Genomic DNA, 72,089 nt, shown 5'->3' with positions numbered 1-72,089 from the left:
TGAGAATAAAATCAGCAAAATGTTTCTACTTGAACTTCATTTTTCTTTGGATGTTCTCGATAGCACCAACAGAACCCAAAGTGTTTTTTGTCACAAACAAGTATATGCTTGTTTGTATTGAAATCTGATATATTCATCAGTGAAACTTTGGATTAGGGAGAACATGATGGCTGTGTAAGTCAACTTACAAGTAAATCCAAGGTTTCTTACAAATATTGTTTTGGCAGATTAATATTTGTAGGCTTAAACTTAAAAAAGTCATATTCTCAGAACAAGTCAGCTCGACCCACAGAGAAAAATTCAGACACTAGCTGTAACAACAGAATTGAACAACAAAAGATCTCATCCTCACATTAGATTTTAGTCCTATGTCTGCCCTTAACTTGATATGTGACCTGGGGCAGTTCACTTAACCCCAGACTTGAATATTATGTAAAGGCTTTTGAGGTCTGGAATCCCATAACTCCTAGGGAGACGGAGAGGTGGCAACCTTTTACAAACAGAGTGTCAAATTTCTAACCTTTGATCTTCTGGTATTTTCAAGAGATAGCGGAGGTCACTTTGTGTTGACTTCTGTGTGTAGGGGAGAGAGAGGAAATATGGGGATGATAAAAGGATGAATAGTGAATCCCAAACTGTCAGAGAGAAAGTGTAATTGATACATTCAACTAGCTTTATTGAGCATTTTGAAGTGTGGGACACAGTGCCAGATATTGCAGAAGGTGTAAAGAGGATTAAGACATATTTTGTGCCTTAAAAAGCTTATAAGATAGAGGAAAAATAAGAGTTGATAAATAAATAAAAGAACCCAAGGCAAGGCAGGGTATGATTACGGCCACAAGGAAGTTCAGACCAGATGTGATTAAAGTTTACATGGAATGATCATGTCTAGTTTGCAGAGGATGAGCTCAGAAAAGCTTTCATTAAAAGCTGACATTTGAAATGAACCTTAAAGGGTGGAGAGGAGGTATGCCTGATGAAAATAGAGGGAGGAAAGCTCTAGAGGGAGATGGATAAGCAATGGGTTGGAAACGGAAAAAACATGGGCTATAGGAATAAAATTGAATAGCTGCATTTGGCAGAACAGTGGACAATTGTGTTGAAAAGTAGGCAGTGGGCTCATGATTTTATTGTAAACAAAGTTATGGCAGCCCAGATAGGTTATATGATTGGGCATCTTGGTTTATGCAGCATGCTGGCCCTCTGAGACAAACTAGTTTTCATCTTTATGGCAATAGGATGTATTTTAAGGATACAACTGTCATTCCAACAATATCTTCTCTTTTATGCTGACCAGTGTAGTCACACAACCTTAATCTGTGTAATGCAATGCTTTCTCATAGCATTACGGAAAGGTATAACACCTTCATTAACCAACAACATAAAGCACTATCCAACATTCATTTTGTCAGGAGCATTAAAAAATCTTCAAGGCCTCTATGTGGAGAAAACCACTCTCTGTTTAGCGTATCCTCTTGAACATCAAACTTGTCTGGTTCTCAAAGGGAGCATTTCCAAACCAGGTTAAAAAATGTAGTACTTCTTTTATTTTTATCACCCTGGTGGCTATCATCTTCACATCGCTTTTGGGCTTAACTATCCTTTAAATATTTTTCTTGCCTTTCTTGGAGTATTTTTTTAGAGGCATTACTGAATTCCATGCCAGCTGTGCTATCAAAGAACACATAATGGAATGTATGGAATAAGCTGCTGTTATGCAATTTGCCTTGTCCTTGTCAAATGCAGGCATTACTCTCATGAATTATTTAAACTCCTACTGTCCTGGAGTGAGCCCAGTAGAGCTTCAAGTATTCACAAAGAAGTCTCTTGAAGTATTCCTTAAAGAATCATACTCTCAGTGGTAGTGAGTGAAGTGAAGTGGCAGCAGCAGTTGTAGGCTCGAAATAAACTTTGGGCTAAAGTCCTAAACTGAGGCTCTTGGGAGATTTGGACATTTCTATAACCGATGCTCACTGGCATCGAACTTGAAAGCACTTTTTACACAAGGAAAGAGGCTGGTCAACCAGGAAGCAAAGCAAAAGTGTAACAACAATTTTAACAAGAAACATTTGCCAGGTGCTTATGTACCAGGAACAATGTTCATCCTGGGAAATCCCATGATATGGTTATTATTTTTATTTTTCCAGATGAGGAAACTGAAGCACAGAGACATCAAGTTGCCAAATCGAGATTACCCAGCAAGTGGAAGAGCTGAAACAGGCAGCGATTTTTTTCCACGTACGCAGCATTCACCTTGTCAGAGCTGGGCATGGCAAACTGGAGTGAATTTCTAAGGGAGAACTTGTGCTGTTGATGTGGTAGATGCTGTAGGACTCTGCCAAGATCTCCTTGAGGGACTGAGATACTCATTTCTCTAGCTTCTGGGAGTGTTGGCAGCTGGCGACTCTTAGCTGAGTTCTTCTCTGTTGATTGTCCTAAGCAGAGAAGAACCAAATCACCTAAGGCCACATCCTGTTCCGGGGGCATCCAGAATCTAAACACTTGCCTAGGGGCAGATGGGAGTATGAAGGCCAGGCCCCCTTGCCTTAAGGCTGGACAACTCTGCAAGACCATCTCAGCTCCAGAGCCCTATGAGGGATCTTGGAATCCGACTGCCTGTCTACATTTCCTTCCTCCCTCACAGTCATTGAGGCTAAAGGCTCCTCCAGTAATCTTCTGCACACCCATCTTCAGCTCAGAAGACTGAACTAAGACTTCTAGTGTGGTGGAAAGAGCCTGGGCTTCAGAGTCAGAAGATGTGGCTTTCCCTCCTGGCTCCAACATTTCTTCCCCAACTGTAAGAAATTGAGTACAGTGTATTACATTCCTGAGCCTCAGTTTCATTATCCATTCAATGGAAATGATGATATTCCAGAGTGTTTTTAGGATGAAGTAAGATCAATATATAAGATATAGTGAATGAATCAACTGATGGTGGCCTCCACTCAGTACTGTTCAGAGACTGATAAGGAGCATGGAATGCAATCTCAGCAGGAGCTTGGTTCCGAAATGAGAGAAGTCAGCAGGTTCTCTGGTGAGGGTCAGTGGGGTAGTTTAGAAGGCCATCGGTCTAAGCAGCATTCCCAGCCCTCTTCGGTGTGAGAGACATAGCCATGACTGTCAGCCCGAGCAACTTTACTTAATGCCTTGGCTTCATGGACATTTTCTAAGCTCGGTAGGTGCTAACATTTTCATGAATTTATGTGTATATGTATATATTTATAATAGATAAATCTTCCCTTTTGATTTTCCTTTATAAAAGCATATGGGGTAGAGTGGAAGGGGAGAGAGAGTAAGAGAGTTAAGAGAGACAGAGAGAGGAGACAGACAGACAGACAGACAGAGAGAGTGAGAGAGACTCTAATCTAGGAGACCCTTTGACCATGAGCATCAGTAAGAAGTACATTTTACCTTACTACTTGATACATACATGCATACAAAGACACACACAATCAAACTACAAGTCCCAGGAGTGAGTGCATGCTTTAATAAAGTGCAATGAACTGTGTTCTTTTTTCCTAAAGAATTTATTATCTATTGTTATACACATTAATAAAAGATTGTATGGATGGTATGACTTGATTTTGACTTTGGGCAGTCCACTTTGGGACTTAGTTTCTCTAGAATGAAAAGGTTTATACTGAACATTACCTCTTAACATCCTTTTGTTAAAAAAAACTTTTATGTTCAGGGCTACATGTGCAGGTTTGTTACATAGGTAAATGTGTGTGTCAGGGAGTTTGTTGTGCAGATTGTTTTGTCACCTCGGTATTAAGCCTAGTACTCAATAGTTATTTTTCCTAATCCTCTCCTTCATGCCACCATCTACCTCTGCTAGGCCCCAGTGTGTGTTGTTCCTCTTTATGTGTCAATGTGTTCTCATTACTTAGCTCCCACTTATAAGTGAGAACATGCTGTATTTGGTTTTCTGTTCCATGTTAGTTTACTAAGGATAGTGACCTCCAACTCCATCCATGTTTCTGCAAAGGACATGATCTTTTTCTTTTTTATGGCTGTATAGTAGTCCAAGGTGTATATGTACTACATTTTCTCTTCCAGTCTACCATTGATGGACTTTTAGATTGATTTCATGTCTTTGCTATTGTGAATAGTGCTGCAATGAACTATTAATGCTAATAATGAACTAATAATGCTGCAATGCATATGCATTCATGTGTCTTTGTAATAAAATGATTTATATTCCTTTACATATATAGCCAGTAATGGGATTTTTGGGTCAGATGGTATTTCTGTCTTTAGGGCTTTGAGGAATTGCCACGCTGTCTTTCACAATGGTTGAACTAATTTATACCCCCATCAAAAGCATTCCTTTTTCTCCACAACCTTGCCAACATCTGCTATGTTTCGACTTTGTAGTAATAGCCATTCTGGCTGGGCATGGTGGCTCACACTTGTAATCCAGTGCTTTGGGAGGCCAAGGCAGGCAGATTATCTGAGGTCAGGAGTTTGACATCAGCCTGGCCAACATGATGAAACCCTGTCTCTACTAAAAAATACAAAAATTAGCTGGGCATGGTGGTACTTGCGTATAGTGCCAGCTACTCAGGAGGCTGAGGCAGGAGAATCACCTGAGCCTGGAAGATGGAGGTTGCAGTGAGCCGAGATGGTGCCACTGTACTCCAGCCTGAGTGACACAGTGAGACCCTGTCTCAAAATAATAATAATAGCCATTCTGACTGGTGTAAGATGGTATCTCATTGTTATTTTGATTTGCATTTCTGTAATGATCAGTGATACTGAGGTTTTTTTTTTTTTTCATATGATTGTTGGCTGCATGTATGTCCTCTTTTGAGAACTGTCTGTGCATGTCCTTTCCCACTTTTTAATAGGGTTATTGGTTTTATTCTTGAAAATTTGTTTAAGTTCCTTATAGATGCTAGATATTAGATCTTTGTCAGATGCACAGGTTTGAAAATTTTTTCTGCCATTCTGTAGCTTGTTGGTTTATGCTGTTGATAGTTTCTTTTGCTGTGCAGAAGCTCTTTAGTTTAATTAGATCCCATTTGTCAATTTTTGTTTTTGTTGCAGTTGCTTTTGGCATCTTGGTCATGAAATCTTTGCCCATGCCTATGTCCTGAGTACTATTATATAGGTTATCCTCCAGGGTTTTTATAGTTTTGGGTTTTACATTTAAGTCTTTATCTTGAGTTAATTTTTTGAATATGGTATAAGGAAGGTGTTGAGTTTCAATCTGCTGCATATGGCTAACCAGTTATCCCAACACTTCTTTCCTCATTACTTGTTTTACCCAGGTTTGTTGAAGATCAGATAGTTGCAGGTGTGTGGTCTTATTTCTGGGTTCTCTATTCTGTTCATTGTCTATGTGTCTTTTTTTGTACCAGTATCATGCTGTTTTGGTTACTGTAGTCCTGTAGTATAGTTTGAAGTTGGTTAGCGTGATGCCTCTAGCTTTGCTCTTTTTGCTTAGGATTGCCTTGACTATTTGGGCTTTTTTTTTTGGTTTCATGTAGATTTCGAAATAGATTTTTCTAGTGCTGTGAAGAATATCAATGGTAGTTTAATGGGAATGGCATTGAATCTATAAATTGTTTTGGGCAATGTAGCCATTGTAACAATATTGATTCTTTCTAGCCATGAGCATGGAATGTTTTTCCATTTGTTTGTTTCATTTCTAATTTCTTTGAACAGTGGTTTGCAGTTCACCTTGAAGAGGTCTTTCACATCCTTAGTTAGCTGTATTCCTAGGTATTTTATTCTTTTTGTGGCACTTTTGTGATTTGGTTCTTGGCTTGCCTGTTGTTGGTGTATAGGAATGCTAGCAATTTTTGCACATTGATTTTGTATCCTGAGACTTTGCTGAAGTTGTTTATCAGCTTAAGAAGCTTCTGGGCTGAGACAATGGGGTTTTCTAGGTATAGGATCATGTCATCTGCAAACAGGGATAGTTTGATTTTCTCTCTTCCTATTTGGATGCCCTTTATTTCTTTCTCTTGCCTAATTGCTCTGGCCAGGACTTCCAATACTATGTTGAATAGGAGTTGTGGAGAGAGAGCATCTTTGTCTTGCGCTGCTTTTAAAGGGGAATGCTTCCAGCTTTTGCCCATTTAGTATGATGTTGGCTGTGGGTTTTCCACAGATGGCTCTCATTTTTTTGAGGTGTGTTCCCTCAATATCTAGTTTATTGAGAGTTTTTAACAAGAAGAGATATTGAATTTTTATCAAAAGTCTTTTCTGCATCTACTAGATGACTACGTGGTTTTTGTTTTCAGTTATGTTTGTGTGATGAATCACATTTATTGATTCATTGTGTTGAACCAACTTTGCATCCCAAAGATGAAGCCTACTGGATCATGGTGAATAAGTTTTTGATGTGCTGCTGGATTCCGTTTGCCCGTATTTTGTTAAGGATTTTTGCATTGATGTTGCCTGAAGTTTTTGCTTTTTGATCTCGGCCAGGTTTTTGTGTCAGGATGATACTGGCCTCATAGAATGAGGTAGGGTGGGATCCCTCCTTTTCAAATTTTTGGAATAGTTTCAGTAGGAATGGTACCATCTCTTCTTTGTACCTCTGGTAGAATTCAGCTATGAATTCATCTAGTCCTAGGCTTTTTTGGGTTGGTAGGCAATTTATTACTGTCTCAATTTCAGAACTCATTATTGGTCTGCTCAAGGATTCAATTTCTTTCTGGTTCAGTCTTGGGAGGGCGTATGTGTCCAGGAATATATTAATTTCTTCTAGATTTTCTAGTTTATGTGTTTAGAGGTGTTTATAATATTCTCTGATGATTGTTTGTATTCCTGTGGGGTCAGTGGTAATATCTCCTGTATAATTTCTGATTGGGTTTATTTGGATCCTCTCTTTTTTCTTCTTTATTAGTGTATGAAGAAGTCTATTTATTTTGTTAGTTTTTTCAAAAAACCAGCTCCTGGATTTGTTTATTTTTTTGAATGATTTTTCATGTGTCTATCTCCTTCAGTTCGTCTCTGATTTTGGTTATTTTTTGGCTTCTGCTAGCTTTGGGATTTATTTGCTCTTGGTTCTCTAGTTCTTTTAGTTGTGATGTTAGGTTGTCAACTTGAGATCTTTCTAATTTTTGGATGTGGATGTTTAGTGCTATAAATTTCCCTCTTAACATTGCCTTGTCTGTGTCCCAGAGATTCTGGTATGTTGTCTGTTTGTTCTCATTAGTTTCAAAGAACTTCTTGATTTCCGCCCTAATTTCATTATTTACCCAAAAGTCATTCAGGAGCAGGTTATTCAATTTCCATGTAATTGTATGGTTTTGAGTAAATTTCTTAGTCTTGAGTCCTAATTTGATTATGCTGTGGTCTGAGAGACTGTTATGATTTCAGTTCTTTTGCATTTGCTGAGGAAAGTTTTATCACTAATTATATGATCAATTTTAGAGTAAGTGCAATGTGGTGATGCAAAGGGTGTATATTCTGTTGTTTTTGGATGAAGAGATCTGTAGATATCTATCAGGTCCATTTGATATAGGGCTGAGTTCAGGTCCTGAATATCTTTGTTAATTTTCTATGTCAGTGATCTGTCTAATATTGTCAGTGGACTGTTAAAGTCTCCCGCTATTATTGTGTGGGAGTCTAAGTTTCTTTGAAGGTCTCTTAGAACTTGCTTTTTGAATCTGGGTGCTCCTGTGTTGGGTGTACATATATTTAGCATATTTAGATCTTCTTGTTGAATTGAACCCTTTACTCTTATGCAATGCCCTTTTTTGTCTTTTTTGATCTTTGTTGGTTTAAAGTCTCTTTTGTGAGAAACTAGGATTGCACTCTTTGCTTTTTTTCTGTTTTCCATTTGCTTGACAGATTTTCCTCCATCCCTTTATTTTGAACCTATGTGTGTCACTGCATGTGGGATAGGTCTCTTGAAGACAGCAGGCCAGTGGGTCTTGGTTCTTTATCTAGCTTGCTACTCTCTGTCTTTTAACTGGGGCAGTTAGCCCATTTACCTTTAATATGATATGTGTGCATTTTAATATTGATGTTAATTGATATGTGTGCATTTTATCCTGTCATCATAATCTTAGCTGGTTATTTTGCAGACTCTTTATGTGGTTGCTTTATAGTGTCACTGGTCTGTGTACTTCAGTGTGTTTTTATAGTGGTTGGTAACAGCATTTTCCTTCCACATTTAGTGTTTCCTTTGGGAACTCTAGTAAGGCAGATCTTGTAACAAATTCCCTCAGAATTTGCCTTTCTGAAAAGGATATTATTCCTCTGCTTTTGAAGCTTAATTTGGCTGGATATAAAATTCTTGGTTGGAATTTCATTTCTTTAAGAATGCTGAATATTGGGTCCCAATCTCTTTTGGCTTATAAGCTTTCTGCTGAGAGGTCCACTATTTGTCTGATGGATTTCCCTTTGTGGTGACCTGGCCTTTCTCTCTAGCTACATTTTTTCTTTCATTTTGACTTTGGAGAATCTGACGACTATGTGTCTTGGGGATGATTTTCTCGTGGAGTGTCTTACTGGGGTTCTCTGCATTTCCTGAATTTGGATGTTGACCTATCTGGTTAGGTTGGGGCAGTTCTCATGGATACCATAAAATACATTTTTCAAATTAGTTCCATTCTCACCTCTTTGCTACACCAATCAGTCATAAATTTGGTCTCTATGTAATCCTATGTTTCTTGGAGGTTTTGTTCATGTTCCCTCCTTTTGATTCTTTTTTCTCTCTTCTTGTCTGCCTATTTATTTCAGAAAGACAGTCTTCAAGCTCTGAGATTGTTTCCTCCACTTGGTCTATCCTGTTATTAATACTTGTGATTGCATTATAAAATTCTTGTATTGTGTTTTTCAGCTCTATTAGTTCAGTTACAGTCTACTCTATACTGGCTATTTTATCTGTCAGCCTCTGAAATGTTTTATCATAATTTTTAGCTTCCTTGCATTGGGTTACAACATGCTCCTTTGGCTCAGTGAAATTTGTTTTTATCCATATTTTGAATTCTACTTCTGTCATTTCAGCCATCTCAGCCTTAGCCCAGTTCCATACCCTTGCTGGAGAGGTAATGCTGTCATTTGGAGGCAAAAGTCAGCCATCTTGGCCCTAATGGCCCACTGTATTCTTTCCTGTTCAGTCCATTCCACTTCATTCTGTTCCATTCTGTTTTGGAGGAGAGACCAATCTCAATGTGCCCAGAGACTTGTTTTCTTTCCTTTTATCTTAGTAGAGAGCTGGCTCAGCAGATCTGAGTTATGCAATGAAAGAACAGGGCTGAGCTCCACAGTCTCTTCCTCATTTCCTCAAGCAGGCAGCCCCTGAAGCTACATGGTTCCTCAATGTAAGTATGCAGAGTGTCATGTGTGTCATGGGGCATATCCTTGCCTACTGATTCACTTGCTGTGTACATCCAGTCCAGTCAACTCAGCAGGATAATGAGAGCCTAGGAGTAGGATCTCATGCACATTACTCTTTCTCTGCTTGTGCATCTTTCCCCCACAAATCCTATTTTGTATTTACGTTGCATGGTAATGGTGGGAGGTGTATTGATGTCCCCTTTGCATGCCAATTTCATTTTAAGAAGGACTGTCAGCCACATCAAATCAAAAGTGTTATATCCCACAGCTTAAAAAAAAGCCACTCTGATCCAGCTGGTTGTACCCTTACTGGAAGCAGTGTGATAAAAAGACCTGAAGCACTTGTTTGGAGCACAATTACCTGGATGAGAAGAATTGTGCTCTTCCTTTACATTTGTTAATTCTCAAAAGGGAGCTTGGCCAAATGATCTTGTAGCAAAGAAAGCTTAATTTCTGCTCTTGGTCAAGCCAACCCACATACATTTTTATTCACCTGAATGTGGTCCAAGACTGCATTTCAATGAGCTCCTGTCATCTGAGACTCTCAGCTGGAGCAGGGCTGTACATGCATAGCAAAACCACCTGGGAGGTGCTTCTGCCTACACTTGTCTCACCAGGGGTAGGATTCAAAATATCTAGTAATGGGTCTGAAGACAGATGCTTGATGGAATAATGGAGAAAGGCCCTGCTCTGCCAGGCATTCATGGAGTTCAGTTGCTGGGTCATAGAAGACTGGGAAAGGGGCTGCTGTCATGAGGGTGAGAGCTGGGCGCATAAGCTGTTTACCTTCTGTCTCCCTGCCTGGGGAGCTTGTGCCCCACACACATCCTTCACCTCCAGCAAACTGTGAGACACATCAGAATTGGCTAGAGAGGGGTGTTAGGACAAAGCTTGTCAGGTGTTTCTGGCTTGTCCCTCCTGACTCCAATGATGAGGACTCCTGTTGCAGAGCAGTAAAACACTGCCGAAAATGGGAAGAAGCTTTCTTTCACTCTGTAATTGGGTTGTCCTGGCCAAAGAATGTAGATTATAGTGTGGAATGGAGAAAACTGTGGGAATCAGTTGTGGCAGGTGCAAAACGAGAGTTTTGAAAAAAGTTCTTCATGTCCTTCTGCCACTTTGAACCTTATGGTAAGGTACCTTGAAAATGTGTGTCTTGTCCTCAGCACTACTGACATTTGGGGCTGATAATTCTTTGTTGTTGGGGGCAGTCATATGCATCATAGAATATTTAGCAGCAATCCTGGCCTCTACACACTGGTTGCTAATAGTACTCCTCTGCCTTCTGCTGTGACAATGGAAAACGGCTCCAAGCTGGACGTGGTGGCTCATGCCTGTAATCCCAACACATTGGGAGGCTGAGGTAGGAGGATGTCTTGAGGCCAGAGGTTTGAGACCAGCCTGGGCAACATACTGAGACCTCCATGTCTACAAAATTAATTAAAAAAAATAAGCCAGGCATAGTGGGGCATGCCTGTAGTTCTAGCTACACCAGAGGCTGAGGCAGGGTTGCTTGAGCCCAAGAGTTTTAGGCTGCAGTGAACTATGATTGTGCCATTGCACTTTAGCCTGGGACACAGAGCACAATCTTTTTTCTAAACAAACAAGCAATCCCCCGCTTTCCCTGCCAAAAAGCCAAAAAATGGCTCCAGATCTTGTCAAATGCTCCCTGGGGGCAAAATCATCCTTGGTTGAGAATCAATCATTGCTTTATATTATGAATACTTTTCTGTATCCCCATTATTTTATTTTATTTTTGTTGAAGAGTCAAGCACTTCTGTTTTTAATATATAATAACATGGAAGCATTTAATAATGTTCATACTTTTGATTTTTTTTCTTTTTTTTTGAGATGGAGTTTCGCTTTTGTTGCCCAGGCTGAGAGTGCAATGGTGTGATCTTGGCTCACTGAAACCTCTACCTCCCAGGTTCAGGCAATTCTCCTGCCTCAACCTCCCAAGCACCTGGGATTATAAGCGTGTGCCACCATACACGGCTAATTTTGTATTTTTAGTAGAGACGAGGTTTCTCCATGTTGGTCAGGCTGGTCTCAAACTCCCAATCTCAGGAGATCAACCCACCTTGGCCTCCCAAAGTGCTGGGATTACAGGCATGAGCCACTGTGCCTGGCCTGATGTATGTTTTATTAGTTTGCTTTGCATCACTATAAAAAATATCTGGGCCTGGGTAATTTATAAAGAAGTTTAACTGGCTCATGGCTCTGCAGGCTGTACATGAAGTACAGTGCTGGCATCTGCTTCTGGTGAGGGCCTCAGGAGGATTACAATCATGGCAGAAGGCGAAATGGGAGGCAGCACATCACATGGTGAGAGCAGGAGCAAGAGAAAGAGGGAGGAGCCAGGCCCCTTTAAACTACCAGATCTCCCATGAACTAAGAGAGAGAGAACTCGCTTATTTCCATGGGGACACATCAAACCATTCATGGGAGCTCCAGCGTAGTAAATAAAGAGATGCAACTCTTTTTTTTTTTCTTTCATTGCCTTGGTAAGACCACCAGAGAGAAGACTGTTAAAAAGAGTTACTAGGTGATGAAAAGCATGGGGGTTCTACTGGATATTGATTAAAGAGCGATGCTTCAATAGTAAGTCCCATGCTTAACTTCATAATTTATTAATAAATAAGGATCAACAGCAATATATTAAAAAGTCTTAGGTGTTTCCAAAGGTCAGTGTTAGTGATGGAGTCCACACTGAGCCCTTTTCAGAAATGAAATGTGGAAAAGTTTACATGGCCTCATTCAACACACTCTCAATTTGGTGTCAGCTTGCCCCATTCCTTGTCCTGTTCTTGGCTAGGTTTCATTTCCCTCCTTCCAAACAATCTTTGGGAGATGCAAAGTACTTTATCCTAAACAAAACGTGATGGAGGAAAGGGAAGCAACTGGGAAAATAATAGTAATCAAGTGATGCATTCCCAAGCTTTTGGATGCTCTGGTGTTTTGAATGACCATGCCCTGGTGCCCTCCTCTAGTAGGCAATTGAGAGCTGGCTGGGGGGAGGGCGTTTGCTGACCTTAGAAGCACAGAACCTCTCAGAGAGAATGGAATGCCTTTTGTATACAAGGAACAAACAGTAGTTAGCCTCTCAGCACTTAACAGCCACAGTGAGGTGAAGGTTACCAGGGAAAGCTGAGAAAAATATTTTAAGATTTGCTGGGAGACCTCAATTATCAAAGCTGTTTGGATTACACGAAAAATAATTAATTTTTTTCAAGGAGTGAGATTTTTCTTTCTTTCTTTTTTATTGGTACCCATTTCTTGTCGCGCCTTTCTTCTATTAAACATGTACATGCATGTGTGTACACACACACACACACACACACACACACACACACAGAGTAAAAGAGTAAAATTTCTGCTGAATCTGCATTTTCTGTCCTGAAATGTAGGGAGATGCAAGGGGCCAGCCTTTGCCCCAGTTCTGTCTGCTCGAGATGAGCTCTGTCTTATCAGATATTTCTATCTACATATTACTCACTCCTGATATCTGCTACAAAGAAGTAGGAATTTGAAAATATCTTTCAATATATATATATTTTTAAAATAAGACTTTCTGTAGGATTAATATTCTCCCATAACAGAGTATTATATACCTGCCTACCTTAGAAAAACTTGAATTCAAACAAAAGAAAGTAGAAAGGAGAAAGAGAAATGAGAGTGAATGAAAGAGAGGCGGAGAGAGAAGGAGACAGAGAGAGACTGGGGAGGAGCCTATGTAGGTTTCTACCATCTCAAAGTGACTGCCAATAGGCCTCTGATCAATGTTGTATGGTATACATAGTTTTGCAGTTGATGTAACATATTGGAAGCTGTTTGTAGGACTAACCGCATTTATCTTTGCTCCCTTTGTATTCTTAGCAGAGCCTAGTACAAAGTAAGAGCTCTATAAATATTTATTGAATGTTAAATATTTTTACTGTAATTGTATTAACATACAATGAACTTAAAATGAACTAGTGAATAAAAGGAATTGGCCAGCCACAAGTGGGATCACAGAATGCTGTAAGCAATCATTTTGGCTAACTCTTCATTTATTGAGGAGGGGCATCGGGCTTGGAGCTCTTTAGACACTTGCCAAGGTCTAAAGTGGCAGAGCCAGTAGACAGACCCACCTCTTTTGAATCCCAGTATTTTCATAATCAATCATTTGTAACCTAAAATCCTTCTGATTGCAGCTTCTCAGAAATGCCAAATGATGTTTGTTTATTTAAAATCACTTTTATCTTTTAAGCTTCCAAGAATGTTTGAAGATAAAGGCAACATTTGTCTTTGAATTTCCCTTTATCATTGGTTTTAAGGCCTTACAGCACATCCTATTCACTCTTGGGGATTAAAATAATTCAGATGCCCAGGTCATTACCCACATTTCCTGAATCAGAATGTCAAGGACCCAGACACCGATATTTTAAGAAACGCTTCCCAGGTGATTATAATACTCAGTGATGTTGGGAACCACCGCTCTGGAGAGTAAACTTTCTTTGACAGTAGTTCTAAAGTCCACTTCCCATTGAGCTGAATTTGATGTTCTTACTCTTTGTGAAAATGTCACACCATCATAACATTCCATGACTTTCCACCAGGTTGGCACATTGTTAGTATGTATAAATAGAAACTTTTTTTGACTTTTTTGGTAGAGTCAGCAAAGACCAACTTCCAATATTTATTCTCCTCTCTTTCATCATAAACAGCTTTCTGATGCCTCATGTGGCTGCTCCACAAAAAACCACACCTCCAGCCTCTTTTGCACCTAGCTTTGGCCATGTGACTTGGTCTGGCCAATGAGATGTGAAAGAAAGTAATCTGTGTAAATTTGGATTGTACCTTTAAAAGAAAAGAAGCTTGCCCTCCCTTTCTCTCATTCCTACTTGATTCATACCAACGCTCATCCAGACTATTATGTGACAGAGAAATAAACATCTATCTTATTCAAGTCCCTGTAGTTTCGTCCTTTGTTGCAGCTCAACTAGTGCAACAGTCTGATAAAGTCTAAATTATAACCCTGGATTTCCTGGATCTCATTTCCTTTGTTTATTACCCATGACATAACACATAATGAAGTCGTTCAGGGCTGGAATCAAGTCTCGGGCATTTTTTTTCTATTTCTGAAAGCCTGGAAATGCTAGCCACACCTATTTATCCAATAACTATATGTCGACCAATGCCAGTCTGTCTACACACCAAAATAAAAAAAAGGGAATATACAATTTCATTCTAAGACAATGATATGGAATCATAGGAGGACCTTGTGACTGAGATGATCACTCGGTCATAGAAATCCATATTCTCTTCTTCGGGAGCACAAAGTTGAATTACATTTCCCGGCTTCTCTGCATCTAGGTGTGGGTGGCTGCATGAATGAGTTTTTGGTTCATTCTGTTAGATCAATATATCTTTAAATCTCTTTACCTGCATTCACATTGTTTACCACTCTAACTTCTGTTTCTATTTTTTTCCCTACTCAGGTTAACTTCCCTTGGAGTCCACCAAAATTGGTGTTTTTAAAATCAACCTCATGCTTCCTTTAAATTGATTAACGCTTTTTCCCACTGCCTCCTCTCACCCTATCACAATGTTCCAACCACGTCCAACATTCATCTTCAGGTTGCATTTAGAGAGAAACTGTTGATTCAGAAAACTAAGTTCACACTAATGTGCATGCTTTCTACTTCTAATTAATTTTTCATTGTTCTTTTCTGCAGTATTGCTTTTATATACTTCTTATTTCCAGCCTGTCTTGGGCTGTATGCCACATTTCTGGCCTTGGGAAAAGTATGCCTGAAAGAGCATACGAATATCTTTTACAACATTCTGCTTTCTCCGACAGCATAATGCCAGCTGCAATCTTTGTTTCTGTTTGTTCTTCAATTGTCCTTAGCATAGGAGCATTTGTGTATTTCTAAGTGGGGTATTCGCTTCCATTGTCAGATGCCAATTATAGCATATGTTGGTGGAACTAAAACTAAAACATGTAACAAATCAATGAATGCTCATTAATGGAATGGAAAGTACAAAACTTGAAGCATAGGCATCATTTCTAGTGGCTTACTTCTTTGCAAAATAAAAGATTGACTGTGTAAGGAAATACTCATGTTAGTGCCCAGCATACAGTTTTGAATGTCAGATGCTCATAAAAGCGGACTTCAAAACTTATTTTGCCTATATACAGACTAATTTTGTCAGAGTGTGGATTTACTTTGCCTGTTGCTAACAGAAGAAATCTCAACTCTTTAATGTGGCCCACCTCAATCTACCCCCACTGGGGTTTCCAGGCTACTTCTGCTACATTGCCTGGACACCTCTCTGTTCACCTTCGCCTAAGGATACTACTGGTATTATTTAGGTTAACACAAGCTCCTGTCACAAGTAAACCCCAATGCAGAATGATTTAAACACAGTAGAAGTTCATATATTTCTCACTCACTAAACAATCCAAGGTAGGTGCTCCTGGTAGGCAGGAGAGCTCTCCTCCATGAGGTCAAGCCGAGAATCAAACTGATGAGGGCTCTGCTGTCTTCAGTATGCAGCTTCCACAGCTGCCCTGGTCACCTTTGTTCCAGCCCGTTAGAGGGCAAAATGGACAGAAAGCCCATGTGAGGGGTTTCTGGGCCAGCCCTGTTGGTCATCACTTCTACTCATATTCCATTAGCTAGAATTTTTAGAAGCGTGGCCATACTGAATTGCACAGGAGTTTTAGGAAAGATAATCTGGCCAAATGTAGGAGGAAGAGGAAATGGATATTTGTGAACAGCTAGTAGCTTCTGCTACACAGTCTTTTATGACTCTGTCCTTTTGCTCATACAGCTTCTTTAGCCTACTTAGTTTTCAAGATCTAGCTCAAAAGCAATCTCTTTGTCTAAGCCTCCTAGTTGTGATGACTTGTTCCTTCCTCTGTCTTCCATCTTGAACCTCTGTTATCGCCACTTTTGAATTCTACCGTGTGCTCTGTTAGTTTTTTATGCATTGGCCTTACTCACTTAACTGTAAGCTCCTTTAGCAAACCACCATATTGTGGTGGGGGAAAGCAGAGGTGTGGGGTCACACAGGAATGGCTTTAAATCAGCTGTGCTACTTTTTAGCTGTGAGACCTTGATCAAGTCACTTTCTCTGTCTTCTCATTTTCCTCACCTAAAGAACATGAGTAATACTGCATAGTGTGGTAGGAAGGGCTAACTAGGATAATACTTGAAATTTTCTGATGGGATTTCATAATAATAAATTCTCTGTAGATGTTAATGTTGCAGCCCTTTGCCTCTTCTACAGTGATTTTCCCCTTCATTGGCATTTAAAAAATGTAGCTGAACTGAGCTCTAAGTCCTATGACTTCACAGCACTACAGTAGCAGAGGTTCAAGTCAAGAGCGTGAACTACTGGTATATCCAGCATGGGCAACAGAGGCGAGGACAGAAGGAAGCCACTTGGAATAGCGTGAATATGTTGGCTATGCAGGCGTTCACTCAGCTCTGGAGGACTCATCACCTGCTTAACGAATTGTGTTAACTCCAGCCAAGCTTGCAGCTGCCTCAGACGACCTCTGAGAATTGCTATACACCAGGCAACGGCTGCTTCATTACAGATAAGGCCAGAGGCAGCAAGCAGAGCTCAAGCCAGGGCTGCCCCTGGTGACCCACTTAAGCCTCCGCCAAGAGCTACTGGGGCACTGGAGTGAGAAGAGGGGGGTTAGAGGAAACTAGGTACCAAGAGAATGGCAGAAAATGCATCACAGATGATTTTATCCCATATTGATTACTCTGATGCCTATCCCTGTTCAGGTGCTTTGGAAAGTACTATTTTAGCCCCAGGCATTTGCCTGGGTGAGGTGGAGAAAACAAGACCAAAGGATATAGACCTTTGCTGGCTTATTGTTGTTGTCGCATCTTTAATTTTCCCCACGTGGGATATTATCAGTATTATACCGGAGTGGGTATCCATTCCTAGCTGAAGAGCCATGCGAAGCAGCGGTTAAGAGCAGGGCAGTGGAGCTGGGCCACCTGGTTTGACTAGCATCCTCACAACTTTTTCCCCCCAGCTTTTCTGTATAATTGACAAATAAAAATTGTATATATTCAAGGTGTACAAAGTGATGTTTTGATATATGTGTACACTGTATACATATATAATACTTACACTTATATATGAATACATATACATACATTCAGGTATACATCGTGAAATGATGTATATAATCAAGTTAATTAACATCTCCATCACCTCATGTAGTTAGCTTTTTTTATGATGAGAAGCCCTAAGATTTTCTCTTTTAGTAAATTTCAAGTATACAATGCATTATTATTAACTATAGTCACCATACTGTACATTAGATATCCAGAACTTGTTCATTCTGTCTGACTGAATGTTTGTACCCCTTTACAAAATCTCCCATTTCCTCCACTCCCAGCCCCTGGAAACCACCATTATACTCTTGGTTTCTATACGTTTAACATGTATATATTCCACATGAGTGAGATCATGCAGTATTTGTGTTTCTGTGTCTGGCTGATTTTACTTAGCATAATGTTGTCCAGATTTATCCATGTTGTTGCAAATGACAAGATTTCCTTCTTTGTAAAGGCTGAATAATATTCTAGTATGTGTGTGTCTGTGTGTATACATACATATATATACACCACATTTATATAGACACACCACATTTTCTTCATTCATACATTCATTCATTCATTTATTCATCTATAGGCATTTAGGTTGTTTCCATGTCTTAGGTATTGTGAATAACGCTGCAAAGAACGGGGGAGTGCAGAGATTTCTTTGACATACTGTTTCATTTCCTTTGGATATATACCCAAAAGTGGGATTGCTGGATCACATGGGAGTTCTAGCTTTAATTTTTTGAGGATCCTCCATACTGTTTTTCATAATGGCTGTACCAATTTACATTCCCACCAACGGTGTGCAAAGGTTCACTTTTTCCACATCCTCGCCAGCACTTGTTACCTCTTGTGTTTTTGATCATAGCTGTTCTAACAGGTGTGAGGCGATGTCTCATGGTAGTTTGAATTTGCATTTCTGTGATGATGAATAATGTTGAGCACCTTTTCATATACCTGTTAACTGTTTGTATGTCTTTGGAAAACTGTTTATTCAGGTTCTTTGTCCATTGCAAAATCAGAATATTTGTTTTTGTTTTTGCTTTTGCTATTGAGTTGTATGAGTTCCTTATATAGTTTAGATATTAACCCCTTATTGCACATATAGTTTGCAAATATTTTCTCCTATTCCATGGGTTGCAAACTCACAGCTTACATGTTGTATAACTTCACATCACCAAATTGCTCTGTGCTTCAGCTTCTTCATGTACAGAGTGGGCCTAATTAATTATCTGATGGAACTGTTTTAGGATTGCATGGGTTAATATATATAAAAGACTTAGATCAGGGCTAATGGTAATTGAGGTATAAGTGTTTGTTGGGTAATATTTATATGTATACAAACCGAAAAAACATTTCTCTCCTTTCCTCATCATTTTCCACTGCTGAATTCATTACATTTCCTGAAGATGAAGAGCCTCCAAACACTTCAGTGGTTACCACAGTTGGTTTGACTGTTACCTAAAAATTCATGTGGAAATTTAGTGGCCAATTGACAGTATTGAGAAGTGGTGCCTTTATGAGGTGATTAGCTCATAAGGCCCCACCCTTCTGAATGGATGAAGGTCATTATCCTGGGAGTGCGCTAATCACCTCAGGAGTGAGCCCCTGATGAAAAGGACGAGTTCAGCCTGATTTCCTCTCTTTCTGTCTCACATGCTCCCTTCTGCATTCCGCCTTTCTCCCATGGGATTGCCCTCACCTGATGCTGGCACCATGCTCTTGGACTTCTCAGCCCCTAGAAATGTGAGAAATAAATGGATTTTCTTAATAAATTAACGAGTCTGTGGTATTTTGTTATAGTGGCAGAGAAAGGACTAAGACAGGTTCAGACCCGTTTGGTGGATTAGATGTGTTTATGGCTGTGTCAAGGAATCTCAAGAGGGTTTTTGTCAGGACAGGAAAAAAGTTGAGAGATAACTTACCACATGGAAGCCAGAGTCTGGCTTGACTAGAAGATGAATTTCTGAGGTTTAGAGAGGAGTAGATTCCAGGTACAGGATGGTGGCTGTACTCAAACCTATTCTGCCTGGCTATTGTGGCAGGGGGAGAAAACCACCTGTTTGTAAACCAAGAGATACATCAGGGCCCAAGGAGTCCTCCTTTGGTATCCCCTGATGGAACATACTGCAGAGGAAGGGAGGTCCTTCCAGTGTCACAGGGGACTGCTGAGTACTCACAGGGCACTGAGGGCTGAGGGGCTGGTTTCCGTGGTGACCAGCAGAGAGGTGGGTCCAGGCTGGGGAAGATGGAGTATCCTGTTGAGCAGTTGAGACCCTCTTGGCCAGCTCAGTTGCTAGCGGTAGCCAGGATGGAGTCATGCCATAGGTTGGCTTGTCTGGAAGCAGATGCCAAGATGGAGATTGGTCTGCAGGATATTTACTAGGAATCAACACCTTTGGAAGGACAGAGGGGAAGAAGCAGGATTGGGCAGACAGAGATGTTAAATAAACTTCAATACAGGCCCAATAATGCCTCGACCAGTCTCTTTGGGAGCTCTGGATTGCATGTGCCTGCCAGAGTTGTTCCGAGTGAGCTAATATGGTTGGACCTTTAAATCCACCTCCATCAGTCATTGGGTGTGGGCTGTGCCAGGAAAGGAGCATCTCTCTGTAGCTAAGGCAGATTTGGAAGGAGCTAAGCACTGAGATGAGTACTGCCTTTGGGGGGATCGGGGTGTCACATCTCCATGTCCACCACAGCTCATACAGCCACAGGAGGGGAGTCTCAGTGATGCTGGAGGAGGGGTGGGAACTCTTCCAAGGCCTGGTGTTCCTATATTAGCAAGTAGGGTTTTGAAGCTGATGAAATGTGTGCAATTAATATTAATGTGACCTAGTTCATACCCATGCCCTGGTGAGGTATGGAGACATTCAAGTTTTTATGTTAACTGCACAGTTTATAATAAAAAATAATAGAAATAATGAAAGAAATGACCTAAAATCTCACCATCCCCTCTAGTCATTTGCTCCCTTCTAGTTTTTTTTCTTAGATATGCCTGTAACTTTTATAGAGTCTGGTTTTATTTTGTTTTTATGCTAATTCAAAGAGTTAGATCAAAAGTCTAGACACTGTGTGGGTAAAGTGGTCTGGGTGGTAATGAAAGGGGTGTAATGTGGACAGCATGGGTGAGGAGATACAGCATACATCACTGCGCAGCCCAGGCATTAGGTAGAGAATTGGATGGAGGAAATAAATTCTCTTATAGCTCTGACCATGAGCTCCACCCCCCTCTTTAGAGAAATTAATCTTTATGATTAAATGGGGGCATTGCTATTGAGAGCAATATTCTTAATATCTTATAGCAGCCTGTTTCTTCTGAGTCATCAGTACAATTTCCCTGAGCTTGTTAGTTTTTGCATGTTTGCCTCATAACAGGCACCTGCATTTTGGGTTGATTATTTGCATTTAAAAAAATAGGCTGCTCACACTGCATTAAATTTTTATAGCTACTGTGTTCATTGATCAGATCACTCTGTTAGCGGTTACTATTCCAGCTGTATGTTTTAATTACACTTGAACAATCAGGCTTTCTTAGCACTTGAGTAATTTGCTGAGTTTAATTTGTCCCTTTGTCTAATTCTGGCTTAAATTATTTCATTAATGTTGGCAGTCCTGTATTACACACCCTTCCTGGTCTTTTTAAGTCAATTTCCTGGGATTTTAATTATGTAGAACAGTCAATAAAAGTTGATGCCAACAAAAGAACTATTGAGGCAAAAGATCATGAAGGATATATGCCCACAAGATATATTTTTTAATGAACATCCTTGACATTTATGCCAAAACATTAATTACTTTATACCATACCCTCTATGAGAATGGTCAGTGATTTTAATTTTCATTTAGCTAATGACAAACTGTGGTACAGAGAAACCAGGCAAACTATTGAAAGCTGCACAGCAAGGCAGAGGAAAATGATTAGATATTTCTAGATCAAAGAAATGTTAAAACAAATGAGTTACTTGAAAGCAATCATAATGTATTAGACTCTAGTGAAAACACTGACTTCTGGTAACTACATATTTTGTTTCCATATTCAAGAAATTATAGAAGAAAGGTGCCTAAGTATCTAGTTCAGACGTATTATACTATCTGACTGTGGGCTACATTTGACTCACAGAACTGTCTTCTGGGGTCCACACAATTTTAAATTTTAAATTTGAATTTGAAAGCCTTAAAAGGGACCTGAACTCTCCAGCTGCCCACCACTGCTTATGGTCTTGTATTTGGCCTGCCTTACACATATTTGTTACCTTCCTGATTCTACTTGAGTTTGCTCTACCTGATTCTTGTTCACTGCCTCTCTTTTAGCCAGAAAAATAAGATCCAGAGAGTTGAAGTTGGAAGGTACCCATACAATTACTCATAGCGATGAGTCTAGAACCTTAATTTCATGGATCCAGTCCAGTATATTTTCCATAGCACCACGCAGCCTCTCTAAATTTCCTTCAGAGAATTCAAGCAAGACAGGTATTTCATTACCTCTTTTTGGATTATGGAAAAAGGCCTTTCAGCTATAATATAGACACACAGAGCACACCAGCAGTTTCCCAATGCTTAAAAAGCATGTTAGTTTGGTGTGGCCTAGAGAATGTTAGCTTCGAGTCAAAAGACACAGTTCCAGTCTCAGCTGTGTCACTAACTAGAGGCTATTTGACTCCACGGGCTTTAGTTTCCTAAGGGTGTTAGAGTAGATGAGCTTTAAGTTCCTTTTCAGACCTAGGATTCTATGATTCTTTCATGAACTCCAATAAAAGCATACACAGGAGGAAGAGAAAGATAAACCATCCCACTAAAATGCCACTGGGCCAGGCTGTCTGTTTTCTTCTGGGAGCACTTTTGAAACTAAGTTTTACAATCCTCACTCAACTTTTCACTGGGATAAAAAATTCAGAACTATATTCTGTATTAGTCTGTTTTCACGTTTCTGATAAAGACATACCTGAGACTGGGTAATTTGTAAGAAAAAGGTTTACCGGATTCACAATTCCGTGTGGCTGGGGAGGCCTCATAATCATGGTAGAAGATGAAAGGCATGTCTCACATACAGCAGACAAGAGAAGAGGGCTTGTGCAGGGAAACTCCCCCTTATAAAACCATCTGATCTTGTGAGACTTGTTCGCTATCACGAGAACAGCATGGGAAAGACCTGCTGCCGTGACTCAATTACCTCCCACCGGGTCCCTCCCAACAATACATGGGAATTAAAGATGAGATTTGGGTGGGGACACAGCCAAACCATATCATAGATCATCTAGGGAAGTACTTATTAGTAAATATATATATATATATATATATATTAGTACTTAAAAGGTCTCTGGAAGAAACAAAATGGATAACTGAGAGATCTTCAGATTCTCTGATCCCTTTGAGGAGGGTATTCCTAAACTATGGACTGTCATTTTAACTACATCATGAGTTCCTTGAGTAAAAGGGTTTGTTTTTATTTATCTTTGTTTTCTAGGTGCTTAGGACATCCTCTGGTATATAGCAGGTGTTCAATAAATATTGAATGAATTTCAACATTCAGAGGAGGACCATGGAATCTTAGTGTTGGAAGGGGTCTCAGAAATCGAATCCAGTCTCCTTGCCAATGCAGAAATTCTCTGTACAGTATCCTAGGAGGATGCTCACCAGCTGCACCAGTTTACTTGGCCATTTATTCCATGAATATTCATCCAGTGTCCCCTATGTACCAGGAATGATTTGGGGATGCAGTAGTGAATCAAGGAGATATGGTCCCTATACCAAGAAGCCTGCTGCTTCTTCCTGAACATTACCAGTGACTGGGATACATAAACTATGTGTGACAGACCTGCAGTCCACCAATGGCCAACTCTTGGCACTAGTGATCTTTGTGTGGAAAAGAAATCCTTATAAGGTGATGCTAGTATTGGTTCTTGCAGAAACTTTTTCCATGTGTCCCTGCAGATTGCTCTAGGACCTTCAGTATTTCTGAGCCTGTCTGCATTTATGAGAGGATGCCATCTGTCTATCATCCAGCCTTCACCTTGAGCTCAATCTCAGCCACCATTTTACATCTCTTAAACTACTAGGATGTGGGAACTGACCTGTGCTAATGACCACCTACCTTCAGACCAACTAGGGTCATGCATGGGGGAAGGAGATGACACTCTGCCTGATCAGCCAGTAAAATCAGCAGTGACCTGCCATGTTTGGAAAGATTGCCTTGTGGCCTGATCTCCCATAAAGTTTTCTTGCCCAGGTGACAGAGGCAGTTCAGTCTTTTCTCCAAAGCCTCAATATGTAAGTGGTTGAAAACTTATTTTTTGAAATATGAATTAAGAAAATCTGAGTGAGCATGGATGGGAAGCAATATTGCTGAAAGACAGGCTGGGGCTCAACGCAAAGTTATAAAACATGTCCTGTTTCAGGAATGCTCTGTTCACAATCTTCAGTTGCCACCTGTATTCCCTGCAAATGCTTATTGAGCCGAATAAACTCATTAGCATGGCAGCCTCCATTCTCAATGGTTTGCTTATGACTTGCCTTTCTAACTTCATCTCCTATTAGTTCCCCTTATAGATACTTTGTTTAGTTAAACTGAGCCTCTCACTACTTACTTAAGCATCTTCTATATTTTCTTCCTTCTAGTTTTTGCTTAGGTTTTTCTTTCATTTTAGAATTCCCTTCCTTCTACCTAGAAGACTCTACCCTCCAATCTGTGTGTGCCAAAAGCCAACTCATCATTTAAGGTCCATGAAGTGTTCCTTAATTCATGATGGTTCTTCCTCTCCCTCAACTTCCTCCCCAGCTGGAAGTATTTTCCCTCTATTTCAAGCTTCTGTAGAACTTGAAGTATGCTTCTCTTCCAGTATCTGCTTTTAAATATAATATAATTATAATAGCCATTAAATGGTAATTACGTCAGGTTAAGCTCCTTTGAAACAGTGTCCTTGTCTGATATCTTTGAGTTTTCTACAGGTCAAGCTGAGTGTTTTGCATTCAACAATATTGAATAAATTGAATCAATTACTCTCAGAAGATGCCAAAGAGATGCAAATCTCTAAACATAACCATTAAAAATGGAGTCACTGTATAGGCTGGTCTCAACACTGTGTAACATTAAAAATAAAAAAAAAGACACCTGTTTGGAATTCTGAGCCTGTTTGGAATTCTAAAAAACTTGGACAAGCAATTTTAATCTTTAAAAACGTAGTCTTTCCAAAACACAGCAAAACAAATAAGCAAATGAAATACAAACAAAGCCAAACAGAAAGGATTCACAGTCGCAGTGTATTCTTAACCTGTTAAAATAATCTTCTCCCCCTGCCTCTTTAAACATGTCTCAAAGGTGTTCTCTATCTCGGCCTGAGCACCCCACAATCTCCTACCCTCAGCTTTTGCAGGTTTCCCGGGCTCCTTAGTGCTTTCTCTCTGCTCTTGCCAATAGAAACTCAACTATTCTTTTTGTTTTTTCCTGTTTTCCCCGCATCAGTGCCCCCATCAGGGTCACAAAAGCATACCAGTTGGGGGATCTTGGTAAGCCAGAATTCCTCTGGGTGGATGTGAGTCAGGGATTTTGTGGGTAACCCCCTTCCCCACTTATAGAAGCTGTTATGGTGCATTTAAATTCACTAAAGACAGCCTAAAATGGGTGTTCCACTGAGGATTTCTGAGACAGGGAATTGCCATTACTTCCTGGCTAAAAAAGAACATGTAAGAGCTTGCTCTGGGGTTAGTTCCTGACAGCCTCTTTTTGAGTTGGGCCTTTGGACCAAACAACCTCAAACCAAGGTCTGTGGGACAGTGGTCAGCTAAGTGGAAGCCGGCCTTGCTGCTGGTTGGCAGACATCGACTCCCAAGCCACACATGAGAGTGCGAAGAGTCCGCACCTTCAAAACCATTTGTTATACCCTCAATGACAGGAGGCTACCCCCTCCCAGGGTATGAGTTGACAGTAAGCATTTTTCAGCTTGTGCTTTCAGAATGTAACTAGTGTAGTATTTTTTATTCCAGTGCTGCTTGACTTGCTTCATTTGCTTTTATGACAGTGCTTGGGTACGATTAAATGACAATTTAATGCGTATAATAACTCATTTAAAGTTTTAGTGAGGGCTTGAATGAAGGTGATGTGGTTTGAGCACATTTTTGAGCAGACTCTACAGTATAAGCCTAAGCTAGGGGGTAACTTAGAAAGATTTCTTATTTTAGAATAACTCGAATTTCTACATCTTTTCTTTAATTCAGCAGTTTTTTCATTGCATTTAGTCCTATACCTCAGTTGTGTAAGAAGGAACTCAGGGGGTTCTGGGCTTAATCCTCCCCTGCTGTTCTTTTATTTCTTCTCACAATTCATAAGACATCTGAAGATTATCTTTGGTCACTGAAGTTCTTCTTAGCCCCAGGCTCTATGAACCAGGAACAGTTTGGAGGGCTTCGAGGTTTAGAACACAAAGGCTCTAGCCTCTTGTTATTTTCCTGTCAGAACGTGAAGAGAATATACCTTGTCATTTATTTGCCACGTATGTGTCTTCTGAGGATGGTCAGATGATGTTTGGTGACTTATTTTGCCACCATCCAATGAGTAGCTGGTGGAGAAGAGGGAGAATGGGAGACGAATGAGTTTTCTGTCCTCTGCAGGAGATCCCCCTGGACCCAGGGACTTGGCAAAAGGGAACAGGCACTGCTACCCCTAAGTCGATGGCACACCATCCCCCCTAACTGCTGCCTTCTGGGTCTGACTGCTGTGCTTGTGGCCCAGGAAGGGTGGAAAGTGATGGAAATCCTCACCCAAGGGCTATTTCCAGCTTTCAGTATCCTCATCCAAGTGAAAATGGGCTGAATGGGTTGGAGAGTGGCTTTTTCCTAGGATCAAAACTTTTGAACCTTAAGCTCTTATCAGTCTGCTAATGACCAGAAATTAATTGGAAAATTAAAGTTTTTTTTTTCCTTTACCTTTTCAAACTTCGAAATGGCAATTACAGAGCACACAAGCTTTATAACAGTTTATACGTAACTAATAGTAGTTCTCCTTAGGCCCAAAGCTCAGCTTGCTAGGAACCTAGGACGCCTGCTCCCCAGGAGGAAGAATTGCTTAAACTTCAGCACAGACTGAAGCAAAACTGCTGAAATTTCAGAGCCACTGCTTTTCGCTCTAGATGTCCTTAATCCTGATTCCAGGAACCTTGAGTTGTCTGCCCCTAGAAGACGTTTTTAGATTCCTTGTCTCTTCTCAACTGCTTTGTACTGGAGGATGTCTAAGCTGTGCCAAACTGGCACGGACAGAAATGGTCCAGTTTCTAGAAATGTGGCCTATCACGATGTCTTTTTTCCTTTTAAATTATTACATATTAAAGTTGTGTTTTAATTCTTAAGTTAGTCCTGGGTGTGATTTGGGGGAAAATAGCTTTCTTTCTCTTTCATAACTATCTCTTGCCTCCAGACCAATGAATAATCCCAGTGTAATGACTTTAGCTTGACCACCAGTCTCTGCTTTATTGCCAAGCAGAGTCTTGCAAAAAGGACAGAAAGTCAGTTTCAGAAGCTCATTTCCTTCCTCTTTGAGAGGCATCTGAGCAGAAGTATCTTAGCACAGCTGACTGTGAAGGGGCTGTTGAGGGAGCCCGAGTGGAGTGTGAGTGGGCAAAGAAAACAAGGCTTGGAGTCTCTTACTGGGGAAGCCTTTCGAATCCAACTGGAAATGCACGTCTGAATTACAGAAGCTTTCGTTTTATTTGTTTTGTTTTTTCTTATATAAAGACGCAGTTAGTTTCCACAAAGCACAACAATCGTGTTTTGCAATGTCAAATTTGACATTCATTTGGTTTGCATTTCAATGCTTATTTTCAAAACAGGTTCAAGAGATCTATTCTACAGCATGATGACTGCAGTTAATGACAATATATTGTATCCTTAAGAAACACCAAGAGAGTGGAATGTTGTGTTCTTAACACAAAATGATAACTATGTAAGATAATGCATTTGTTAACTAGCTAGATTTAACCATTCCACAATGTATACATACTTCAAAACATGATATACATGATAAAAATCATACCTACAATTTTGTATGTCAAAAAAATAAAAGAGAATGGATTAAAGACAGACTTGTTTAGAAACGTAAAAAAAAAATTGTGAGAGAACAGAAACACAGAAAAAAGCAACCAAACAAACAAACAAAAAAACCCACACACAACAACAAAATAGGGGCAAAGAGAGTGGTTTGAACATTCTGAGAATAACAGGGTAGCCACAGCAACAGTGGGGATGCCACGTAATAGGGCAATCAGAGGGAGAGCTGAAATCACAACCTCTCATTTATCCACTGGTAATAATGCCCCCAGAATTACAGGGTGTTTTACTGGAAAGAACATTTGTTTCTATAGAACAGGACTAGATTTGAAAATGCATTTTGGGTTAGCAACCCCATTTCCCCCTGATGGGGGGATAAGGGACAGGACCACTTTTGCACTCACTGGCTGATTGTGTGTGTGTTTGTGTGTGTGTGCACCCACATGTGTGGTGGAGGGATGGGAGAGGGCCATGCAGGAGGAACATGAGAAATAAGAAGGAACATAAATATTCTCCCAGTCCTTCAGAAAATGCTTTTGTTCTTGATTTTTACCCTTGGTGTCCAATCCAAGCAGAAGTGAGGAAAGAGAAATGGGCACCAAGTAGGAGAACGATGAAAAAGATGGAGGACCAAGGGGTGAATTTACTCTTTGTCTTTATCACTAGCAACTAATATTTGCCTCTGAAGGCTAAATTTCAATTCTTTAAAAAACATTCAACTTAATTTTAACTTTTATCTTAGAGGACTCAGCTGTATGCCACATATTTAATCTAATCAAGATTGTGCTCAGTACTGCTTTCAGTCCTTGCTGAGAGCTCTATTGAGTCATTTATTAACTCGATGACTTAAATGGAATTCACAGGCCAGACACAAATCTAAGAGAGAGGAGGCTAGGCTCAGGCAGGAAAGGGGAAGAGAGCTGGCTTATTTCATCTTGGTGATAGAAGGCCCTGGACAATGTAACAACGGCCTCTAGACCCAGGAATGTTTATTATGAGAAGGATGGAGACCACTGTTTGCCATCAGCATAGCGTGGATGAATAGTTCATTATTTTATTTTGTTGAATTTTAACAGTCACTTACTTAGAGGCTGCTCCTGATCAAGGAGAGCTTCTCATTTGGAGGATGTGTCTCTTTGTACCAATGGAAGCCTCTGAAGACAGGACGTCCCCTTCACTACTTGCTGCAGTAGCAATACCTTGTCTGCTCACTGATGAACGGCTCAAATGCTCAACCTAGCCATTCAGGCCTACCGAACAGGGAGGTGTGTCCCAGAAAACCCAGCCCAGTTCATCTCAGACATGAAAGTGATGCTGGGAACTCCAGCTGCTGGCATGTGAGAAGATCTCTGGTTCATACCAGGACAGTACTCAGGTGACTTCTATAGGTCTTATTCTCCTGATATTCTTTTCCAAGCCTGTTACTGCTCCTAACCAGTCGGAGGTGGGCACATCTGTATGTCACACTCTCTGCTTTCCATTTTTGGTATCTTCCTTTATTTTTGATGCTCTTCACTGTGTGAAGGAACAAATAGCAAAGCCCCCCTTTTCTGTGATAGGTCTACAGCCTTATCACAATCAACATTCTCCCATGCAGCCGCAGTAGCCTGTCTGGATTCCAAGGTGAGATATGATAAACTGGATGTGGTTGTTCCTGAGTCACCCAATCAAACACTCTGGCCCATATAAGTATCTGATTATGGCAGTTACATTCTCAACATCGCTTTGGGGCCTATGTCCCCCAAAACAGGAGCTGAGGTACTGGATGTTTCTACATTAGTCTGCAGCAGCAGACACATTTCAGAGTGGAGGGATGTCTAGGCTTCAATCCCATCATGTATATTATCCTTCAGTTTCATCTAATCAACTTCTCTTTTAGCCAAGTAAGCGGAATAGTTTTCAGTTTCAGAATGAAATGAGAAATTCACAAACCATTCCCTAAGCTTGGCAGCTGCTCCCTAGATTCATCAACAAGGCCCTCAGACCAGGTTTAGGTGAGAAGACTCTGGAGATGGGTGGCAGAGTGCAGCTGTCATCTTCTGTGCTGGAGGACAGAGCTACACTATAGTTCAACAGGAAAGAGTAGGGGCTGAAATTTAGTCTGTGTCTCAAGACAATGTCAGCTTTCAGGAGGTGGTGCCTTTCCCCCGCTCCCCCAATTTGCAAAAAAGACACCATCTGTTTGCCAAGCCCTGCATAGAGTGACTTTTTATTTTTTTGCACACAGATCCTATATATAATAGGTCCCTCTTGTTTACAGGAGATATGTTTCAAGATCCCCCAGTGGATACCTAAAACCATGAATAGTATTGAACTTTCTATACCTATATAAACTATTATTTCCTGTATATGTGTGTGTATACGTATGATATCATAAAGTCTAATTTATAAATTAGACACAGTAAGAGAATAATAATAATAAAATAGAACAATTACAACAATATATTGTAAAAAAAGTTATGTGAGTATGGTCTCTCTCACTCTCCTTCTCAATATTTCATTATTTTGGACTGTGGTTGACTGTGGGTAACTCGACCTGCCGAAAGCAAAACCACAGATAAGAGGGGACTGCTACATGCTGCATCTAGCATGCCATGGGTCCCATTGCACATTGCAGAGCCAGCACAGGCGCTAAAGAAAAGGTTTAAGGAAATCCATTAACTGGCAATCATTCAGCTTCCCCCAGTAGAGTCATCATACTTACCGAGAGCAGTGTTCCATTTTTTGAGATCACAAAGAATATTCTAAAAGCCTGCCCCTCCTAGGGGTCACGTTATTTCATTAGCAGCAAAGTATTTGACACAGTTGATTAGGAAGGAACGCAATCTATGGGAGGGCTCAGAGGAAGCAGGACAAGTGGAGGCAGAATGGAGTACTCTCACTTTCCATTTTTCTTTTGTGTGCAGCTCTCATGGTTGTCTAGTAAAGGGAGGGATGCTGAGTTACAAAGAAAAGCAGAGTAAATTTCAGGGAATTGATACACTCCCACAAAAAGAAATGCAATGTAAAATGTCCCCAAATGTGAATGTAAAGCGTGGAGTTTGTCTTTGGGCTGTCTTCAAGAAACGCGCTCAAATCCAATTGCTGTGGTTGCACAAGACTCATCTGATCCGCAGGCCTTCAGTTCCACAGGGGCTAGAACTGTTTTGTTTTCAAAGGGGAAAACGTATCTGTTTGCCCTCCTTTGCTTTGTAAAATTGAATTGCAGAGAACTCATGAATAATAGAAAGAACACTAAGGACTGTGAAATTAACACTGGCACGAAACAGAATTTCTTAAAGGGGAAAGTCTGAAGGAAGGCTCGCTTCACCCTCCCATAGTCAGGGGCTTGAAAACTGGGGCATTTTAGCATGGGAGGGTGGAATAGGTTGTTTAGAGGTCCACTTTGGTTCCTGCTCTCAGAAGGGTGAATATTTTTAAATCCTTCAGGTTGGATTGGTGTTTCTTGTCTAATGAAGATGTTCAAGCGTGGGAACTATGGTGATTTATAACTCCAATGAGAATCATAGATCAAATGATGACATTTGCCCATGGGAACCATCATCTTACTCTTTAATAATAAAGATAGCTAACTTGTATGCACTAACTGTGTGCCAGGCACTGTGCCTCACACACATTTTCTCGCATAATTTCATAACTACCTAGGGAGGGAGGTAACAATGATCTCCATTTTATAGATGCAGAAAGCTTAAGTCACACAGCTAGTAAGAGATGGGGCTGGGTGCCAACCTAAGCCTGAATGACTATTGATTGCTCTTTAACCAATCACAGCAGCCCTTCATCTTTATGTGTCCTCTTAACCTTTTGTCTGCAAAGCTGTCCTGCAACCTATAGGGAAGACCTAGTGACCTTTCTTTTTCCTCCTTTCTGCTCCCCCACAAGGCAACACTCTGTCCTGTGGATGCTTTGTGTTCCAGATCTTCTCCAGGTTGTCTTGGGGTCCTATAGAATAAGCCGGGGGTGGGGGGTGGGGGGGAGGAAGAAGCATCCTACAAAAGTGTACTTTTTGAGACAAATAATGCTATGGACTGTTTCAACCGTGAAGTCACCACAGCACATGGGAACGTGCTTAAAAACTGTGAAACACTGGCCGGGCGCGGTGGCTCAAGCCTGTAATCCCAGCACTTTGGGAGGCCGAGACGGGTGGATCACGAGGTCAGAAGATCGAGACCATCCTGGCGAACACGGTGAAACCCCGTCTCTACTAAAAAATACAAAAAAAACTAGCCTGGCGAGATGGCGGGCGCCTGTAGTCCCAGTTACTTGGGAGGCTGAGGCAGGAGAATGGCGTAAACCCGGGAGGCGGAGCTTGCAGTGAGCTGAGATCCGGCCACTGCACTCCAGCCCGGGCGACAGAGCAAGACTCCGTCTCAAAAAAAAAAAGAAAAAAAAAAAAAAAACAACAACAAAAAAAACCTGTGAAACACTGCATAAATGCCCATGGAGTCTGAACTTTGGAATCAGACACACCTGGGGGTTTTCATTCATTCATTCATTCACTCATTCATTCATTCATGTGTGGATTGTTAATTGACTACCTGCTATACGCCTAGCACTGTGCTAAATGCTGAGTTTGAATTCCAGATTCACCACTTACAGCTATGGACTTTGGGAGATTTACTCAACCTCTTTAATAAGAAGAATAATAGTTATGTCTGGGTGTTCTAAGCTTAGGAGCTGGCACATAGTAAGAGCTCAATAAGTGGTATTGTCAATAAAAGGATAAAAATTTATGTAGCTGGGCCAGTGCCCGCTTATATTACTTTCCTTTGGGACCATGCTTGCCAAGGTTTCAGCTAGCTCGTGTGCATCACCAGGGCCTGGGAAGTTAATGTGCTAAACTAAGCTATTAGCTTTTGCAAAGGTCTTTTAGAGAGATAATGGCTTAGCGCAAAGCACTACCTAATTCTAGGCACTTGGCGGACTCAATGGGAGTCATTTCAGCAAGGGACTTGTGTATCAAACCATCAAAAACCTGGTTGGTTCTTTGCCTTTAGAAACTGCTTTCTCCTGATAGATAAGCAGCTTTCGTGTGTATGATCAAAGGAATAGGTAATTGCTTAGGAAATATGGATACATTTGTTTTAAATAACAAAAGAATTTCTGTTTGTCCTTCCAGTGCCATCTCACCTCTATTTAATGCATAGTCTACTGATGTTAAAGCACTTGAGGTTTTTCAGATGCCCTCAATAACACTACTTGGCTAATCTAATGTGATTCGGCTAATGGGTTTTCTATCAGCGTTTATGGACCATCTCATCCATCCACTCTCCTGCCAGAGAAGTGTGTATATGCAGCAGGCCCAAGATATCCTCTCTTCTAAAGCAGTTAAATCTGTTTAAAGATTAGTGTACAGAATTTTGATCTCCATGGCGTGTTCTCTGAAACAGAATAAAAGTCATTTTCCTTTTTCTCACGAGTTCATAAAAGAGTAAAGAATGTCTTGAAATAGTCTTCTTTTAAGAGGAAAGCTGTTTTTTTTTTTTTTTCCCCCACCACAAAGGCTAATGGTTACTCATCATAGCTGTTCTAGGATGATTTAAGTTATTAGTAGGAAATAAGGTAAGATCAGAATTAAGGCAGGAAGATTAGACTTGATAAAATAATTCCATTGTAAACCTTTTATTTAGAAATGATACAGACTCACAAGACATTGCAAAGGTAGTGCAGAGAGGCTCCCTGTATCGTAAACTGGTTTCCCCCAGTGATGCTATCTTACACACAGTGTTCCACTCCTTGGGACCCCAAAGAATATTCTAAAAGCCCGTTTCTCTCAAGGGCCAGGCTGTAGGTGAGTGACTTGCTTCTTAGCCACCATTTCTTATCTGGGTTCACGTGGAGGCCTGTTTAGCAACGTCTGCTTACAATTCAATTCTCAGGACAGCAGCCAGAGCATTTCCTCACTTTACTCCCTAGCAGCCTTCAGTGGCTTCGACCTTACCCAGAGTTCCAGCCAGCCAGAGCTCTGCGCTGGTTGCAGTGCTCTTCCTGACATTCCTTAACTCCTTTTTCTGCTTTATTTTCCATCTTAGTACTTATCCCTGTCTCACATACAATGTATTTTCTTTTCTCTCTCTTTTTTTTTTTTGAGATGGAGTCTCGCTCTGTTGCCCAGGCTGGAGTGCAGTGGTGTGATCTCGGCTCACTGGAACCTCCGCCTCCCGGGTTCAAGTGATTCTCTTGCCTTAGCCTCCTGAGTAGCTGGGACTACAGGTGTGTGTCACCATGTCCGGCTAATTTTTGTATTTTTAGTAGAGAGAGGGTTTCATTATTTTGGCCAGGCTGGTCTTGAACTCTTGACCTCGTGATCCACCTGTCATTTATTATGTCTCTAATTTGTTTCTGTCTTGTTCACTGCTGAGTCCTCAGGGCCTAGAAAAGTACCTGGTGTGTAGTTGGCACTCAGTACATACATACCGAATTTGTTTGACCATGGATGGATTCTTTAGTCTTAATTTGTTAAATCCCACTAATCTCACTCCTGGTGTTAGGATAGAACAACAAAAATTATACCTCACTGTTGTATAGAAACTTAGAGGTTCTCAGGAACTTTTGTACCTAAGCTATTGAAAAGCAAATATTCAAAATCTATCCAGAGAGCAGCAAAAGTCTATTTGGGATTCCAAAGAAGTCAAAATTCGGAAGTTGCTGTAAAGCCAACTGAAAGCAGAAATCTACATCCTAAAAGAAATCTACATATAAATGAAAGGCACATTAAAGACCCAGATCAAAGGACTAAAAGAAGCCCAGGAAAAGAAAGCAATTGGCACTTTCTGACCTAGAGGCACTTTTTGTAACCTCTGGGACTCGTGACTTTTTTTTCTAGGGGGAGATGAATTTCCCCTTTCTTTACCTTATCATATTTTATTGTTTCAGTCATTTGCTTTGAGATCCTTAAGCTGTAGCATGTTATTTGTAATGCGCCAAGGAAGGTACGTTGACTCATTTGAAACTTTCATTATTGTTAAAACTAATGCAGTGAAGTTGAGCCCTCTCCTGGGGCTCCCCTATAACCATTGCTTTCTATCGGTTAATATTCATAAATGCGCTATCATGGAAATTAAGTAGAATACCTCAAAATTACTTTGGGGGCATAAAGAAGGCCCTGAAGAGTGAACTGGGAAGATGCATTTCATTTGCAGATTTGGAATGAAGAAAGTGTTGTTTTGGTCAGTGGATGATGTGCTCTACCCTGGAGAAGAATTCCAAGAAACTCAACAGATTCCTGTAACACTTATGCAGTGGGGGCAGCAGTTCCTATCCACCCTAGAGCGGATACCTCTGAAGGGGCTGGTGGCAGCCTCTTAGGAATTCTCATCAGTAAGGACTGTGGCACTGACTACATTTTAGGTTACACTTTCTTAAGACTTCTTGTGCTAATTAGAGGATTTTCTTTAGGACAATACCCACTTACTAGCTCCAGTAGAGAAGGTGCCCCAGTATAAAAAAATCTCATGGAAGCCCAGCCTCCTGTGTAGAGTTGTTAAACTAGTGGACTTCTGATCGGACTGTACTGTTAGGGCACATCTTACTGCAGAGTTGAATCATCCCCTCCCTTCCCCTTTTCATTATACTCTGTGGTGAAATCCAGGTTCTGGGGTTAAGGGCAGAATGATTGGGTGATCCGGTGAATTGAAGAAGGTGGTGGGTTTAATCAGAGGCTGTTTCCAGAGACAGACTTCTGTTCTTTAGAATTACTTAAAGGAGAACTATCATCTAGGAAATTAAAAGCATCAGCAATATTTGCAGTTGTGGAACGTCAAGGTCAGGAGAAAAAAAAAGTCTGAGAGGGCACTCTTGTCACTGATTTCAAAGGAGCTAATTCTTAGGGTTATTAGCTGCCTCAATTTACAACGCTATGTACTCTTGAACACCAAATGCTCATTATCAAAAATTAAAGAAGCGTGGAGCTGAGATTTGAATTATATTTTAGATAATAGATTTTGGAACATGCTTCATATTGTTAAAATTGACCCGACCTTACAACTAATAAAGGCTTCCAGTGGGCATGGAATCTCAGTTGTAACACCTTGTTTCCATGAGTATAAGAAAAACAAGGAAAACCTCCTTTGGTTTTATTTCCAGTGTGGTGCCTACTAGCAGGCAAAATTGTGTAGGAGGCAAAGCTTGGCTTCTGAATGCACAGTCTGTACTCTCCTTGGGTGCTCTGTCCTCAAAGTTTTAATCATCTACCCCATCTTAATGTTTCCTTAGGACAGAAACAGAAGGATCCTCAGTTCTGAAGAATGGACAATAGCTTATTGGGTGTTATGGGTTGAATTGTGTCCCCCCAAATTCATATTTTGGAGCTCTCACCTCCAGTACCTCAGAATGAGACTGTATTTGGAGATACAGCTTTCAAAGAAGCAGTCAAGATTAAATGGAGTCATGGTGGGGGCCCTAATCCAATATAACTGGTCTCCTTATAAGAAGAGATTAGGACACAGACAACACACACAGAGGGAAGATCGTGTGGAAACGCAGAGAGAAGGTGGCCATCTGCAGGCCAAGGAGAGGGGGCTCGGAAGAAACCAACCCTGCTGACACCTTGATGTTGGATTTCCCAGCCTCCAGAGTTTGTGAGAAAATAAATTTCTGTTTTTGAAGCCACCTAGTCTGGGGTTTTTGTGTTTTGGCAGCCCTAGCGAACTAATACAATAGGTTTATACAGTGTCGGAGAAAAAGTTTCCAACAGTGGACTTTTAGGCTTCTGCTATCTCTGTGGGGGAGTGGGAGGGGGTGGTTACACGCAGAGTTGATGTGTGAGGCTGGCTCACTGCATTCCGTCTCTAGCTGGTTTTCACACCCTTGCTCTTTTACTCCAAGGCAACCAACAATTCTATAATCAAGAGTGACTGCCCATTATATACTGTCACCATCACAGCCCATTTGTCTGACTTCTGCAGTCCTTTACTGACCCTTGAATTCTCTTTCGTTCTGTCAAGAACCTTCTGGATCTTCCATTTTTATTCTTAACAAACACATTTCTCATGATTCCCTGGGCTTTATTCTTCAGCCAAACAAATTATTGTCATGTCTTGGACTTGCTTATAATGACTTCTGTGCCTCAGCCCTTGATATTTTACCTCCAAAATGTTTTTTGTCTCCTGTCCCACCAGGCCATGTGTCTTTGCTCAACAAAATTTGTCTAAAAGCTCATTTCTCTGCTTGAAACATTCTGATGGCATCTCTGGAGAAAGAGACTCACCAGCTATTTTTAATAATTTTTGAAATATTTCTGGCCAAAAATGTCTTTAATTTATGTCTAAATTAAAGCCCTTACTTTATGGTTTAAACCCATTTGCTTTCTTTTTTCTTCTTCTGTTTTCTTAGAATTATGAGAAAAAGGCTTCCATCCTCTTCCATTTAAGAGTGCTTCGTAAATTTAAAGCTTGTTATAAAATTGCCTTCTAACCTGTTCTCCCAGCTAAGTACTCTCAGTTAAAAAAATCTTTTTCTTATGGGATGTATTTTCTAAACTTTTAATTATTATCTGTAATTTTCTTTTCATAACAAATCTAGGCAGAAATATTGTATTTCTTCAATTCTAAGATGCATGTTTTGGTCACATTTTAACATACTAAATTTCAACATTTAATAGGATTCATTTTATAATTCATGACATCTTACTGTTATAAATGGCAGTACTGTTTTTTCCTTAGTGATAGTTTAAACGAAGGTGTAGCTTGAATGATTTAAAAAAAAAGTGTATGGGGGGGTACTGTATTAAAAAAGACTAAAGAGACATTACAAATGCAATACATGATTTTCAATGAGATCACACATTGAAAAAAGCAAATAGCAATAAAATAATTTTTTTCATAATTTGGAGGAATATGAATATGTACTATGTATTAATATGCTCTGGCTGCCATAACAAAATACCACAGACTGTGGGCCTTAATCAACATAAATATATTCTCACAGTTCTGAAGGTTGGCAGGTCAAGATCAAGGTTCCAGCAGAATTTGGTTTCTGGCGAGGCTCCCTTCCTGGATTGCAGATGGCTGCCTTCTTGCTACGTCCTTACATGTCCTTTTTTCTGAGCAAGTGGGAGAGAAAATAGAGTGGGAGAGAGAAAGAGAGATGGGGCAGGCTTTCTGGTGTCTTCTCCTAAAAGGACATGAATCCTATCAGATCAGGAGCCCACTCTTACGACCTCATTAATGTCTCCAAAGGCCCATGGTATGAGTGGTTCTAGTAATTCTTACAGTAGGGAGCACTAGACATTCCCAATGGTGTCACCTACATGACTTCTGGAAGCCAGCTGAAGAAAAAGAGGGAACTTGCTTTCTGGAAAGACAACAAAATATTTAAACACATCTCCTGCACCTGTTGTGTGTACTACTAAGGGAGTGCCTGTCTCAGTCTGCTCTGTGGGATATTTCTCCTTACTTTATTGTCCCCTGTTCTCAATACCACTCAAACCACCAAAACCCAGTACCCTGTTCCTAGAGAACACCTGCTGAAGCAGAGCTAATCCAGAGGAATGGGTTACTGCAGGGGATGTTTTAGTTATCAGTAGGAAAGAGATTTGGGCCATGAGGTTGGGAATGGGGAGTTAGGAGGAGACATGGGAAGACCTGTTAAGTTCCAAAGTTGTGCCTTCTGGGCAACCTTGTGTTTTAACTATAGTTAGGGCTCAGTCCACCTCTTTCCAACAAACTTCATATATAACTAATTCCTGAAACTTGGAATCAGCATTCATTAAAATTCATATTAAATTGCTGTTTTTTCTCCTTCCTATTTCAACTAGCTCTTGGCTACTTTTTGCAACTGTTTTTCTTTTTCCTTGAAGGATTCTCTCCTGAGAGCCATTTGTGAGCCCAGCCCTGTGGAACACATCATAGACAGGAAGGCCTCACTCTGTATGTTGGAATATTTTTGTACCTCCCCCATTTCTCCTCTGGCTTCTCTTTCCGTGAGGCTGACTCACACGTGGAGCTCACACTGACTTCAAAGGGCTCTGAAGTATAGTGAGAAATGACTCACAGACATTTCCCAAAGATATTTTGGATTTATGAAAAAGCATTGGTAATGTTTTAAAAAAGAGTTGAATATTAGTTCTGGAAAATGAGTGAATATTATGAGTGCCAGTGAACCAAAGTCAAAAAATTCTCCTCTGATAGTAGAAAAAAGCTCTTATAAATTAGTAATAGTTGGCAAATTCATTCATCCTTCTGGGGAGAAATTTTTAGGTTTTGTTGTGGTTTCAAAAGCATAAAAATGGAATCTTTTATATCCAATCCCTGCTTTACACATGTCAAATATCTATCACATTACCTTTGTAACATGAATGTAAAAACTATAAACTATTTTAAGAAAGATATATGGTACAAATAATTTAAAGTAGATAGTTTCTGAATTTTTATAAACTTTTCAAATTTCTCAGGAAAATTTACTTTGCATTTCAAGCTGGATCTAGCCACTGACTAGTTGTGTCTAATGTTGTTTCACAGTTTGGAGAGTATCACACACCTGTGTTAGGCTGCAACTAAGACTCACTCAGACATCTTCAGAAAAAAGGAAACTTGTTCTAAAGATACAAGGGTACATGGGGACAGGAACTGGAAATAGAGACAGTGAGGCTCTGGGAACTGACTCTTTGCTGTCTCTTTGAAAAATTGATCTCAAAAACTTCTCTTGTGCTCTTGTTTACCTGCTTTTTCCAAGGTATTTTCCCTCCCACCTGGCCAGTTGGGACTTAAAGAAATACTCTTGTTCCTTCATTCTGAACAAATGTCCCTGGATCTAGGGTTTGTTTTTTTTTTTTTTTTTCCTTAAGCAAATTTAATTAATAATTGCCCTTTTAGAAAATTTAGTTTGAAAGTTAGTCATGTATTAATGTCAATAAGAGACTTCATCTTGAAGAAAAGGGTTAGGCTCTGAATATGTCATTGGAGAAAAAGCATCTAGGATAAAGGCTGTCCTCTGAAAGTCAACCTTATTATCTTTTTTTGGTTAGCTGGCAGACATGTCTGACATGTCCATCCAATATTCTTTTTTTCTGTTTTCCGGAATGTTCTATTTCCTCCACTGGAACAGCAACTCTGGCAGAGCAGGGAGAAATGGTGGGTGTCCTGGATGCTCCTCTCAATGTGGAAACAAACCAAAATAGATGACATTGAGAGTAGAAAAGAGAAAAAAGCCCAGGATTCTTGCCTATGGCAAGGATGATGTGAGAAGAGAAAGCTGGCTTGGCTAGCATGATAAAGAAATGTCACAGAAGTCAAATAAATAGGGTTATCTGGTTAGGAAGTGAGTAGATGGATATTTTCCTTTGGTCAAAGAGAACCATCATTTCTGTGCTGCCTCAAGGTTGGCATTCTTTTTGTTGGTCATACGTTCAGTCACACTGAATGACCACTACCTGCCTGCACTACTCCATGAAGGAAAAGAAACAAGATGATTTTATGATAAATTAGTCACTGATGTATTTCATTTCCATGAGCCCCTGGCTAGAAGTTCATTGGCAAAGTACACACCTGACCTTGAGCTCCTGAATTAGCAAGTAAGTATTTAGCATTCTCACTAACAGGTATGTAGCTTCATTGGCATATTAAGAAACAATGTTTCACTGTTTTAAAGGGAAGAATACATAATATCTTCCCTGAGTTAAATAGAGAGCATGATCTTCATGCTCTGTGTCTACTCACTAACTCACTTTCTTATCGGGTATTATATATTCCTGTTGGCAGCTTGATTTAATTGGGCTTGTGGTAACTGATTCAATTGAGTACTTTAATTAGGTAATTATTTTGTTATAAGAGCCACTTTCCAGCTTGCTAGAGAGAGGGAATTTTCCATTTTTCTCAAGCTAAAAATGGAACTTGTATTCTTTTCTTTTATGACAAAGTGGAAAACGATCAGATGAAGAATTAGGCTGAGATTGTGCTGTAGAACGAAGAAAAATAAACTTGACTTGTGTATTGATAAAAGATAAGTGTGTTTTTGAGAAATGAAGGTAGAATTAAAGTTTCTCAGATTGTGAGTACTGCCACCAGGTATGATTATGCTTTTTAATAGAGTGATTACTCATGCTCTACCTCAGTTTCCCTCCAGAAGTGTAGATTTCTTTCTCAGACCCTATGCAAGAAAATAACTGTGGAGAAAAAAATAAGACATAAATAAATATTCTTGTCATTTTATTCTGAACAAATGTCTCTGGATCTAGAGATCTTTTTCCCCAAGCAAATTTAATTAATTATTTCCCTCTTAGAAAATTTATTATGAAAGTTAGTCATTTATTAACTTCAATAGGAGACTTTGTCTTGAAGAAAAGGCTTAGGCTCTGAAATTATTGCCAACGACTAAGCATCTAGGATAAAAGCTATCCTCTAACTTCCACATACTTGTGAGAGTGAACTTTATTATCTTTTGTTGGTTGGCAGGAATGATTGTAAATAATCTAAAGACACTTCAGATTGAACAAACAATTAGAGTTGACACTAGAAAAGCCAACAAGACCCTAATTAACTGATTTGCTAATAGCTATTTTCTATTTACAGACATCAGCCCAAATTGTTTTTGAGCTGTGACAAGGGCCACAAGCTACACATTTTCTTTCTCTAAACTCCTGATTACATGCCAGCTTCCCAGTTTCACCATTAACTAATCTTGGAAATTTTTGTTTCCTAAAGGGTTGAGGCTAATTCTGGATAGCTTTCATCTGAAACATAATATTCATCTATAAGCTCTTTGTAGAAGGGTCATTCAATATAGTAATTATGTTTTGCTTTGGAATATTTCAGCTTTACCTTTTCAGCAAGGAAGATAGAACAAAAGAAAACATTTGTCAGTTAAATCCTTTAAACAAATGATGTTGCAAGTAAAACCTTATGGTAAGAATAATTCTATTCCAGAAACCCAGGGGCCAGGGAAGGGTTGTGTTCCAGTTATTACTGCGCAATAAACCATCTTTAAATGTAATGGCACAAAACAGCAAGCATTTTATTTTCTGTTACAACTTTGTGGGTTGACTGGGCTCAGCCAGGCTATTCTTCTCTTCTATGTGATGTCATGTCATCTGGGCTGCAGACATCTAGGGACCCAACAGGGCTGAAAAGTGCAAATTTGTGTGCTTACACTGCTGGCAGTAGGTACTGGTCATCTACTTGGAGCTTAGCAATTGACAGGAGTGTCTTGGTTTTCTCCATGTGGGTTTCTTAAAGCACAGTGACTGGGCTACAAGAGGAAATGTTTCAAGAGGAGAGAGGAGATGAGCAGAGGTGCCAAGGAGAGGTGCAGATCTCTGTCTTGAAAGTTACCTAGCTCCCTTCTGCCACATTGTAGCAATCAGAGTGATTCACAGGGCCAGTCCAGATCCAGTGTGGTTGTGCCAGGATGTATGAGGAGGTGTGGTCACTGGGACTGTCTTTGGAGATTAGCTAGCACAGCATCTAATCAGAAACAAGAAAGGGATGGGGAGAGGTTGGTCATCATGTACAAAGTTCCGCTTTAGAATTAAGTTCTGGCATTCTATCACATAGTAGAGTGTCTATAGTCAACAATAAAATATAGTTTACGTCAAAATAGCTATAAGGTAGGATTTTGAATACGTTCATCACAAAGAAATGACAAGCATTTAAAGTGATGGATATGCTTCATAGCCAGATTTAATCATTATACAATGTATATATGTATCAAAACTCACACTATACCCATAAATACATACAATTAATATGTGTTGACTAAAGACAAAATAAAACTGAAAAGAAAGCAAAAAAGGAATTTCATTGAAGTGTTCTAGAGAAAACTGTGTCTTATTTTTCCTCTGTGACTATCTTCTTTGGTTGTTACAGTGACTTCAACTGGAATCAAGGGTATGTATTCAGAGCTATCTCGCTCTCTCTCTCTCTTTTTTTTTTGAGATGGAATTTCACTCTTGTCACCCAGGCTGAGATTGGTGCAATCTCAGCTCATTGCAACCTCCACCTCCTGGGTTCCAGCAATTTTCCTGCCTCAGTCTCCTGAGTAGCTGAGATTACAGTCACCCACCACCATGTCTGGCTAATTTTTGTATTGTTTTTAGTAGAGACGGGGTTTCACCATGTTGGCCAGGCTGGTCTTGAACTCCTGACCTCAGGTGATCTGCCTGCTTCAGCCTCCCAAAGTGCTGGGGTTACAGGCATGAGCCACCAAGCCCGACTCTCTCTCTCCTTTTTTAAAATTGACTTTTATGGTACATGTGCAGCTTTGTTACTAAGGTATATTGAGTGATGCTGAGGTTTGGAGTATGGTTTATTCTGTCACCCAGGTAGTAAGCATGATACCCAACAGTTAGGTTTCTCAGCTTTTGCTCCCGTCTCTCCCTTCCCTCTCTAGTAGTCCCCAATGTCTATTGTTGCCATCTTTATGTCCATGTGTACCCAAAGTTTAGCTCCCACTTGTAATTGAGAACATGTGGTATTTGGTTTTCTGTTCCTGAGTTAATTCACTTAGGATAATGGCCTCCAGCTGCATCCATGTTGCTATAGAGGACATGATTTTTAAAAAAAATTTTTTATGGTTATGTAGTATTCCATGGTATATATGCACCACATTAAAAAAAAATCCAATCCACATTGATGGACACCTAGGTTAATTCCATGTATTTGCTGTATCTTTTCTATGATTCTGAATGGCGCTTTGATGAACATGAGTGCATGTGTCTTTTTGATAGACTGACTTATTTTTTTTTGGATGTGTACCTAGTAATGAGATTGCTGGGTTGAATGATAGTTCTGTTTTAAATTCTTAGAGAAATCTCTAACCTGCTTTCCACAGTGACTAAACTAATTTACATTCCCACCAACATAAGCTTTCTCAGGGCTATTTCTTTAACAGGAATAGATTTGAGGTAAAAGTTGTTACAAGATGAAGCAATGTTACCTCTCTGTTGAATTTTCTTATGTATTAAGTAGAGCCAACAGGTGACAATCTGCACTCTTTTTGTCTAGGAAGGTTTTTCCAGGTACTTCTCCTTTCTCTTTGCTGCTATGAAGGTTGAATGCAGGCTCTGAACTCAAGTTTCTTGGCTTTGAATTTCAGCTCCTTCAATAACAAGTTATGTGAATCTTGGCAAGAAATTGGTACTCACAAGCCCCAGTTTCCTCATCTTTATAATGGGGATATTCATTCTACTGTATAGACTGAGAATTGAGATAATGCATATAAAGTGTTTATCATAGTGCCTGGCATGCAACAAGGTTCGGGGAATTGTAGCTGCTATTATGCAATAATGAATGTATGGGAGAAATTCAAGACTAACCTGGCCATAATGGCGAAATCCCACCTCTACTAAAAATAAAAAGAAAATACAAACAATTAGTTGGGCATGATGGTGGGTGCCTTTAATCCCAGCTCAGGAGGCTGTGGTGGGAGAATCACTTGAACCTAGGAAGTGGAGGTTGCAGTGAGCCGAGATTGCACCACTGCACTCCAGCCTGGGTGACAGAGTAAGAGTCCATCTCGAAAGAAAGAAAGAAAGAAAGAAAGAAAGAAAGAAAGAAAGAAAGAAAGAAAGAAAAAAGAAAAGAAAAGAAAAGAAAAGAAAGAGAGAGAATAGGCAATCTATTTGGTACAGCAATATTTGCTCTTACTTCAAAGATGTTTGGCTTAGAGGATCTCCTCCTATCTGGTTGTGACCTCCCCCTATCCTATGCCTTTATGCTCAACTCCTTGGTATTAGGTTCTCCCAAAGTTCTGGGATTACAGGCATAAGCCACCATGCCTAGCCTGAATTCTTTTAAATGACGTCATGACTCCTGCAAAGAAAAGTTTGGGTATTTGCTACCAGATACTTATCAGAAATGAAGGTGATCATTTCCATGAATTGTGCCATCTGGAAAAGCAAAACTTGCATATTTCATTTTTTTTCCCTATTTCCCACATTCATTTGCCACTTACTGTACTGTGTCACAGTGGTTGGAACAGGGAAGCTCACCAAGGATTTGCCTGTCATGGGGATTTCTCCTTTCTTCTGGCCTTAGTGATTCTATGTGCAGGGACCTCTGGCCTCTTGTCTCACCCATTATTTTTTATGAGTTACATGAGTAACCTGCACTGGTCTCTGATTCTTAAGTGAAGAAAAAGACCCTAAATCTTGGAATATGTTCTCTTATTTACTTTCTGCACTACTCTACATAAAATGAGAAAACCCTTGCTGGAAGTGGCATATCTTCCTGCACATGAGCTTTCCGAAGGTCTAGTGTTGGGGTGAGGGGCATGAAAAGGTCATAAATTATTTGAGTTACAGATTGAAAGGCTGATAAGGTTTGGTTCTGTGTCCCCACCGAAATTTTATCTCAAATTGTAATCCCCACGTGTCAGGGGAGGGGGCTGGTGGGAGGTGATTGAATCATGGGGTGGACGTCCCCCTTGCTGTCCTCGTGCTAGTGAGTGAGTTCTTCCAATATTTGGTTGTTTGAAAGCGTGTGACACTTCCTTCTTCACTTTCTGTCTCTCTCCTGCTCCGCCATTGTGAAGATATGCGTGCTTCCCCTTCACCTTCCACCATGATTGTAAGTTTCCTGAGGCCTCCCAGTTACACTTTCTGTTAAGTTTGTGGAACTGTGAGTCAGTAAAACCTCTTTTCTTTATAAATTACCCAGTCTCAGGTAGCTCTTGATAGCAGTGTGAAAATGGACTAATACAAAGGCCAGTCTTTCAATGGGCCTGCCAGTGCTGTACCATAATTATCAATGCATCACCTTTATTTATCCATTGGTCCTAAACCAGGAGAAAGAAGAAAAGGGTATTATGTATATTATGGATTAATTCTCTACAATCCAAATGATGACGTTTTCCAGCCTCCACTTGCTGGAGTTATCTGAATGATTGAGACCAATGTGATCCAAGTGAAGCCATATACATTTTTCTTAAAAGAAATGAACATTTCTTTAGTGTCTATATATGAGCAGTAGAAAACTTTTTGTTTTGAAAAGCAAACATTTACAGAGTTTTGAAAAAGCATTGCTTCTTGCGTATTCACAGTATCTCAGTCAGTGAGACAGGTATGCTTCTCTTTACCTATTCAACAAATATTTATTTAGCACCTTTTACATGCCAAATACTATCTTAGATGTTGATGCTATCTCTGGGAAGCAAAAGCAGACGAGGCTACGACTCTTCTTATTGATCTTATCTTCTTCTAGGGGAGACAGGCATGAATCTAAAAATAAATAACACAAACTATTGTATATATAAGAACAAGCAGAGACCAGTATGGTGAAGCAACAGTACATGATCCTTTGAGATTGTTTAATAGATGCCCTGGCCTAGACCATGTGTGGAATTGGGAGCTTGGAAAGTTATCTCTGAAAAAATGATGATTGAGCTGAGGATAATCATAAATAAATAAACAAGTGAGTTGAAGTTAACTGGGTATGTATATCTACGGAGAAAAAATTAACTGTCTCTCTAACTTTTTATTTTACCATCTGTAGTATTATCTTAAGCCTTTCTGAATATCCAGATATGTCAATGAATTCTACTGTACTTTCCAACTGCCTTGACCAGATTTCCCAAACCTAAAGTGAGAACATATGAACTGTCAGAATATTATTTCCTGAGTTGTCTATTTATTTTTATTTACTCACTCACTCTTCTTATTAACTCATCCACCCATCCACTCATCCACTCATCTACCCATCTACCCATCCACCCATTTATCCATCCATCCATCCATCTATCCATCCAACCATCCATCCATCCATCCATCCACCCATCTACCCATCCACTAATTTATCCATCATCCATCCGTCCATCCATCCATCCATCCATTCATCCTTCCATCAATCCATCCACCCAAACACACGTTTATCAAGTGCCTGTATGTGCCCAGCCTCATGCTAGGGAATGAGGTATAGAAAGGTCTAAGAATGAAATATTGGTTAATTGACATTAACTGTATCTTTGAGCTTCTACATTACTGTGTTTCTCTCTGCCCTTTCAAGAATTGCGTTTACTAATTTCCATGTCTGTCTCCTTCATGAGACTCAGCTCCTCAGTCAGGTACCACTTCTCATTTATTTTGGGGTTCCCCGTATCTAATATGGTAACTGGTACACAGTTAGTATTTAAGAAATACTTGTTAAATACATGTACTGTATTACTATTATTGAATAACAACATTACATATCAAATTAATGATTACTGTTTGTAAGCTAACATTTGAGTAACTTGTTTGATGCTACAGTGTAAACTAATAATGTCATATCTTAAAAGAAGTACATGGTTTCTGGTGAGACAGTGACAGACATGGCCAGGAACCATCCATACCGGTTCCTCTGCTATTCTCCTATCTGATCACTCAGCAAGATACCTTGTTCTCAGTGCCTCAATTCTTGGAATCTTTCAGGTACCAAAAGCAGTAACCACATTACCCTGCTCCTTGGGAAGGTTAATGACATGAGATAGGTTGAGAGATTCTATTCCTTATACACAAGTGCTGCATAAACCAAGATTTTAAACAACTATAGCAACCTATGACTTGGCCTATCTTAATCACACCACACTACATTGTGTCTCGAGATTTTAGAAGATTTTTGATGAAATAGTGAAAAGCAAAAGGTATTTGAACTTTCATCTTAGCTTCAGAAATAATTTCTATAAATTTCACAGTTGAGTTCTCTTAAAGTGAAGGCTGTTTGAGAAGAGTGAATGAGGTACCTCACACAGATCTCTCAACTCTCAAAATAGACCTGTGAGATTCAGTTATAAAAAGGGACCATAATTTCTTCTCTCACAGGTGCAGTGCAAATCAAATGGTTTCCATTTGTTTTTCTTGTCGTTTTAGCAACCACTATAGCTTTATTACATCTTTGTGTTTCCTTCTTCTTTGCCCTCTGAATTCCTCCTAAGATTTTCCACAGTTCTCAGCTGAGAAGTAAACTTATAAATTACCTGACAGTGAAGTCAGGGGATAAGTAAATCACTATCCAGTCTGATCACAAAATCAAAATGTTTGTGATATGTCAAACCTTTAACAAGTCAATTGCTTCTTTTGAAAAATGTGTCTGTTCTCCTTCATGCTGAGATCAACCGAGTCATTCCACGAATTTTGCTCTATGTAAGACTGAAGTCGCAGTGTCTTCAGACTACAAATTATGTCAAATACCTAACAGAATGACTAAGCAGTATTCATGTCTTTATTTTATTTTTAAGAATCTTCTTTCATAGTTTAATTTCCTAAAATACAGAGTTGAGCTCTGTATCTTTGGTAACTCAAGTAGATAATGTATAATCTGTCCTGAAGTTTCAGGGAGGAAAAGTTTAGTCTACAGGCCCTGAGCCACTTAGGCCCATATATGCTGCTCCATTAATGTCACCAGATGTTTTCCTTCTAACTGGTCTTAAGAATGATGTTATGTATGTATGTATATACATACTATATGTCTATATATATAACTTCCTCCAATCTAAGAATTGTTCATCAGATCCTAATGTGTTAATGGCTATTGTTCCTATTTGACTTCAATTAATCTCACCCACAGATGACAAACTGGGAAGATTTGTAACACATCTGTCAAAAGCAACCTCTTTCAAAAGTCAAAATAAAGATCAAATTCAAAAGATTTTGAAGTGTTTGGACATTAGAGTTGAGCAAGCCTTTCCAAATCTGCTGAGTCACTGCAAACTCCAGGAACACTGAGCCTCGAGGAACTCAAACAGGGTTCCCAATTTCCAGGTGAAAATTTCATACTTAGAAAAGTGTCTTGGCTTTTTATATATAGAAACCCATTTCTGAGAATGATCAATAACTGGAGCCTTAGAAAAAGACAGTTTCTTGAAGGCAAAAATGGTCGAAGGAAACATTCCTGAGCCTTTCCAAATAGTATAACTGGTAATCTGAGATGTAGGATGAATACTCTTCACCAAATGTGAAAATAAAGCAAGAAATGGGCTCTCTTTCATTGCTTCATCCTATCTCATGCACGCACTTGAACACACACAGTACACATACATGTAGAGCCCACATAATGCTTTTCAAACTTAGGTATAAATTTTTTGGATGGAAGTTTCTAAACAAAATATTCTGGGCATGGAAGGAACTGCAAGATCTTTTATTCTTGAACTTGTTACCATCTCTCATTTTGCTTCCTGTCTCAAACAACTATTCTCTAGGTTACTAATGAGTCCTAAACACAAATTCCATATTTTTGAGTTGTCCAGCCAACTAATAATCATTTATTTTTCTTGCTCATATGTCATTAGACAAAGTTGCATAATTCTCTCAAAAATCAGGTCCATCTTGACTTTTTTTTTTTTTTTTTTTTTGAGACAGTGTTTTGCTCTGTTGCCCAGGCTGGAGTGCAGTGGCGCGATCTCAGCTTACTGCAACATCCACCTCCAGGGTTCAAGCGATTCTTCTGCCTCAGCCTCCAGAGTAGCTGGGACTACAGGCATGTGCCACCACGCTCAACTGATTTTTTTGTATTGTTACTAGAGACGGTGTTTCAGCGTGTTAGCTAGGATGGTTTCTGTCTCCTGACCTTGTGATCCACCCCCCTCAGCCTCCCGAAGTGCTAGGATTACAGGCATGAGCCACTGTGCCTGCCCTATCTTGACATCTTTATTTTAGCTCTGAATACAAGGTGAAAGATGGGAACCTTCATTGGTTGGAGCCTGGGAGACAAGTAGTCCTGTAACACCCTCCATTTATAGCCTCTATTATCATTTTTCTCCTACAATGAATCAGATCATCTTGGATCTCATTAGCCAGCCCTCTCAATGGCTTGGCCTGCTTCAAATGGACCGCTAGCTGCAGATCATGCATGCTCAAATATCTCATCAATTCCACATAATTCCCCTAATTGAGAAACTTGTACTTTCATTGCATCCTCAAAAAGCAATTTCCTAATGACTTATTAAAATAATGCCATTTGCCAGCTTTTTAAAAAGTACCAGTTTTGCATGGTGTCATGCTATAATTAGTAATACAGTATCAGTGATTAAGCTGAATACCAATTTGAGGCACTTGCACAGCCTTAACAGAGTTATGTCACTAATGGGGTATGGCACTTTGATTATTCCTTGATACTTGAATGCTGCAGCAATATCTAGATCTTGGGATTACCTTGAAATGTTGATTTCAGACTCTTAAAACCATGGCAACATTTGATTCAAATGAATTCCAGAGCTTTAAAGACCAAGATTTTGTTGTTGAATTTCTTTTATTATTTTTTTAACCCCTGGTTCACAAAACTCATGGGAAAATAGTTATAGCCAGACCCCATATAAATGTGGGTATCCACCCACCTGTCTATGGGAAAGGGTAAAGCACAGGGATGATTCTCTTCCCACAAGGGAAAGGGAAAACTTATGTGTGGACACCTTAATTGGTGGTCTAAAGTAGCAGTCCCCAACCTTTTTGGGACCAGGAACTGGTTTTGTGGAAGACAGTTTTTTCCATGGATGGAGTGGGGATCAAGGGGGATGGTTTCAAGATGATTCAAGCACATTACATTTATTGTACACTTTATTTCTATTATTATTACATACTCACCATGATGTAGAATCAGTGGGAGCCCTGAGCTTGTTTTCTGGCAACTAGATGGTCCCATCTGAGGTGATGGGAGACAGTAACAGATATCAGGCATTAGATTCTTGAAAGGAGCGCATAACCTAGATCCCTGGCATGTGCATTTCCAGTAGGGTTTGTGACCCTAAAAGAATCTAATGCCAACACTGACCTGACAGGAGGCAGAGCTCAGCTTCGCTCACTCACCTGCCACTCATCTCCTACTGTGTAGTCAGGTTCCTAACAGCCCTCTACCAGTCTTTGGTCTTGGGGTTGGGGGTTTCTGTTGTAAAAGTTACATGATAATTAAATGGTAATAGAAGGTAGCAAGAAGATAGAACAGTATTTGCACCCACACTGTTGCCCAAACTTCAGAAATTACCCCTCCCAAACCCACTTGGATACCTCCAAATTCTACTGACTAAATGATTTTTGTACTTCTCCCATCCTATTCCTTCTTATTACCACTTCCCTAATCTAGACAAGAGTTCATCAACCCAGCTCCTGCCTGTCATCTGGCACCTTTTCAATCCATCGTCATGTCTGAGTGATGCCTGAGTGCTCTTGCTGCTTGAGAACCTGTGATGGCCCCGCAGAATCAGAATAAAATCAAATTTTTGACATGAATTTATGGCTGTCTATTCAACAAACCGGCTTGGTCTACCCCTCTAAGCTTATCACTCTTTGCTTCTCCTCACACACAGAAATTCTAGACATACCAGATTACTGATGTTCCCTCAGCAAGGTTGGTCAACTCTTTTGTTTCTGACTTTGTTTTTCCTGTCCTCCCAGTTCTGTAGCAGGACGAGCCATGGACAAAACCCCTCAGACACCAAGATAGTGAAGGCAGTGGCTTTAATCAGCTGGGAGCATCGGCAGGCTAGCGTCTTAAAATCCGAGCTCATGAGGTGCTCAACTTCTGTCCCTTTTAAGGGTTCACNAAGGCATCATTGGTCAAAATGTTAATAGTCACTAGAGAAAAATAAAACAATAGATGTGAAAAACAATTGTGTTCACCCAAGTCATTATTTTTATTATTATCGTTTTGGTTACCTAGCTTACTCTGTGTCAGAATGGGTATACATTACCATAATCACAAGTAAATGGATTGGGCTTAGGCCTTCACTAACATTGAAAAATAATTTGCATTATAAGGAGTCGGTGTGTCTGCCTTAATGTGTGAAATCTCCTCACCTACATGATAAATATTTGTCTTTTTTACTTTGTCCCTATTATATTGGAAAACCTACATATTTTCTGCTCAAGGTGAAAATACTTGGTTTGCACAGAATGACAAGTTCAACGATTATCTTAGTAGAAATAATACTTTAATAAGATAGGAATATGTTTTTGTAGAGTATAAAAATATATTTAATTGCTTTATAGGGTTGATATCTGTTGTCAATTTAGTTATTCAGCAAATGGTTTTGAGCTTCTGCTGTCCATAGGTGCTATGCTTAATGCAAAGTATAAAATATAGATCTAGTCCTTGTTCTCAAAGAGCTTACAATCTGGTACGGGAGTTTTAAAAATTTAGAGTTCAAAGGAGAATATGGTAGGCATCGCTGTGGGTTGGCAGAGAGCCTCTACTTATTAGAGTCACACAGTGACTCAGCATGATGGAGCTTTGTCATCTCGAATGCTGCTGCTTACCGAATGCTGAGGGACAAGGGTACCCAAGCATTTCTCACCACACTGACAAATGAATGTTAAGCATAGAAATCCCTATCACTTCCACTATCACTCAAGGTCCAGAGCAAGTCGTAGGGCCTTAAGTCAAGCAGAAAGTGCAAATCTACCATGTGAAATGCTACCTAGAACTGGAGATGAGTGGCAAGCAGCATTCATGATGATTCCAATAATTAATCCTATTGTGTTGGAATAACTAGATGTCCTTATTTTGTGGGATGAGATTTAACAAGAAGAATATTTAGCAGAGATAATTTGACTTTAGATTAATAATTGCAACATATATCCAAATATGTATGCTGATGGTGTGGGTAGTGGTATTTCATATCAAATAATAAAGAGTCCCTCTCTGTAGACTTGTTATAAGAAAATATTTTTCTGTCTGTTCTCAACCCACAGAGTGAGAGAAAATCTTCACAATCTATACATCTGACAAAGGACTAATATCCAGAATCTACAATGAAGTCAAACAAATCAGCAAGAATAAAACAACCCCACCAGAAAGTGGGGTAAGGACATGAACAGACAATTCTTAAAAGAAGATATGCAAATGACCAACAAACATATGAAAAAATGCTCAACATCACTAATGATCAGGGAAATGCAAATCAAAACCACAAAGCTATACCACCTTACTCCTGCAAGAATGGCCATAATAAAAAAATAAAAAAACGGTAGATGTTGGCATGGATGCATTGGTCAGGGAACACTTCTACACTACTGGTGGGAATGTAAACTAGTATAGCCACTATGGAAAATAGTGTGGAAATGCCTTAAAGAACTAAAATTAGAACTACCATTTGATCCAGCAATCTCACTACGGGGTATCTACCCAGAGGAAGAAAAAGAAGCCATTACACAAAAAATATACTTGCACATGCATATTTATAGTAGTACAATTGCAATAGCAAAATCATGGAACCAACCAAAAATGTCCATCAATCAACGAGTGGATAAAGAAACTGTGAGATATATCTATCTATCTATCTATAGATATATATATAGTAGTATTCCATCATATGTATATGTATGTGTATATATACATATATATATGATGGAGTACTACTCAGCCATAAAAAGGAATGAATTAACAGCATTTGCAGTTACCTGGATGAGACTGAAGACTATTATCCTAAGTGAATTAACTCAGTAATGGAAAACCAAATATTGTATGTTCTCACGGATATGTAGGAACTAAGCTATGAGGATGCAAAGATATAAGAACAATACAATGGGCTTTGAAGTCTTAGGGGCAAGGATGGGAGGGGTGAAGGATAAAAGACTGCAAGTATGGTGCAGCATTTACTGCTTGGGTGATGGGTGCACCAAAATCTCCCAAAACACCACTAAAAAATTTACTCATGTAACCAAACACCACCTGTGCCCCAATAACTTATGGAAAAAAAATAAAATATTTTTATGTCTGTTCTGTTGCTTCCCTCTGTGATTGCAAGGGGCAGCAGTAACATTTAATCCACAGCAAAGGACTTTAGCAGAATGACTTGCTTGTTTCATTGTTCTGACCAAGAAGGTGTCTGTTGGTGGGTATATATCCAAAAAAATTGAAATCAGTATGTCAAAGATATATCTGCACTCCCATGTTCATTGCAGCATTATTCACAATAGCCAAGATATGGAATCAACCTAAGTATCTATTAATGGATGAATAGATAAAGACAATGTGATTTATGCTATTTAGTCTTTAAAAAGCTTGGAATGAAAATGAGATACTATCTCACACCAGTCAGAATAGCTATTATTAAAAAGTCAAAAAACAACAGATGCTGGCAAAGTGGTGGGGAAAAGGGAACACATACATTGTTGGTGGGAATATAAATTTGTTCAACTGCTGTGGAAAGCAGTTTGGAAATTTCTCAAAGAACTGAAAACATAACTACCATTTGACCTAGCATTCCCATTACTGAGTATATATCCCAAAGAAAATAAACCATTCTGCTAGAAAGACACATGCACTCATATGTACATCACAGTACTATTCACAATAGCAAAATCATGCAACTAACATAGGTGCCCATCACTGGTGGACTGGATAAAGAAAATGTGGTACATATTTGTCATGGAATACTATGCAGCCATGAAAAAGAATGAAACCATATCCCTTGTAGAAACATGGATGCAGCTGGAGGCCATTATCCTAAGTGAATTAATGCAGGAAGAGAAAAGCAAATACTGCATGTTCTCACATGGACATAAAGATAGCAACAATAGACACTGGGGACTACTAGAGGAGGGGGAGAGGGAGGAGGGCAAGGGTTGAAAAACTAACTATTGGGTATTCTACTCAGTACCTTCGTGATGGGATCAATCACATTCTGAACCTCAGCATCACATAATACATCCACATAACAAACCTGCACATGTAGTACCTGAATCTAAAATAAAAGTTAACACTATTCAGCCTTAAAAAAGAAAGAAATTCTATAATTTGTAACAACATGGGTGAATCTAGAAGACATTGTGCCAAGTGAAATAAGTCAGTTACAGCAGGACAAATACTGCATGATCTCACTTACGTGTGGACTCTAAAAACGTTGAACTCATAGGAGCAGAGAGTAGAAGGGTGATTGCTGGGGGTGATGAGGAGGGCAACGGGGGTAAAGAAAATTACTCAAAGGGTACGAAGGTTCAGTTAGACAGGATAAATCAGTTCTGGTGATCTCTTGAACATCCCGGTGATTATAGTTAACAATAATGTTTGTGTACTTGAAAATTGCTAAGGGACCTTAAATGTTCTCACCGCAAAAAAAAAAAAAAAAAAAAAAAAAAAAAAAAAAAAGTGAAGTAATGGATGTATTAATTCGCTTGATTTAATTGTTTTATACTGTCTAGATATATCAAAACTCATTGTACACTATTAATATGTACATCTTTTATTTGTTAATTATACCATAAGAAAGCTGGGGGAAAACGTGTTAAGCTCTCATTTTCTAGGGGAACAGAAGGTTAAGTAAGATCACAAGGAGATTTCCAGTTTTCTGTGCTTTTTGGCTTTTTATAATATCTGATAGTGTTGGCCCCTTTTTAAAATTATTATACTTTAAGTTCTAGGGTACTTGTGCACAACGTGCAGGTTTGTCACATATGTATACATGTGCCATGTTGGGGTGCTATACCTATCAACTCGTCATCTACATTAGGTATATCTCCTAATGCTATCCCTCCCCCTACCCCCTCTCCACAGTAGGACCCAGTGTGTGATGTTCCCCGTCCTGTGTCCAAGTGATCTCATTGTTCAATTCCCACCTATGAGTGAGAACATGTGGTGTTTGGTTTTCTGTTCTTGTGATAGTTTGCTGAGAATGATGTTTTCCAGCTGCATCCATGTCCCTACAAAGGACACGAACTCATCCTTTTTTATGGCTGCATAGTATTCCATGGTGTATATGTGCTACATTTTCTTAATCCAGTCTGTCACTGATGGACATTTGGGTTGATTCCAAGTCTTTGCTATTGTGAATAGTGCCACAGTAAACATACATGTGCATGTGTCTTTATAGCAGCATGACTTAGAATCCTTTGGGTATATCCCCAGTAATGGGATGGCCTGGTCAAATGGTATTTCTAGTTCTAGATCCTCGAGGAATCACCACACTGTTTTCCCCAATGGTTGAACTAGTTTACAGTCCCACCAACAGTGTAAAAGTGTTCCTATTTCTCCACATCCTCTCCAGCACCTGTTGTTTCCTGACTTTTTATGATTGCCATTCTAACTGGTGTGACATGGTATCTCATTGTGGTTTTCATTTGCATTTCTCTGATGGTGAGTGGTGATGAGCATTTTTTCATGTGTCTGTTGGCTGTATCAATGTCTTCTTTTGAGAAGTGTCTGTTCATATCCTTTGCCCACTTTTTGATGGGGTTGTTTGTTTTTTTCTTGTAAATTTGATTGAGTTCTTTGTAGGTTCTGGATATTAGCCCTTTGTCAGATGAGTAGATTGCAAAAATTTTCTCCCATTCTGTAGGTTGCCTGTTCACTCTGATGGTAGTTTCTTTTGCTGTGCAGAAGCTCTTTAGTTTCATTAGATTCTCATTTGTCAATTTTGGCTTTTGTTGCCATTGCTTTTGGTGTTGTAGACATGAAGTCCTTGCCCATGTCTATGTCCTGAATGGTATTCCCTAGATTTTCTTCTAGGGTTTTTATGGTTTTAGGTCTAACATTAAAGTCTCTAATCCATCTTGAATTAATTTTCGTATAAGGAGTAAGGAAAGGATCCAGTTTCAGCTTTCTACTTATGGCTAGCCAATTTTCCCAGCACCATTTATTAAATAGGGAATCCTTTCCCCATTTCTTGTTTCTCTCAGGTTTGTCAAAGATCAGATGGCTGTAGATGTGTGGTATTATTTCTGAGGACTCTGTTCTGTTCCATTGGTCTATATCTCTGTTTTGGTACCAGTACCATGCTGTTTTGGTTACTGTAGCCTTGTAGTATAGTTTGAAGTCAGGTAGCGTGATGCCTCCAGCTTTGTTCTTTTGACTTAGGATTGTCTTGGAGATGCGGGCTCTTTTTTGGTTCCATATGAACTTTAAAGCAGTTTTTTCCAATTCTGTGAAGAAACTCATTGGTAGCTTGATGGGGATGGCATTGAATCTATAAATTACCTTGGGCAGTATGGCCATTTTCACGATATTGATTCTTCCTATCCATGAGCATGGTATGTTCTTCCATTTGTTTGTGTCCTCTTTTATTTCACTGAGCAGTGGTTTGTAGTTCTCCTTGAAGAGGTCCTTTACATCCCTTGTAAGTTGTATTCCTAGGTATTTTATTCTCTTTGAAGCAATTGTGAATGGAAGTTCATTCATGATTTGGCTCTGTGTTTGTCTGTTATTGGTGTATAAGAATGCTTGTGATTTTTGCACATTAATTTTGTATCCTGAGACTTTGCTGAAGTTGCTTATCAGCTTAAGGAGATTTTGGGCTGAGACAATGGGGTTTTCTAAATATACAATCATGTCATCTGCAAACAGGGACAATTTGACTTCTTCTTTTCCTAACTGAATACCCCTGATTTCTTTCTCTTGCCTGATTGCCCTAGCCAGAACTTCCAACACTATGTTGAATAGGAGTGGTGAGAGAGGGCATCCCTGTCTTGTGCCAGTTTTCAAAGGGAATTTTTGCAGTTTTTGCCCATTCAGTATGATATTGGCTGTGGGTTTGTCATAAATAGCTCTTATTATTTTGAGGTACGTTCCGTCAATACCGAATTTATTGAGAGTTTTTAGCATGAAGGGCTGTTGAATTTTGTCAAAAGCCTTTTCTGCATCTATTGAGATAATCATGTGGTTCTTGTCTTTGGTTCTGTTTATATGCTGGATTATGTTTATTGATTTGCGAATGTTGAACCAGCCTTGCATCCCAGGGATGAAGCCCACTTGATCATGGTGGATAAGCTTTTTGATGTGTTGTTGAATCCGGTTTGCCAGTATTTTATTGAGGATTTTTGCATCAATGTTCATCAGGGATATTGGTCTAAAATTCTCTTTTTTTGTTGTGTCTCTGCCAGGCTTTGGTATCAGGATGATGTTGGCCTCATAAAATGAGTTAGGGAGGATTCCCTCTTTTTCTATTGATTGGAATAGTTTCAGAAGGAATGGTACCAACTCCTCCTTGTACCTCTGGTAGAATTCAGCTGTGAATCCATCTGGTCCTGGACTTTTTTTGGTTGGTAGGCTATTAATTGTTGCCTCAATTTCAGAGCCTGCTATTGGTCTATTCAGGGATTCAACTTCTTCCTGGTTTAGTCTTGGAAGAGTGTAAGTGTCCAGGAAATTATCCATTTCTTCTAGGTTTTCCAGTTTATTTGCGTAGAGGTGTTTATAGTATTCTCTGATGGTAGTTTGTATTTCCGTGGGGTCGGTGGTGATATCCCCTTTATCATTTTTAATTGCGTCGATTTGATTCTTCTCTCTTTTCTTCTTTATTAGTCTTGCTAGTGGTCTGTCAATTTTGTTGATCTTTTCAAAAAACCAACTCCTGGATTCATTGATTTTTTGGAGGGTTTTTTGTGTCTCTATCTCCTTCAGTTCTGCTCTGATCTTAGTTATTTCTTGCCTTCTGCTAGCTTTCGAATGTGTTTGCTCTTGCTTCTCTAGTTCTTTTAATTGCGATGTTAGAGTGTCAATTTTTGATCTTTCCTGCTTTCTCTTGTGGGCATTTAGTGCTATGAATTTCCCTCTACACCCTGCTTTAAATGTGTCCCAGAGATTCTGGTATGTTGTATCTTTGTTCTCATTGGTTTCAAAGAACATCTTTATTTCTGCCTTCATTTCGTTATGTACCCAGTAGTCATTCAGGAGCAGGTTGTTCAGTTTCCATGTAGTTGAGCGGTTTTGATTGAGTTTCTTAGTCCTGAGTTCTAGTTTGATTGCACTGTGGTCTGAGAGACAGTTTGTTATAATTTCTGTTCTTGTACATTTGCTGAGGAGTGCTTTACTTCCAATTATATGGTCAATTTTGGAGTAAGTACGATGTGGTGCTGAGAAGAATGTATATTCTGTTGATTTGGGGTGGAGAGTTCTATAGATGTCTATTAGGTCTGCTTGCTGCAGAGATGAGTTCAATTCCTGGATATCCTTGTTAACTTTCTGTCTCGTTGATCTGTCTAATGTTGACAGTGGAGTGTTGAAGTCTCCCATTATTATTGTATGGGAGTCTAAGTCTCTTTGTAAGTCTCTAAGGACTTGCTTTATGAATCTGGGTGCTCCTGTATTGGGTGCATATATATTTAGGATAGTTAGCTCTTCCTGTTGAATTGATCCCTTTACCATTATGTAATGGCCTTCTTTGTCTCTTTTGATCTTTGATGGTTTAAAGTCTGTTTTATCAGAGACTAGGATTGCAACCCCCGCTTTTTTTTGTTCTCCATTTGCTTGGTAAATCTTCCTCCATCCCTTTATTTTGAGCCTATGTATGTCTCTGCGTGTGAGATGGGTCTCCTGAATACAGCAGACTGATGGGTCTTGACTCTTTATCCAGTTTGCCAGTCTGTGTCTTTTAATTGGAGCATTTAGTCCGTTTACATTTAAGGTTAAGATTGTTATGGGTAAACTTGATCCTGCCATTATGATATTAACTGGTTATTTTGCTCGTTAGTTGATGCAGTTTCTTCCTAGCCTCGATGGTCTTTACATTTTGGCATGTTTTTGCAATGGCTGGTACCGGTTGTTCCTTTCCATGTTGAGTGCTTCCTTCAGGGTCTCTTGTAAGGCAGGCCTAGTGGTGACAAAATCTCTAAGCATTTGCTTATCTGTAAAGGATTTTATTTCTCCTTCACTTATGAAACTTAGTTTGGCTGGATATGAAATTCTGGGTTGAAAATTCTTTTCTTTAAGAATGTTGAATATTGGCCCCCACTCTCTTCTGGCTTGTAGAGTTTCTGCCGAGAGATCTGCTGTGAGTCTGATGGGCTTCCCTTTGTGGGTAACCCGACCTTTCTCTCTGGCTGCCCTTAAGATTTTTTCCTTCATTTCAACTTTGGTGAATCTGGCAATTATGTGTCTTGGAGTTGCTCTTCTCGAGGAGTATCTTTGTGGCGTTCTCTGTATTTCCTGGATTTGAATGTTGGCCTGCCCTACTAGGTTGGGGAAGTTCTCCTGGATGATATCCTGAAGAGTGTTTTCCAACTTGGTTCCATTTTCCCCCTCACTTTCAGGCACCCCAATCAGACGTAGATTTGGTCTTTTTACATAATCCCATACTTCTTGCAGGCTTTGTTCATTTCTTTTTCTTCTTTTTTCTTTTGGTTTCTCTTCTCGCTTCATTTCATTCATTTGATCCTCAATCGCTGATACTCTTTCTTCCAGTTGATCGAGTCGGTTACTGAAGCTTGTGCATTTGTCACGTATTTCTCGTGTCATGGTTTTCATCTCTTTCATTTCGTTTATGACCTTCTCTGCATTAATTAGTCTAGCCGTCAATTCTTCCACTTTTTTTTCAAGATTTTTAGTTTCTTTGCGCTGGGTACGTAATTCCTCCTTTAGCTCTGAGAAATTTGATGGACTGAAGCCTTCTTCTCTCATCTCGTCAAAGTCATTCTCCGTCCAGCTTTGATCCGTTGCTGGCGATGAGCTGCGCTCCTTTGCCGGGGGAGATGTGCTCTTATTTTTTGAATTTCCAGCTTTTCTGCCCTGCTTTTTCCCCATCTTTGTGGTTTTATCTGCCTCTGGTCTTTGATGATGGTGATGTACTGATGGGGTTTTGGTGTAGGTGTCCTTCCTGTTTGATAGTTTTCCTTCTAACAGTCAGGACCCTCAGCTGTAGGTCTGTTGGAGATTGCTTGAGGTCCACTCCAGACCCTGTTTGCCTGGGTATCAGCAGCAGAGGCTGCAGAAGATAGAATATTGCTGAACAGCGAGTGTACCTGTCTGATTCTTGCTTTGGAAACTTCCTCTCAGGGGTGTACTCCACCCTGTGAGGTGTGGGGTGTCAGACTGCCCCTAGTGGGGGATGTCTTCCAGTTAGGCTACTCAGGGGTCAGGGACCCACTTGAGCAGGCAGTCTGTCCCTTCTCAGATCTCAACCTCCGTGTTGGGAGATCCACTGCTCTCTTCAAAGCTGTCAGACAGAGTCGCTTGCGTCTGCAGAGGTTACTGCTGCTTTTTTGTTGTTGTTGTTGTTGTTGTGTAGCTGTGCCCTGTCCCCAGAGGTGGAGTCTACAGAGACAGGCAGGTTTCCTTGAGCTGCTGTGAGCTCCACCCAGTTGGAGCTTCCCAGCAGCTTCGTTTACCTACTTAAGCCTCAGCAATGGCGGGCGCCCCTCCCCCAGCCTCGCTGCTGCCTTGCCGGTAGATCACAGACTGCTGTGCTAGCAATGAGGGAGGCTCCGTGGGCGTGGGACCCTCCCGGCCAGGTGTGGGATATGATCTCCTGGTGTGCCTGGTTGCTGAAAGCGCAATATTGGGGTGGGAGTTACCCGATTTTCCAGGTGTTGTGTGTCTCAGTTCCCCTGGCTAGGAAAAGGGATTCCCTTCCCCCTTGCGCTTCCCAGGTGAGGCGATGCCTCGCCCTGCTTCAGCTCTCGCTGGTCGGGCAGTCCGGCACTCCCCAGTGAGATGAACCCAGTACCTCAGTTGAAAATGCAGAAATCACCGGTCTTCTGTGTCGCTCGCGCTGGGAGTTGGAGACTGGAGCTGTTCCTATTCGGCCATCTTGCTCCGCCCCCCGAAAATTCTTTTCTTTAAGAATGTAGAATATTGGCCCCCACTCTCTTCTAACTTGGAGAGTTTCTGCTGAGAGATCTGCTATTAGTCTGATGGGCTTCCCTTTGTTGGTAACCCAACCTTTCTCTCTGGCTGCCCTTAAGATTTTTTCCTTCATTTCAACTTTGGTGAATCTGATAATTATGTGTCTTGGAGTTGCTCTTCTTGAGGAGTATCTTTGTGATGTTCTCTGTATTTCCTGAATTCGAATGTTGGCCTGCCTTACTAGGTTGGGGAAGTTCTCCTGGATGATATCCTGCAGAGTGTTTTCCAACTTGGTTCCATTTTCCCCGTCACTTTCAGGCACACCAATCAGATGTAGATTTGGTCTTTTCACATAATCCCATATTTCTTGGAGGCTTTGTTCATTTCTTTTTACTCTTTTTTCTCTACACTTCTCTTCTCGCTTCATTCCATTCATTTGATCTTCAATCGCTGATACTCTTTCTTCTAGTTTATCGAGTCAGTTACTGAAGCTTGCACATTTGTCATGTAGTTCTTGTGTTATGGTTTTCATCTCTATCAGTTCTTTTAAGGTCTTCTCTGCATTGATTATTCTAGTTATCCATTCATCCATTCTTTTTTCAAGGATTTTAGTTTCTTTGCGCTGGTTACGTGGTTCCTCCTTTAGCTCTGAGAAGTTTGTTTGACTGAAGCCTTTTTCTCTCAACTTGTCAAAGTCATTCTCCGTCCAGTTTTGTTCTGTTGCTGGCGATGAGCTGTGTTCCTTTGGAGGGGGAGATGTGCTCTGATTTTTTGAATTTCCAGCTTTTCTGCACTGCTTTTTCCCCATCTTTGTGGTTTTATCTGCCATTGGTCTTTGATGATGGTGACGTACTGATGGGGTTTTAGTGTAGGTGTCCTTTCTATTTGTTAGTTTTCCTTTTAACAGTCAGGACCCTCAGCTGCAGGTCTGTTGGAGTTTGCTTGAGGTCCACTCCAGACCCTGTTTTCCTGGGTATCAGCAACAGAGGCTGCAGAAGATAGAATATTGCTGAACAGCGAGTGTTGCTGTCTGATTCTTGCTCCGGAAGCTTTGTCTCAGGGGTGTACCCCACCATGTGAGGTGTGAGGTGTCAGTCTACACCTAGTGGGGGATGTCTCCCAGTTAGGCTACTCAGGGGTCAGGGACCCACTTGAGCAGGCAGTCTGTCCGTTCTCAGATCCCAACCTCTCTGCTGGGGGATCCACTGCTCTCTTCAAAGCTGTCAGACAGGGACATTTACCTCTGCTGAGGTTTCTGCTGCTTTTTTTTTAGCTCTGCCCTAAGCTGTTCCCAGAGGAGGAGGCTACAGAGGCAGGCTGGCCTCCTTGAGCTGTGGTGGGCTCCACCCAAATCGAGCTTCCAGGTGGCATTGTTTACCTACTTAAGCCTCAGCAATAGTGGGCACCCCTCCCCCAGCCTCACTACTGCCTTGCAGTTAGATCTTAGACTGCTGTGCTAGCAATGAGGGAGGCTCCGTGGGCATGGGACCCTCTGGGCCAGGTTGGGATATAATCTCCTGGTGTGCTGTTTGCTAAGACCCTTGGTAAAGCACAGTATTAGGGTGGGAGTTACCCGATTTTCCAGGTGTTGTGTCTCAATTTCCTTTGGCTAGGAAAAGGAATTCCCTTCCCCCTTGCACTTCCCAGGTGAGGTGATGCCTTACCCTGCTTCAGCTCTTGCTGGTTGGGCCACACCTGCGGACCAGCACCAACTGTCCAACATGTCCCAGTGAGATGAACCGGTACCTCAGTTGAAAATGCAGAAATCACCTGTCTTCTGTGTTGCTCATGCTGGGAGCTGGAGCCTGGAGTTGTTCCTATTCGGCCATCTTGGGCGTGCCCTCCAGCCCCTTTTATTCTTCTTATCAGTTGTTTTTCTTGGCTCTTGTTGTCTGTTCCAGCATATGAATGTCAGAATCATTTTTGTGCCTTGTGGCTGATGATAATGTATATTGTCACATGTATAGAAAATAGAAGTAAGCAATAACAAGCATAACAAAATAACACAAACAAAAGAGTTAAATGGGAAACAAGGGTTAATTATGTCCAAATCAATAGTGAAAATTGCCAGTAGTAGAATAGATTGATCATATTTATTGTCACTACTCTTAGTCTAGAGATATTTATCATCACTACTCTTAGTCTAGAGATTTCTATATTTATGGAACTCATTTCAGAAAGGGATGATCCTGTTGGGAAGTATAAATAAAATGTGTTGGTGAACTTTGTGAAAGTTATATCTGTAAGTGGCTTCTGAGACAAATTAGAATATAGTCCACTTTGAAAGATAACCTACGGGAGGACAAGCAAGACCTTATAGGACATTACTGATTCCTAAATTCTCCAAAGTCTCACCATGACAGAGAGAATAGGCTTTATTAGCATCATTTGAAATGTTTGTGCTAAAGAGCTTTGCTCTGTAACTGTGGAGGGGCTTTGACTTCTCAAAACCCCATATCTAATGAAGAAGGCAAATTGCCAGGGAAATACTGTGTCTGATGACCAGACAAATATTCTAGAATATGGGAAGAGATTGAGATGAGATTGATTACAGAAAGAGGGTTAAAGGAGGCAGCATTTATTAAGGACTCCACGTCAGATATTTTTTTACTTTTGTTATCTCATTCCATCCTCTCAATAAAACTTTGGGGAAGGTTTATTGCCCCCAATTTATAGGTGAGGAAATTCAGATTGAGAAAGCCTTGCCAACTAGCTTTGAACTGGGATTCACACTCTGAATCATTTGGTTAAGGGAGGAAAATAGATGGAATAATGGAAAAATGGAACCAAGAAGATATTAGCCAGTGCTGATATTTTAATCTACTTTTCCATTCTTCCCCATGGCCTTTCAAACCTTTTTATTTTTGACCTTTGTGCTCCAAGTCTATAGATGTATCATAATTTTGATCTGAGGAAAAAATATGAATTGGGCTCTAGAGTTATTCTATTTTCTAATAATCCTAAGGGCAAATTCAGATTTGCATAGTATTCTGTAAAATGCTTTTTAGGTGCTCTGTTACTTTGCAAAATCATTTGTCTTATCTCAAATTTTAAATCAAATTTTATATTTTGAATACTTATGATTTGTTATGTTTATATGTTTTTGAACCATGTGAAGTTTAGAAGAAAAGGTTTTCTTCTAAACATGCCAGGTGTTTTCAGCATAGTTACCTCAATCACTGGACTCTTATTTCCTTTTCTGTGATAGATGGGCCCTTTCAAGCCATCTTGATGATACAGAGATGCCCAGGGCCTGGTTTGGATTGTCCAAGATTAAGATTTCTTTGGAATATCAGAAATGAAAATTGCTAGTGGTTTCTGGTCAAGGACAGAGTCAATAGCTCGCATTAAAATCAAGCTACGGTGTCTTAGAGTGAAATGGAAGCCACACACAAGAGTAATTAAAGCTGCTTTTTCTTAGGAAGTGCCAGAAATGAATCCTGTATCTGTGTAGAAAATATTCCCACAGAATAAGCACATTTCAATGTAAAACAAGTGATAGCACACATTTGCATGACATTCTTCAGTTTATAAAACATTTTCTCATAATGTTTCTCCCTGAGCTTAATAGCAATTCCAGGCAGTGGTGTTAGCATGATAGCCCTCTTAATTCATGAGAAAATGGAGACTTAGAAAGTGTAAGTTACTTGTCCAGGCTTACATATTGGATTTAGAATTCAGATCCTCTGAATTCAAATTCAGATCCTCTGAATAACAAAGGACGCTATCCACAAATTTGTATGAGATAAGGTTTCAGGGTCAGGCTCACTTGTTCCAAAACAACACTTCACTGCCCACCCTTGATAATGGTAGCTCTTATTCTGCCATTAAGTTTTGGATGATGTTTATAAAGCACATGCTTCTGTCACAGTAAGACTTTGGAGAAGGAGACAGTAATAGCCCAGAAAGTCTTGCTCATCTCCCTAGTTCACTGCTAATTTTCACTTCAGTCCCATGGTTGCTCTCAGACAGCATTTCCAAAATTGTGCAGATGACACTTCCTAGCTGTGGGATCTTGTACAAGTTATTTAAACCCTCTGGGTTCCTTCTGTCTGTAAATGGGGATAGCATTAATTCCAGCTGCATTGGGCTGTGGTAAGCATGAATGAGTTGCTATATTTAAACCATTTAGAATAGCATCTGACTTATAGTAGCACTCAACGAATGTTGGATGTTGTTATTATTGCATGTGAAGTGCTTGGCACCTAGTATGTGCTCAAAAAATGTGAGTTAAAAAAATTAAAGAACAAAAAAGAGAGGAAGACAAACTATACTGAATTCACAGTTCTCTGTGTCTATACAAACTTATAGACACAGTTACTTTAGTATAGCTGAGCACTATATAGCACTATATAACCTCTTCTGATCCCAAACTCTGCTAAAGTTTATCACCATCCATCAAGAAAATGCCGACAAGCCACTGAGCTGTGATTCATGTTGCCCATCAGAGCTGGCACCAGTAATGACCTCTGTTGCTGCCTCTTTGTATGTGGTTGGAACCAGTAAACCCAGCCATTCACCTGCACATTTTTCAGTACTTTGGACCCCTGCTATAATGAATAGACTCATAGGCACTTTTCTCAGCGAAAATGACAGCAGTTGCTTTTAGGAAGAATGTTCAAAAGCACATCCACAAGTATGTTAAGCCAGGCGTGTAAGTAAATGTGAATTAAGTCATCACATTCTGACTAATCTCTAAAGAGAATATGCCTGCCTTTCAGCAGCTAAGAAAAAGAAAAAAAAGGATTAAATTATTTGCATGCAGACCAACTAAGTTTGCCTTTAGGACAAAATGTTTATATTACTTCCTACGAGGTCTGCAAAGAAGCCATTGTGCTCTGGGCTAAGAAGATTAAGTGTCCAGCTACCTGGGTCCTCAGAACACAGGTTCAAACTGGTCTTTGAAGAGAGAAAGGCTCTTACAGTTAGGATATGGACAACCATAAGGAACAGCAGTTCTATGCCTTATGTTAGCACTTTGGGTTCTGCAGTGAGAATTAAATAACTAAGGATGATTTGCTTTTCTCTAAAAGAATGGACTGCAGAAAACCAGGGACTAATTACTTCTGTGGTAATCTACTCCAGAGCGGTGAAAGCAGTCAGAAACAGGTAACTATAAATAGAAAAAAATCATGCCTGGGTCTAGCTCCTTGAAAACACCAAGTTCCCCATTCCCTGTCTAGGGTTTGACACAATTCTTTCTCATAAAAAATGAAACATGGGTTATTTTGACTTTCCTTAGAGCATAATTGGAGATTACAAAGTACTTTAAAACAAAGTGATGATGGCAACCATGCATAGACATTTCTTATTTAATGAAAGTGTTGATGATTATGGGTTAGATTCAGAATGAAGATAGATGATACTCACTGCTCCTCAACCCCAAACATACCTTGATGTGCTTTTCCATTACTCCAGCTTCTTGTAGGGTATAGAAATGTGTGACACTACTAGTACTCTAATAATAAAGAAAATAAGAATAGTTAAACTTATGGAGTGCTTGTTTTGTGAGAGCACATTCCCTTATACATATTTCATTTATTTCTTGCAAAATGCTTAAGAGCTAGATGTTTTTATTAACTGCATTCTAAAGATGTAGAGAATTTAAATAACTTGCTCAGTCTAATTCAGCTGGTAAGTATGGAGTTCAGACCCAACTCAGCTCTTAACTACGACTATTGTCACTGCTACTACTACAACTGCTATGATAATGACTACTACTTCTTAGCTATTGCTATTACTGCAAATACAACAGCTACTACTATTGTAATTGCTACATCAGCAACAGCTACTACTACTATTATTGTTACAGTAGGTAGCTAGTCAGGCATGAGCCAGGCAGGAGAGGGCCCCCCTCCTCCCAAAAAACAAAGCAGGAATGTCAGGTGACCACCAGGTGATGGTCAGGCAGTTGTTAACTTTCTCTCTAGAACAATCACTGGTCACAGGCAGTTCCAGGGAAGGGCAGTCTCTCAACAGACAGAAATACCTGAAACTGGTAATCAGCAGCTTCCCAGCAAGATCTCAGGGGTTGGGTGAGTGGGTTTAAGCCTATACATTAAGAGGTAAAACGGTGGAGTTTAATTGGTATATGACCTTCCTGTAAGAATGCTAGACCGGAAAGGGAAGAATGCCTCAAGTGAGCATATGCACAATTCCAGTAAACACACTGCACGTGCTCCCCTCCCAAGTGCTGGCAGGCCACTGTGCTTGCGGACAGCCCACCCCGAGGGAAGGATCAGGGGACAATAATACAAGACCCTGGAAGTACACCAACGTATAGAACCCCAAGTCAAAAGGTCAAACTGTGCACTTGATCTCTCAAGTCTCTTACTTGGCCGTCTTCCAAGTATATCTTACTTCCTTTTGTTCCTACTCTGAAACTTTTTAATAAACTTTCACTCCTGTTCTGAAACTTGCCTCGGTCTTTCCTTCTGCCTGATGGTCCTCTGTCAAATTCCTTCTTCTGAGAAGGCAAGAATTGAGGTGGCTACACACCTGTGTGGATTCCCTGCTGGTAACATAATGACTGTGACAACTACAACTAGTACTACTATTGATCTGACTACAACAGCAACTATTACTACTACTACACTGCTACTACTAGAAATGAACACTTATCCATCAAATTACTTAAAGCTTAGTGAGAAAAATAATTCAGAATCAGATCTGAGGCTCTGTTTGTGGGAAACCCTAATAACTTCTTATACTTTTCTTTTGAAGTAGCCCTAATGACAGGTAGAAGTGAATACAGAGTTCTAGAAGACTAGAATTTTCTAAAAGTTTGGCATTTTTTTCCTTAAAAAAAGACGAAGAACATCTCAAATATTGCTTTTTTTCCTGCTATAATAAATCTCTGTTGGCTTCAAAAGAATAAACATTTTTCCCTAAAAGATTTTGAGTAAAACTGACAGCAAGGAAGCTGTGCCAAGCAATCTAGTGACTTTGTGTTTTCCCAGTAAACTTAGGTGGGTGAGTTTGTGCACACTAGGTTGGAAAACATTGATACATGATGGCAAATAATTGATTGGCTGCCATAAATAAAGGGTTGGAAGTTAATGCCAGTTCAACCCTGAGCTCTCAGCTCAAATGCTCTCTCTTTGAAAAGTCCTCTCTGTTTCCCCTTCTCCACAACTAGGTCAACCCCTGTGCCTCAATTTTTCTTAACCATTACTAATCCTCAGTAGCTCTTAAGACTGTTTTAATTTTATGAAGAGTTAAGTATATGAGGGCAAATATGTCTAGCTATTTTTCCACAGTTAAATTCCTGGGTATAACACAGTGCTTGGCACATAGTAGAAGCTTAACATTATTTACGGAATGAATGAATGAAGAAAGGAATGCATGAGCTTGCTGAAGCATCAGCCCTTCCCTGCTGCAACTGGGTGCAGATATGAGCAGGATCTCTCAGCGTGGCAGGTTCCCTCCATCCAGTCACAGCCAGTACAACTGGCACCTCATTCATTGGCCACCTTAGGGGCATGAAGTGGTTTTTATATGTGATGTTCCAATATAAAGGGAAACAAGTGTTTAAGTTTTAAAACATTAAAACAACAGCCATTTAGATGAGCATGCAGCTGGGCATCCTGCACAGGCTAACACCACTTTTTTTGGTGGAAGGCTCTGTGAGGAGGGGCAGTCCCAGTTTTTGTCAGAGCATGTCTTTACTTTGCTCAGAAAGGGATGAAGTGTGGTGGAACATGGTTAGGTAGAGTGCAATGGTTCCTGTCCATCTTCTTTAGGAGCTGACTGGTACATCCCTGCAACACTTACCTTCCTCGTGGGGGAAGGGTACGCTTCACCTATGTGCTCTTTGGGAATTATGGGCGGGTGCATTGGCCACTCTTTTGTACAGAAATTGCAGGGGAAGGAGAATCTTTAGCAGGTCTCTCTCTGTTTCTTTGGCCTTGTACTATTTTGGTCAGCCCCTGCTGGGCTGTTTAAATAATACTGTGAAATTCTCACTTATCTAGCATGATGAGGGATAGAGGTGTTCCACCTAAGTGGATTTTCCAGGTAACTGAAACTTATCCTGCTAAGTTGCAAAATTAAACAAATTACATTGTGTTATATAAAGCCTTCTAAAGTATATGATATTTTTCCCTGCCTGCCTTTTAAATGAGAATATAGTGAATATATTTTAGCTTTATCTTGATGGCTCAGGGCAGAACTTTGAACGTAGAATCATAGGATTTTAGAGTGGGGACGGGGACTTGATGAAGATTGTCTGGTTCCACTCCCTCACAATAGACAGGAAGAGAAGGAGGTCCAGAGAGCTGGTGTAACTTTTTGAAGACTGCACAGCTAGGCAAAGAGAGATGCAGATAAAAATTCAGCCTTCAGCTTTTAGCTGAGGTGCTTCCCTTTGTAATAGATCAGAGGTTCTTCACTCATATAGTGTTTTTCATCCCTTCAATAAGTAGCTCTAAACTGCCGTGCTTTTAACTTGTTATTTCTGATTTTTATATTTTTTCCTATATCCTCCATTCAGGTTTCATTTGATCTATTTGCCTCTAGTGGTACCTGGTCTTCTTATTTGGGGTGCCTCTTTAAAAAAGGGGGTAGTGGTGGTGATGGGAGCAGGGACTTTTAAACTTTTTTGTATCTCCCATAATTTTGCACAATGTCTTCCTGTGCATACTAAACACTTAGTAAAACAGTTGTTGATTGGTTGATTCTATCATCTATGGGTTGGGGAATTAAGTAGCCAAGGCTATTAGAAGTGTGTTTTAAATAATGGTACTCTGAACCATAACCAGGTTCTAAGAGACAGCCTATGGGGCCATATTATAACAGGTTTGTCAGCTTTGTGATAATAACCTGGCTACTCAAAGAACTTGCTTACTTCTTTCTAAATTTTCAGGCAGTTCTGAATAATGAAAGCTATTGGATAAAAGCAGCATAACTACAGTAGCAATAATAACAGAATCACAGCAAAAATAACAACAGTAATAATATACTGTTATATTATTATAACAGTAATAATTAACCCCATAAACAATAATTTACAGCCAGAATTGGGAGTTAGATTTTAGACCAAGTTCTGCTGCCCATATGGGGTTAGGTCATGTTTATACTTGTCACTGTAGTTTAGCCCGAGCGCTGGTACTATGGTTTGAATGTGTCTCCCAAAGTTCATGTGTTAGAAATTTGATCTCCAATTTATTGGTGTTGGGAGGTGGGGCCTAATGAAAGGTGTTTTGGTCATGGGGGCACCACATTCATGAATGAATTAATGCTGTTATCTTGGGAATGGGTACCTTACAGAAGGATGAATTCAGCACCCTTTTCCCTCTCTCTCTCACTCTCTCTCTGTCTCTTGCCCTCTAGTGCCATTCCACTTTTCTCAATGGGATGATGCAACAAGAAGGACTTTGCAAGATGCTGATCTCTTGATCTTGGACTTTCCAGCCTTCAGGAATGTGAGAAATAAATTTCTGTTCATTATAAAGTACCCAGCTTGTGGTATTTCATTAGAGCAGCACAAAATGGATGGAGACACCTGATGTCTATCACAGTCCTCGGTTGTACCCCAGTGACTAGTACAGTGTCCTTATACAGAAGGGGCATCTAATGCTTAGAGGAGGCAATGTCTGACCTAAAGCCTGAGAACAAATTGGAGGTAATCAGTCAAAAGGAGGGGTTGCATTAGGAAAGTACTTTTGGCAGAGGAAAACTCAGTTACAAAATCTATTAGTGGAGAAAATTCCTTTGAGAATGAGGGGAGGGTAGTCCAAGGTGAAACCAGAGAAATAAGCAGAGACAGTTCATGAAGGAACTTAGAAATTTGCTAAGGAGCAGGAATTATATCTGGAAACACAATAAGGCATCACTGGAGCATTTCAGTTGGGAAATTACATGGTCTGATTTGTTTTAGAAAGATCCCATAAGCTTCATAATGGAAAATTTATTCATTCCATGGATACACACTGAGGATCTGCCTTGCGCTAGGCATTCTTCCAGATGAAGCTCTGAATAAGTCCCTGATCTCGAGGAGTTCCCATTCCATTGTGTGTTTGTGTGTCTCGTGGTGGCAGAAGTGGTAAGGAAAAGTAGGTGTACTTTAATTTCAGAGAGTGGCAAAGAATCTGAAAACAACCCAAACAGGGCTTTAGAAGTTGGTGGGGATGACTGGGCGCTTTGGCTCATGCCTGTAATCCCAGCAGTTTGGGAGGCTGAGGTGGTAGATCATGAAGTCTGGGGTTCGACACGAGCCTGGTCAATACGGTGAAACCCTGTCTCTACTAAAAATACGAAAATTAGCCAGGTGTGGTGGCGGGTACCTGTAATCCCAACTACTCGGGAGGCTGAGGCAGGAGAATAACTTGAACCGGGATGTGCAAGTTTCAGTGAGCTGAGATCACACCACCAGCCTGGGTGACAGAGCAAGACTCTGTCTCAGGGAAAAAAAAAAAAAAAAAAAAAAAAAGGTGATGGGGTAAGGAGAGTGTTTGGATTGGATGATTGGGAAATGGCTCCCTGAGAAGTGACACATTGGGGACTGAGAGTAGGAGACCAGTTGGGAGACTGAATTAGCAAATGAGAGTTGTATGTTACTGGATCAGAGTTAAGGGAATGTATACAAATTATGGGGAAAGGCTATTTCTTACTCCTACTTCTCTTCACACTGCTATTAGGTGGCCAAGACAATATGAAGAATGGAAGAATAGGAGGAGTGGCAGATGTTTCCTTGTTCATTCAATACGTACGTACTTAGTACCGATGATGTGCCAGACATTCTTCTAGACACTGAGCACTGAGTAGGGAACAAAATAAACTCCTTGCCCTTATGGCACTCATTATCATTTCACATAAACAAATAAATATGCAATATTTTAGGTGATAGTGAGTGCTAAGATGGAAAGTAAAGTACAGTAAAGTGACGGAGTGTGACAAGGCAGGCAGGGGATGACTTATAGGAAATTTGGGTAAATTGGACACAGTGACATTCCAGTGGAGTTCCCTATTATGTGCCTAGTGTCTAAAGGAATGCCTGGCACATCACAGGCACTGAATTATGAGAGGCAGTGAATCTTCTAGATATCTGGGGAAAAAGTGTCCTAGGCCAAGGAAATAACAGGGGCAGATGTCTTGAAGTGAGATTGTGCTTGGCATGTGTTTGGGGTATTGCCGGGATGAAGTCGCAGCTGGAACAGAGCAGGCCAGGGGACGAGTGGTAAGAGAGGACACCAGAGAGACTCTGAGGACTCTGTGGACCTTGAGAGGACTGTGGCTT

This window comes from Theropithecus gelada, chromosome 5, assembly GCF_003255815.1.
Source record: "Theropithecus gelada isolate Dixy chromosome 5, Tgel_1.0, whole genome shotgun sequence".
In the NCBI taxonomy this organism is placed as follows: Eukaryota; Metazoa; Chordata; class Mammalia; order Primates; family Cercopithecidae; genus Theropithecus; species Theropithecus gelada.
The sequence above is the reverse complement of the archived record's forward strand: the minus strand, read 5'-3'. Positions refer to the sequence as shown.